This window comes from Taudactylus pleione, unplaced genomic scaffold, assembly GCF_031769625.1.
Source record: "Taudactylus pleione unplaced genomic scaffold, aTauple2 ptg000032l, whole genome shotgun sequence".
Classification (NCBI taxonomy): domain Eukaryota; kingdom Metazoa; phylum Chordata; class Amphibia; order Anura; family Myobatrachidae; genus Taudactylus; species Taudactylus pleione.
In genome coordinates, this window is record NW_028284434.1 from 3065801 (window position 1) to 3137889 (window position 72089).

Sequence of the window (72089 nt, forward strand, 5' to 3'; positions counted from 1 at the left end):
TAATGCAACCTGTCATGATGTCAAATCTGGAAGAATTTGTTATGATCCAAATTTTTTTTAGCTCAGGTTGTTTGACTGATCGGTGGAAAGGTCCGTATCTGACGATACAGCATCCTCAAAGGGTGGCCAGGGAAGATACGTGGATCCATTCCGCTCACTATAGGGAGGTTAACCAACCGGTGGAGATACAAGGCAGAGACAAGGCTGATAACGTGGACCTGTCGATTGCGAGCTTGTGCCGGAAGGATTAAAAAGGTGACGGTGAGATATCTGAGCTAAAGAAATGTGTAGATCAGTGCTTCAAGCAATGGAGTGGTCTGCTGTGTTCATCCTAGTTCTTTTTTTTTTAAAGAGTTTTATTTTTTTTGTCATGATGATCTGTTTGGGGATGCTCGGTGTCTGTGATGGGGGACCAATAAAGGAGATGTGAGCTGATGGCGGAGCTGATGGAGAGGAGTCAGAAAGAGGAGTGCTATACCAAATCAGGGGAGTGCCGGTCCAATTTCAGTACAGTAAATTGTTGTGAAAATGTGAATAACAATAATAAGGAAGAACTGTAATTCAATCCTGAGTTATGACGTAGTGTATAACAATGTAGCCTGAGTTTGAGTGGCTGAGCATGGATATAACGTTTATGTTGTTTTAAGTCATCTTAGGTAATGCAGTACCAACCCCTTCCAAGGCTCTCCTTATAGGATAGGTGCATCCCTACATCTTTCCCATGATCCCTTAAAGATCCGCGGTGTGCATATAAGGGCAGTTTTATGTCCCTCCCGGAGACGCATTATCTGAATGGTTCAAATGACCATACTGTGTCATACCATAATAATATTAAACGGTATATTCTCATGCATGGCTAAACAGATTCAAATTAGATTATGATAGCATGTTGTTTGCTATCAAAGGGTGGACTGTCGAAGCTGAATAATTGAGTGAGACAAGTTCAGTTTAAAACTCAATCGCAGTGACGCCATCTTGCGAATGGCCGCATGACTCCATGTTGGAAATGAGATCGCAAGACACCATTTTGTGTGGTCAGCATTAATTCAAGTTATAACCCAGGAGCTAAGAACAGATGGCAATGTATTTGTTTACCTACCAAGGGCAACGGGAAAACCCAGCTGTCTGAGTAGAAGTAAATAAGAAGAGACAATGGGTATTTTTACATACAAATTGGGAATCCCTGGATGCAGATAAAGTATAGTTGTGGCAATTGTAATATAATATCTACACAATTGGATTTGCCTGAATCCTTGACAAGATGGCTCCAAATCCCAAAAAGTTTGAGGTGATAATACATTTGCACTTCACACAAGAGTCTGTGAGAACAAAAGAGGTTTTGTTTTCCTTTGAACACAGCAGGTGGGGGCCTGCTGACAGAGGGCATGTAGAATTACAACTCTCAGCCATCCACACTGCTGGATGTTCACTTCGTGTATGAGAGATTATGCACTTAAATCTCACCCATTAATAACTAGCGTCCTTACCAAACCCCGAATACCCACACACTACATATTCGCACATAAAGTTCCATTAGCATCAAATTGTATGATTCAAGTTGGTTAAGTTAGTTTAAATGCTAAGAAATAGAGGTTTTTGATATCTAAGGTATTATACATGATAAGCAAGGTATGTTTGGTCTCGTTCTGATGCGTACGCTTTTTACAGAATCCCGGTGTTATCGGTGGAGAGATCGCATCATGCAAACTCAAGTTATGGATCGCAGAACTTATAAGCAACAAAATGTTTTAGTTGATGGAATGTTACAGGAGGCGTTACTAGAAAGAACCCGGCTGTTAGAGGCAGGGAAAGTCTATTTGAAACAACCTGTTAAATGTGTCGTTACATATGCTCCTCCTCTGGGAACCAATGAGATCAGCAGGAAGTTTCCCCTTTGTCCTGTTTCAGTGTGGGGGGGAATAAATACATGTGTCCAAACACTGGTTTGGCAGTTCATGCTGAATTTTGGGTGAACTGAGGATATCTAGTCAGAAGTCTATCTCTGGGTCCAGAGGCGCAGCGTATGTATAACCGTACTTGGTCTGTATTATTTCCTTTTACGCCTAAATTTTGTAAGTATAGATTGCGTGTAACTGACTGTACTTTTACCTGAATAATACTTGTGCGTTGGAACCACAGATTCCACTCCTGTCTTTATTTGCGGTCATACTGCGTATGCAATTAGCGTTGTGTTTAGAGGTTTATAGGCAGGTTTTGTCTTAGACATTCTAGGCAGGTGAATCTAAGAGGTTTATAGGCAGGTTTTGTCTTAGAGGTTCTAGGCAGGTGAATCTTAGAGGTTTATAGGCAGGAATGTATTAAAAGGTTTATTTACAAATTCAACAACACGCTGCTGTGTGCTGGGCTTCACTGGGATACAGCTTGCGGCTGCTAAGCAGCAGCCACAGCAGTCTAAAATGCCTGTGTTGAGACCGATCACACTGATTGCGCCCACCACTGGCTATGCGCTGGGCTGAGGGGTTCACAGCGCCCCCTCCCCAGCACGCAAAATTTTTTCATTCCTCTAAGGGGGTGTAGCCACACCTCCCACTATTAGGCCACACCCCCTTCTTCCCCCAGGCCTGGTGCAGCTCTCAGCGCCCCTGGTTATACAACTGGAATAATAGCTGCATTAGGGTAAAATTCCAATAGTATAGCTGTAGTATCAGTTAATAGAATTACCCAGTTCACAGTCCAGTACACAGTAAAGGAGATGTTTAGGCAGAAATATCCTCCAAACAGTTGTTTCCTCCTTAAAAAATGTCCAGGGATAAATGTGTAATAAAGCTGGTCTGTGGCTTGTTTGTTTGCCTCTGGTGCACACAGAGGATACTTGGCTGATATGCTGATAGCAGCTTGGCCACTGACCTGGCGAGCACGCTGTTCCTGTGCTGTCAGATCTCAGCTGCTGCTTCACTTTGCAAATGCCTATGTTGGTTCTTAGCTGTAGCTGGATATAGATATTAGTTGTTTGTAAGGAGAAGCCACTCAAAGTTTCTAGGCAGCGATACGTGTGCCCTTTCAATTTGCAGCTGTCAAGGGGGTCAAAAGTCAACTAGTTTCGCTCTCTCTTAGAGCTTTCTCAAAACATAGTCTGACACATCTCATGTCTTCTTTCTTTTATAGTGGTAGTAATTAGAAAATTCCAATCAGTAACCATGTTAAACCAATGTTAAAACAAACAACATAGGCCCTCATTCAGAGCCGGACGCAATTAGTGCTCGCTCGTCCTGAAAATAGGGGTGGCTATTCAAATGAACCGTTCGCTCTTTGCAGTCTGTTCACGCCTCTAGGTCTGAACGAGCGAACAAAACTTGCGGTCGTTTTTTGGGAAACTACGCCCCCTGGCCGCTCACATCCTACGTCATGTCCGCTATTTATTAGATTAATCGAGTACATCGACCAGGGTATGAACTGCTCGCTAGTCTTGTGGTCGGTTTTTGCTTCCACAATTTTGCGAGCAGTTCTGGCTATAAAATAACCCAGTGACGTGGTCAATGACGCTGCTGTTTTAATTATGCACACCCATAAAATGCTCGTTTTGACCTTTAAGCATGCCTGCATTCTGATTTCCACTCCCCGTTTTCAAGCACCTTCCCCTGTTACCACCCACATACGCCTCATTCTGTCACTCAAATTATCAGGCATTCGCTATTTTGCGAGCACATGAATTTCGACCGCACTGACTGGTTCGCGCATGCGTATAATGATCCGTATGCATGCGCCGTTGGGCAAACATCGCTCGGAGCGAACGAGCTGCTGCTTACGAGTGGCTCTGAATCAGGCCCATTGTTTCCACATCATAAATTTGTTACATGTTGTTAATCCTGAAAGAACACATTTTTTATTTAGTTTCAGGTATTATAACTACAACAATTTGAAAACTCATCTATTTTCATTTTCCTAACTTATACCCCTTTTACACCAGAGCTGAAAATCCGGGTTTATAGCATGGTTAACCCTGGTTGCTCCTAGGTGTAAAAGGGGACAGGATTGAATTCCCGGGTCAAGTGACCCAGCAATCCAACCCAGGTAACTTGCAGGGTTTTACAGGGGAACATTCGACCCATGTCCCGTTTATAGCATGGGGACTTCCGGGTTTCTTGGTGCTTGGAGATGATGTCATCTCCAAGTGCCGGGAGAAGTTTCCCACTGCACCCCTGTGCAGTGTGAACGGCGGCGATCCTGGAATAATCCGGATTGACACCGCAATATAAAAGGTCTTTCCTGGGTCTGATTTGTTTTGGAACTGTGTTCCAAATCTCGGGTCAGACCCAGGATTTAGGTGTAAAAGCAGTATCATATATAGTGCATTTATTACCAAGTACTGTATATAGAGGATATTCTAAAAAGGGGGACATATAACAAAGATACATAAAACAAAAATAACAATTTACATTCACTAGTTAAAATTAAATATGATACATTTTAAAAAATATTAAAATAGGTTACATCTACAAAGTATATAAATACATAAAATATACAGTAGATACTACAAGCATGTATAAGTATGCACACATCTGTATATACACACAAAATATATCTGCATGTCCAAACAACCATATTTATAGATGCAGGAAAAAGAAAATAGAAACCAAGGATAAGGACAGAGAGAATATCAGCAAACAAGGTGCTAGGTTATATTACGGAAAGGAAGGCACACATGGATTTGTTTTATTAGTAGGGGCATAGTGTCACGCTGGGAGGCGGTTTTCTGGAAGCTGAGGCCTGAGGCTGTGGGAGGAAACGGAGGCTAGGGGCCTGAATGTATGACTTCCGCATCCACGGGTCTTGGTCGTTGGCGAGACCTAGTCAAAGGTGCGGAATCTAACCCACGAGATGGTGTTTGCCAGTGACCCCACCAATCGGGATATGGGCTTGAGCTGCATCTTGTAAGCAGGTCGCGGTCCTTTGACTAGGTGACCAAAGCCTGCGGGAAAAAGGAGAGACCAACACTCATGGCCCAAAGGGTCTGTGCCAGTAAAGGGCACGTAGAGACACTGTACTTGAGGTACAAGGAAGTGTGCACTGTGGACACACTCTACCGGGTTGCCGGTTAGAAAGAGTGCACCACGGTGCAATACTGTAACATGTAGGTAGGGACCACAGAGTCCAGTAACGAGGTGGGTAGTAGTACTGGAGCCAGCCAGAGATTATGATGCTGGAGAGGTGGGTACGTATAACTACACTCAGGCTGTGATGGTAAAGCACTGGTGAAATGGATAGTATACTGCACACAGGCGAGGTGGTAACGCTCTGATGAGATGAATGATATAGCTGGACACAGGCTGAGATGGTAAAGCACTGATGAGATGAATGATATAGCTGCTCATAGGCTGAGATGGTAAAGCACTGATGAGATGAATGGTATAGCTGCACACAGGCTGAGATGGTAAAGCACTGGTGAGATGGATGATATAGCTGCACACAGGAATAGATCACTGGAAGCAAGGGAACCTGGAATGAGAGACCACTAGTAATACTAGCAGTGACAATGGTTGTTCAGGCAACTACCTGATACACAGGAGCCGGATATATACCCCTGGAAGCCCACTGATTGGTCCACAGCGTCAGCTGACCGGCCAGACTGTCAGGGAAGGAAGGATAGTCAGAGAAGGAAGTGTCATGGCGGTGCCCATGACAGGAACTCCGATCCCTGTGCACCAGGCCGCCCGAGACACTAGCATCAGGGAGAATGCTCAGCACCTCCCACGTCACCGCACCAGCCGCCCGACTGCCCGGGAAGTCAGAGGAAGCCGGCGGGATGGTAAGGGACGGCCGATCCCCGGCTGAACTCGGACAGTACCCCCCCCTTTCAGGGTGGACACCGGACACCCACCAGGTTTACCAGGAAATCTAATATGGAAGGCTCGAACCATTTGAGGTGCGTGAACATCTGTGGCTCTAATCCATGCCCTTTCTTCCGGACCATACCCTTTCCAGTCAATGAGGTATTGGAGGTTGTTAGATTTGGTAAATCGAGAGTCCAAAATCCTCCCTACCTCGAACTCGGGGTCTCATTCAGAGCCGCTCATAAGCGGCCGCTCGTTCGCTCCGAGCGATGTTCGCACATCTGCGCATGCGTACGGATTGTAATACGCATGCGCAAACCATTCAGTGTGGCCGAAAATTGTGTGCTCGCTAAATAGCGAATGCCTGCTATTTTGAGTAACAAGAGGAGGCGTATGTGGGTGGTAACAGGGGAAGGTGCTTGAAAACGGGGAGTGGAGATCAGAACGCAGGCATGCCAAAAGGTCAAAACGGGCGTTTTAAGGGTGTGCATAATTAATACAGCAGCATCATCGACCACGTCACTTGGTTATTTTATAGTCAGAACTGCTCGCAAGATTGCGGTAGGAAAAACCAACCACAAGAATAGCGAGCAGTTAATTCGCCTTTCGATGTACTCGATTAATCTAGTAAATAGCAGACATGATGTATGATGCGAGCGGCCAGGGGGCGTTTTTTTCAAAATTACTACCGCAAGTTTTGTTCGCTCATTCTAACATAGAGGCATCAACAGACCGCAAAGAGCGAACAGTTCATTTGAATAGCCACACCTTTTTTCTGAACAAGTGAGCGCAAATAGCGTCCGGCTCTGAATCAGACCCTCTGTACCTTGAGAAGTTTGCACTTGAGGTAACTTGGGAGCAAAAGTTTGAAAATGATTCAGCACTAGAGGACGCAGCAAAGAAATATGAAAGGTATTGGATATTCTTAGTTGAGGAGGGAGTTTTAAACTTATACGCGACTGGGTTGATGACCTTGCGAACACGGTAAGGACCAATGAAGCGTGGGGCTAGCTTCATACTGGGTACTTTCAATCTGATGTTCCTGGAGGATACCCAGACTTTATCTCCAACTCTCAGCAGTGGAACAGCGACACGTCGTCTATCCGCAAATTTTTTGTAGTTTTTGGACGACTGCTTCAGAGAGGAATGAACCCTCTTCCAAACGGTTGCGAAAGACTCCACCAATTCAGAAACTGCAGGGACCTCTACTGTAGGCAAATTTTGAAAATCTGGGACTCGAGGATGTCTCCCAAACACCGTAATAAAAGGAGTGGCTTTGAAGGAAGTGTGATATTTGAAGTTGTGTGAAAATTCTGCCCAAGGTAATAGATCCATCCAGTTATCTTGTGAGGAGGAAATGAAGAGTCTTATGAAAGTCTCCAGCTCTTGGTTAACTCTTTTGGTTTTCCCATTAGTTTGTGGATTGTAGGCTGAAGAAAATTTTAACTTGGTTCCACAAGTGCTACATAAGGCTCTCCAAAATTTAGCTACGAATTGAACTCCGCGGTCGGAAATGATCTCTTTAGGAAGTCCATGCAACCTGAATATTTCCTTAACAAAGACTCTTGCCAACTGAGGAGCAGAAGGGAGACCCATCAATGGAATAAAGTGTGCCATCTTAGAAATGCGATCCACCACTACCCATATGGTATTGTATCCTTGGGAGCATGGTAGTTCAGAGATGAAATCCGTGGATATATGGGTCCAAGGAGTATTAGGATTGGACAGGGGTCGCAGGAGACCTGCTGCCTTCTTGCGGGGAGTCTTATGCTGAGCACATTTTACACATGAAAGAATAAATTCTCGAATATCCCCTTTCATTGTGGGCCACCAATAGGAATGCTGAAGGAACTTGTAAGTCTTGAGGATACCAGAATGGCCAGCAAACAGAGAGCTATGAGCCCAAGTTAATAATTTTCCCCGTAGTTCTGGGGTCACAAAAATTTTCCCTGGGGGAGGAGTCAACATTTGAGTAGAGGCGAAGACTACAGGATCGAAAAGTGGCCGGAACATTGATGATCCTCTTCCTGTGTACTAGACAAGAAAGACCGTGAGAGGGAGTCAGCTTTTCTGTTTAGACTGCCAGGACAAAACTGAAGTTTTAAATTAAATCTTGAAAAGAACAAGGAACAACGGGCCTGTCTAGCATTTAGACGGTGAGCCGTTTGGAGGTAGATTAAGTTTTTATGATCTGTGATCACGGTAACTGGAAAGTTGGCTCCTTCCAACAAATGCCGCCATTCCATTAAAGCTAACCGCATTGCTAGTAGTTCCTGGTCACCAATTCCGTAGTTCTTTTCGGCAATGGAAAACTTACGAGAAAAATACCCACAGGGATGGTACTTTCCATCACTTGAGATTTGAGACAGTACTGCCCCTACCCCTACTGAAGAAGCATCTACCTCAACTGTGAACGGTTTGTCCATTTGGGGTTGGCAGAGGATAGGTGCAGTGGAAAAGGCTTCTTTTAATTTTTGGAAGGCTTGGATGGCAGTATCTGGCCAGCGAATGGGATTGGCACCCTTCTTTGTGAGATTTGTGATAGGAGACACCAGTGTGGAGAAATTTGGTATAAACCGCCGGTAATAATTTGTAAAACCCAAGAAGCGTTGAGTAGCGTTCAAGGATTTTGGTAACGGCCAGTCAGAAATGGCTTTTAACTTCTCCGGATCCATCCGGAGGGTCTTTCCAGAAATTATGTGCCCTAGGAAGGGTACCGAGGTTTGTTCGAAAAGGCACTTGGATATTTTTCCATAAAGATGATGCTTCTGGAGGCGTGACAAGACTTCGCGGACATGCTGACGATGATCTTGCAAATTTTTGGAAAAAATTAGAATATCATCCAAATAGACTATAACAAAACTGTACAGGACATCCTGGAATATCTCATTCACATAACCCTGAAATATCGCTGGGGCCTTGCAGAGTCCGAAGGGCATTACGAGATATTCGAAGTGGCCGTTTCATCTCCAGCTTTAATACGTATTTAATTATACGCACCCCGCAGATCAAGTTTGGTGAACAAAGAGGCCCCGCAAACTTTATCAAAAAGCTCCGGAATCAGAGGCAGAGGATATCGATTCTTTACAGTAATCTGGTTGAGACCCCGAAAGTCAATACAAGGCTGATGCCCGCCGTCCTTCTTGCTAACAAAAAAACCCCCACCCCTGCTGGAGAAGTTAAGGGCCGGATAAACCCCTTAGCTAGATTCTCCTTTATATATGCCGCCATAGCAGCTGTTTCAGGAACTGATAATGGGTAGGTTCGACCCCGCGGAGGGTTCTTCCCTGGCAGGAGCTCAATACCACAGTCCCAGGAATGATGAGGTGGAAGTTTATCCGCAGCCTGTTCACAAAATACATTGGCAAAATCTTGATAAGCTGCTGGTAGACCGTGAACAGGGGAACACTTGGGATTGTCAGATGGGGGGAAGCTTATATTTCCACTGGAGGACACCATGTTAGTGTGGACAGGGAGTACTTGGATGAGACATCCATGGAAACAACTTGGACCCAATGATAAAATCTGCATACTGGACCCCTCAAACGTAGGATTGTGCTTTTGTAGCCAGGGGAGGCTTAAAACTAGTTCATAGGCTGAGTCAGGAAGAACAAAAAATTCAATAGTCTCCTGGTGCAGACATCCAATCCGGAGGAACACTGGCAGGGTTTTTGAGGAAATGGATCTCCCTAGCAAGGTCTTGCCATCTACTCCAGAGAGCAGTAATCTGTTTGGCAATTGAACCACCGGAATGCCTAGGGTCTGTACCAGTGACTTAGAAATAAAACTACCGGCAGCCCCAGAATCCACAAGGGCTTTAACCATCCTTGTCCTGGACTGGTAGGAAAACGACACAGGCAATAAACTTTGTCATTTATTTGGGACGAGTCAGAAATTACCCCCAATTGCATGCTCCCAACATCAATTAGGGTTTCGCGTTTCCCGTCAACACAGGACAATTCCTTAATGTGTGCTCCGGAGCAGCACAATACAAGCACAATTTATTTTGAAAACGCCGGTTCCATTCGGTGGTACTTAACCGGGATCTGTTAATTTGCATCGGCTCCTCACTGCTATAGAAGGAAGGAGAGGATTGACCTCCCAAGGATGGGCGATCCCGAGGACGATCTCCACGCCCCCTATTTCCCCACCACTCTCTATGGCGAAGGTCAATTTTTATACAGAGGGATATAACATCCGAGAAGGTGGGAGGTAAATCCCTAGATGCCAATTCATCCTTCATCCTCTCAGATAAGCCATGTAGGAAGGCTGCCTTAAGTGCTTCCTCATTCCATTTTAGTTCGGATGCCAGGGTTTGAAATTGTACAACATATTGCCCGACGGACCAAGTACCCTGATGGACACAAAGCAAATCTGAAGAAGCAGAGACAGATCTCCCGAAGATCGTTTTGAAAGCTGCCACAAACTCTTCATATCTAGATACGAGCGGATCTGCTCGTTCCCACAAGACCCAATCCAGAGCTGCCCCGGTTAGTAATGAAATTACATAGGCCACCTTAGACCGGGAGGTAGGGAAATTCTAGGGTAGACATTCGAACTGGATCTCACACTGGTTTATGAAACCACGACATCATTGAGGAGTACCATCGAACCTCTCGGGAGTAGCCAAGTGCAAACGGGATTTTTGAGGAACGACCCCCGAAGGTAATACAGGAGAAACCGTAGGAGCGACAGAAGGTGGAGCATGAGACATAGCTGCCAGAGTGTTCTGAATAGACAGGAGCTGACCAGATAATTCCTGTAGGTACTGGGCCACATGCTGCTGTGCCGCCTCTTGGTTATCCATGCGAGTCGTTAGCTCCTGGAGATTCCCAGTACCTGGGGAGCCTGTCGCTTCCATTTGGCAAGAACAAACTGTCATGCTGGGAGGCGGTTTTCTGGAAGCTGAGGCCTGAGGCTGCGGGAGGAAATGGAGGCGAGGAGGCCTGAATGTACGACCTCCACATCCACGGGTCTTGGTCATTGGCGAGACCTAGTCAAAGGTGCGGAATCTAACCCACGAGATGGTGTTCGCTAGTAACCCCACCAATCGGGATATGGGCTTGAGCTGCACCTCGTAAGCAGGTCGCGGTCCTTTGACTAGGTGACCAAAGCCTGCGGGAAAAAGGAGAGACGAACACTCATGGCCCAAAGGGTCTGTGCCAGTAAGGGGCACGTAGATACACTGTACTTGAGGTACAAGGAAGTGTGCACTGCAGACACACTCTACCGGGTTGCCGGTTAGAAAGAGTGCACCACACTGCAATACTGTAACGCATAGGTAGGGACCACAGAGTCCAGTAACGAGGTGGGTAGTAGTACTGGAGCCAGCCAGAGATTATGACGCTGGAGAGGTGGGTATGTATAACTACACTCAGGCTGTGATGGTAAAGCACTGGCAAAATGGATAGTATACTGCACACAGGCGAGGTGGTAATGCACTGATGAGATTAATGATATAGCTGTACACAGGCTGAGATGGCAAAGCACTGATGAGATGAATGATATAGCTGTACACAGGCTGAGATGGTAAAGCACTGGTGAGATGGATGATATAGCTGCACACAGGAATAGATCACTGGAAGCAAGGGAACCTGGAACGAGAGACCACTAGTAACACTAGCAGCGACAATGGTTGTTCAGGCAACTACCTGATACACAGGAGCCAGATATATACCCCTGGAAGCCCACTGATTGGTCCACAGCATCAGCTGACTGGCCAGACTGTCAGGGAAGGAAGGATAGTCAGAGAAGGAAGTGTCATGGTGGTGCCCATGACAGGAACTCCGATCCCCACGCACCAGGTCGCCCGAGACATCAGGGAGAATGCTCAGCACCTCCCACGTCGCCGCACCAGCCGCCCGACTGCCCAGGAAGTCAGAGGAAGCCAGCGGGATGGTAAGGGATGGCCCATCCCTGGCTGAACTCTGACACATAGGATTTTAATAGAACATAAGGATAAGGGATTCTCAATGGGATGTAGTCAGGAAGCCGACGGTTTAAATCCCGACCACCTGCATCCCGACTTTCCCAGCATGCTACTAATGACAGGCGTCAAAATCCCAACGTCTGTCATTAGACCCATGTCGGGAGCCCAACACCCGGCTTACCAATGGAAGGTAAGCTGGGTGCAGACAGCCGCACGGGGGGGGTTAGGTTAGGGGTCTTCCGGGGAGGACTTAGGGTTAGGCACCCTCCAGAAGGTTAGGGTTAGGCTAGGGGAAGGGGGCATTAGGGTTAGGCACCCCTGGGGGGAGGTTAGGGTAAGGCACCCCCTGGGGTTAGGTTTAGGCACCCCTAAAGGAGGGTTAGGGGTATAACAGGGTTAGATAATACTTACATTTTGACGTTCAGGATCTTCAACTCTGTTGGGCTTCCGTTGTCGGGATTTGAACCGCCAGCAATGCGGCTGGTGGTAATACCTACGACACCCATCTCAATAGAACTTAATGTTCCAAAGATGAACAACAGCCTTTCCCCCAGTACCCTTCTTCCACAGTCACAGCTTCAGTATATTTTTTCCTTATCTTTGTCAGACAAATCTCTTTTTCATCTATAGTTGGTCCATTCTGTATAGCCACATGAAAAATGGCAGATAGGGCAATTATATGACAAACAACATTCAGCGCATAATCCTCCAGAGCAGTGGTTCTCAAACTCGGTCTCCAGGACCCCACACAGTTCACATTTTGCAGGTCACCCAGCTGGTTAAAAGCTCCACAGGTGGAGTTAATTATTTCACTTGTGATTTTGTGAGGAGATCTGGAAAACATGCACTGTTTGGGGTCCTGAGGACAGAGTTTGAGAACCTGTGATCCAGAGCAATCTATACAATAGACTATACCTTTATCTTAAGTCAAATAGTTCTCTGATCTGGTAGAGGTACAGTATGTGCCAACATGTAAGCCAAATGTTGTGTAGAGAGTGCAAAGTATGGGAGTGAGAAGCCTCTGTCACAGAGGGTGCTTACTGTCTCCTGCAATGAGAACTGGGCATTGTTTCTGGATACAAATTATACATGTAGTTATACATGACCAATGATGTAACCTATAATTAAGTAGAGTTATTTGATTATACACTAACCTAATAATGATTCCCATCACCTTCTTTCTTAGATAATTTATTCCAAATGCTTTTTTCTCTCATTATGGAGGAGTAGAAACACATATGTTATATACTGTAATGTTTTTATCAGCATAAGAGAGAACACATCTAATGACAACTGCATGTTGCATGGCAGGGATGCACACATGACCTGTTTTAGTACTTGGTTAAGTGCAGGCTGGCACAGCCCTACCACTTGAGTTATTACGGTTTGGCATGCTCCAGACACCCAGAGATGTCTCACAACCAAAGAATTTGCTCACAGGTAATACAGGTGCCTGTATGCTTATTAATGGTTCTAGATCCCTATGCACATTGCATAGTTTCCAGGATGACATGAGTGAGTAGCTAACACTGGCATATAACCTCTGTTATGCATCCAAAAGAGGCTTAAGCTGGCCACACACTAGACTAACTTACATCCAACCATCCAACAAGTTGATTGGTTGGAATGAAAATCTGGTAAGGGATGAAAGCAAATGACAATCAGCAATTTGCTCCCAAATGCCGGAAAATCGACTAAAAACTGTTGTTTGAACAAATTGTTTTGATCAAACATTTAACAAACTTGTCTGAACGTCCATTTTCATCTGTTTTCTGGCATTTCGAAGCAAATTGGTGATCATCAGTTACTCCCATACGTTACCAGATTTTCATTCCAACCAATCAACTAGTTGGCTGGTTGGATAAAAGTTGGTCTAGTGTGTGGCCAACTTTAAGCATGTTTTATATTCTTGATTCCTGTGTATTGGCCTTTGTTTCTGCTTCTCTTCCTGCACTACAGTATTACTTGCAGCAAATGCAGCTATATGACACATGAACATAAAGGACAAATGAATAATATTCAGGTGAATTCAGAATAAAACATAAACTTAAATTAATGCAGGGAATATAAACATATATATAAACAACATATATGTATGATATGTTATCATGATATGATATAATACTTGCATTAAAAATCATTTCAGAAAAAAGATTGTAAGTACAGAAAGCGTGTCTTGATGGCGTGTGCCCTGCTTCGCCCCCAAAAGGTACTGTATGTTTAGCTCATGGGGCGCAAATGGGTAGGGACATCTCTAACTTCTGTTTAATGACAATTTGTGTAATATTTATTGTGTTGTATCATGAGCTCCTCGATGATCAGGTCTGCATATAATGTCAGCCTTTTTAATACAAACAGGACCATAGCAGGACAAAAATCCTGGGCCCTATAACCAGGAAGAAGCTGAGCACCTGGAGCATATTAAAACTAATCTGTGGTGGCTCTACAGGCTGCATGTTGCTGTAGGCACCCTGCAAGCCAAATGCAGATGCCATTATGGTGCTGCCCTCTAGGCCCTGCATCCTGTGCCCGGTAACACTCACCCATCCTTCATTAGGGCCCTGTTTACAAAGATAATAATGATACATGTAATATTTGCAAAATGGCAAAAGCTTTCAGGGAATGCCACATGACATGGGGAGGAATTCTGGTTCTCCTTTGAATGGTACCCTAGTATGGGTCAAGCCCAAAGTCCCATCACTACGATATAGCTTTGCTAACCTCCAAGTCACCCTGCAGCAACCATACCATTTTTACCCTTGTTTTTAAATTGTTCTACAAAAATGTTAATGGATCCTATATTTAATTATGTTACAGTACAAAAATAAATTAATTTTCCTAACTGTCTCCATGGCAGATGGAGAACAATTTAAGTCAAATTGCTCCCATTTTAGTGCACTCAGGGATTTATGTATAATATGCAGTGTGTGCAGTGCATGCAGGTCCCTGTGCCAAGAGAAGCCATGCCATTCCTCCTGTACACATAGACTATACTTACTGTACTTGTTTGGTGCCGCTGCAGAAATTAGTGGGAAAATAGTGACAGTGCTAATTTCCTTTAGATACATGCATGCGCAATAGAAAAGTCATGGACAATAGCGTTTGCACCATTTTCCCGGAGATATGTAGACTCCGGCACAGTGACGAAGTCTTCTGAGTCCATGCGCCACCGAGAGGTGGGGGGTGGCGCACGGAGGCTGCACAAGGGCCCCCTCCTCTCATAAAACACCTATAACTGCACTTGCACAATGCTTCTCTACAACATGCATAAAGTATTTAACATGTATAAAAAAATGTCATCCAAATATTACGAAATACGGTATATTCCGAAATACGGATTATTTTTTTTTTGATAGTACACAAACTTTATTTAAGGCACATTATAAAAAATATTGTCTAAAATTACTTTCAGGCTTTGTGTATAAGGTGTATATGAAACATAAATGAATTTCATGTACAGTATGTGCGCAAGTTTTGTTTGAGCAACAAAATGATTGAAAATATTGTATAAAACTACCTGCAGGCTGTGTGTATAAAATATAAGTGCATTCTGTGTTTAGATTTGGGTACCATTCCCAAGATATTTCATTATGGTATGCAAACATTCCAAAAATACAGACTATTCCGATATTCATGGGGAGACTCAGCCTGTAGTCGGTTCATAGTGCATTTGTTTTATTTTAATTTTTTTCAACCAATGTGTTATTTCTACATTTAGTTCGTATACAATTGACGGGCTCACCATTTAATATTCCCTTCTATTTTTAAATAGAAGAAAACACTTATTACATTTTTATAAATTGGGTGAAGACGGAAAAAATGAGAAGATACAGCCGGTACATATATTAAAATAATTTTTTAAGAAAATAATGATTAACATTTTTCAACAGGCTCAGTTCTTACACACTTCTCAGCTGGCTCAGTATTTAATATTCCCTTTTAACAATTTAATAAAAGTTTTATGTAGGCAGTGATTAGATATTTTATAAGATGCTGGCTCAGCAAGCATTTAATATGTACTTAGTGCTGTTTTGTTTTAAGAATTGTCTATGCATATGCAGTTCTTGCAGAACTTATTTACAACAAGCTGGCAGGCTCAATCAGGAGCAGGGCCGGCTCGAGGCATGTTCTACCAGTGTGGTCGAACAGGGGCACCTCTCCCAGCCATTCTTGATTTCAGCGGGACAGTCCCATTTTTGAGCACTCTCCCGCCATTCCCCCCATGGGACGAAGTGTCCTGCGGGTGGTTGGGATGTTGGAAACCTCACCACCACAGCTATGTGTGCGGCATCCATTCAGTGCAGGTGGAGAGCTGGGGGCAGCCCAGCTACTGACGTAGTGTTGGGCTCACCCCCAGCCTGACATTAAATGGGAGGTGTGCCATACAGGGGTGCCCCAAATAGCGACAGTTAGGGGGTGTGGCCTATGTTAATTAGATCACGCCCCCTTTGGTCAGTAATTGGGGCTTATGGGTTCAATGACGCACAGGGTGTGGCTTGGGCTGGAGCCGGACCTGTCAGGATGCCACCATGCAGAAAGTCTAGGGAGGGTCTACAGTGGAGTACAGGATGAGTTTTAGGAGGGTCCACAATGGCATTACAACATTGCAATGTAATCACGTCCGTGTCCTTCCGCAAGAGCCAGACACGCAAATGCTCAGTCCAGCGAATCGATAGGGCATTCAAGATAACGCATTCTTTGCCTACTTTCCCGATGCAGCGGAAGATTTTCCATTATTTGTTAGTTTCCTGGACATTTTCAGGGGGGGTTAGAAACTATGCATGATATCTATGTTTTCAAAACCCTGTTTTGTCTTATTGTGAAATTAATTTTAGAGAAGAATATAATAAATAAGTTATTCTAATATGAACAAATTATATGAATAAATATACCGTGGTGTGCTCTGGGGCACTTAAAGTTATCTGATGATTTTTCTATGTGCGGTATCTTTGATTATTTTATCAGTGTGTAAAGGTGTTACAGTCCCATATACATCCACAAATTATCTGCATAAGGTCCAGAAATTGGTTGTAGTAGAAAATTAGTCCTTAAATGTCCTCAAATATCTGTATGTAGGGTGTTCATATAAATCTCGGAAATAACCGATGTAACTTTTGTCTTTGGTTCTCAAGGTCTGTTGGATGAGTGTTCTTATTAAGTCTCAGCCCTCTTCACCTTTCATCTCCATAATATTACATTTGAGGTGGAAATAAAAGGACTTTCTGGACTTTCTGTGGATAATTTGTGGATGTATATGGGAAAGTAACACCCTTACACACTGATAAAATAATCAAAGATACCACAGAGTGGGCCTGATTCAGACCCGCTCGCGAGCGCTGGGCGCTCACAAGCGGGTCGATGTTGGCCCAGTGCGCATGTGCACGATTCACCCGGCTCCATCGTGCACATGCGCGAGACCCGGATAGCGACGGGAAAGCCATCACTATGGGTCTCGCTACAAAGGGGGCGTGCTGTCGATGGAGAGTGACAGCACACCCCCTTTGGAGGGTGTGCTTGGGGCGTGGCTGGCCAGACAGAGGTGTTCCCATGGGAATGCCTACCCAGGCCTAGGGCAGGGCGAGTGGGGTGCTTGCCCTGGGCGCCGTGGGACCGGCGGCGCGGGGAGGCGCCGCCGGCCACGGTCTTGCCCGCCCTAGTTAGCCACCAGTGTAGCACCAAACGCAATGAGTGCGGTCAGCGCTACACATTTACACAGGACCGGTGCTAGGCTTCCAGCGCCAGTTCTGTGCTGCACACCTGAGCCCATTCCCTCCCCCTGAGTGCTTGCCCAATAGCGTCAGGAGGCGGGCTCAGGCTGTGCATAACACACGCATCGCCGCCAGTGCTGGCGGCAATGCCTGTGTCAAACAGCAGCCAATGAGAGTCAGATAGACTCTCATTGACTACTGCAGCACCCACTGCAAGAGCCGGACTTCCGTCCGGCTCCTGCAGTGGGTAATGGGACAGACGTCATGACGTCTGTCCCATTATGCTGAGTGTGCCAGCCTGGGAGGACTGGCAGGAGCGGCGTCGTGGACTGGAGGAGGAGCATCAGCAGCAGTGTGGATTCAGGTAAGTAAGTTTTTATATATGTATTTTAAAAAACCTGTCAGCACTACTGGGGGCACAACAGGGGTGGCTACCACTGGGGGGACCTCTACTGGGGTGGGGGCACAAAGGGGGGTGGCTACTACTGGGGGCACTATTATTAGGAGGACCTCTACTGGGGGGCTATTACTGGAGGCACCATTACTGGGAGGACCTCTACTGGGGGGGGCTATTACTGGGGGCACCATTATTTGGAGGACCTCTACTGGGGGGGCTATTACTAGGGGCAACATTATTAGGAGGACCTCTACTGGGGGGGCTATTACTGGGGGCACCATTATTGGGAGGACATCTACTGGGGGGGCTATTACTGGGGGCACCATTATTGGGAGGACCTCTACTGGGGGGGCTATTACTGGGGGCACCAATATTAGGAGGACCTCTACTGGGGGGGCTATTACTGGGGGCACCATTATTAGGAGGACCTCTACTGGGGGGGCTATTACTGCGGGCACCATTATTGGGAGGACCTCTACTGGGGGGTTTATTACAGGGGGCACTTAATCGGGAGGGGGAACCTCTGCTGGGGACCACTACTTGGTGGGGAACTACTACTGGGGGCATTATAAAAGGGGCTTACAGCTAGGGGCACTGCGTGGACCACTACAGGGGGCACTAGATAGGGGGGATCACTACTGGGTGCCTGCATAAGGGGGTCCACTACTGGGAAACCTGCATGGGGGGGACTACTGCTGGGGGCACTATATAAAGGGCACTGCATAGGGGAGGGGACTACTACTGGGGGTACTATATAAAGGGCACTGCATAAGGGGATACCACTACTGGGTGCACTGTATTGTGGGGACTGCTACTGGGGGCACTGCATAAGGGGGAACACTACATAGGGCACTGCATTTGGGGGGACCACTACTGGGGGCAATGAGTAAGGGGAACTAATTGGGGGCTGTATAAGGGGGACCACTACTGGGGAAACTATATAAGGGGCACTACTATGGGCTTGCATAAGAGGGATCGCAACTGCATACTGGGGGTACTGTATAAGGGGTACTACTGGGGTTAAGGTGCATATGGATAGGAATGTTCAGCGTGAAAATAAAGAGGTGTGTCATGTTGACACGCAACATTTTTAAGTGACCACGCCCATGTTTTTCCACGCGCGCCTTTGACGCGCGCACATATTGGGAAATTGGGGGGGCTCCATTTTAAAATTTGCCCTGGGCTCCAAATACTCTAGTTACGCCACTGCGCCTACCATCTGTGGCCGGCCCCACTGACATCACAAGTGATGTCAGTGGGAGTGCTTTTGGCTCTGATAGAGCCAAAAGCTCTCCAGGGCTTCCGGCAACGAGACACTACCACAAGGGTCTCGTCGCAAGCCCTATGGTCGCGATGGTCTTGACCATCGCGACCATCTTCCTGGCAGCTCGCTATAGCTGTGGGTGGTCACCCACAGCTATATGAGCGGTCAGGAGGCCGCTCTAAAAATTCAGAAGGACGGCCCTGATTTAGAGCAAGCGCTCTGTCCGAGCATCCAGCTCTGAATCAGGGCCATAGTTAAATCATCAGATAACTTTAAGTGCCCCAGAGTGCACCAAGGAATATTTATTCATATAATTTTGTTTAAACAGAGGCAGGGATACTTCTGTATGTGGACCTGCTAAGGACACTGAAGGATTAACCTAGAGTGCTGTACCCCCCCCCTTTTCTATAATATGAACAAATTTACAGAACAGTAAACAAATATCTTACTAGATGCATTACATGGTGCTCCTCTGCCACAACCACTCAACAAAATGTTAACAATTTAATTATAATCAAATCAGCACACACTCCCCTAATCACATGCTGTTACCTTTGTTGTCTGGGATGAAACATATATATGGGCATGTTACAGTAGTTGTCAGATGAAGAAATGGTTGCAAAGCTAGGCTTTCTTTGAGCTGGGACAAAGAATCAGCTTACCACTACCTTCATCACCACTAATGCCCACCACCACTGCCCCTACTCATTCTCACTCTTCTAACAGTACCAGAGAAGTGCCATTTGGTCATACAGTCACTGCACACTAGTGTACATTGATGCATGCTTTTTCTTGTACTTCTAGATGTCCTCCTGCATTTCAGCAGGCTTTATGATATAGTAAGTCAAGGCTTACAGCAGTACTAGATATTAAAATGTCATACTATTACTCGTATATTATTATATAATGAAAGATCCTGACAATTTTAGGAAACTGTAAATCAGTTGTACATAACACACACAAGAGGGACAATTCAGGAGAGTAATACAGGGAACTCTGGGTCCATTTCTGGAACATTTTGCAAAGTTTCTTGCTGGCATTTGTATTTTTATTTCTTTGTGTGTGTGTGTAAGCCTGGTACTGCAGGGGGGGGAACTGAAATAGGGGTGGCCACTACTGGGGGGCACTTTATGGGGGGTGCCCGCTACTGGGGGCACTGTATAGGGGTGGCCACTACTGGGGGCACTTTATGGGGGGGTGCCTGCTACTGGGGGCACTGTATAGGGGTGGCCACTACTGGGGGAAATTAGAGGGTGGCCACTACTGGGGGCACTGTATAGGGGTGGCCACTACTGGGGGCAATTTAGGGGGGTGGCCACTACTGGTGGCACTGTATAGGAGGGAATACTACTGGGGGCACTGTATAGGGGGGACCATTACTGGGGGCACTGTATAGGGGGGACTATTACTGGGGGCACTGTATAGGGGGGACTACTATTGGGGGCAATGCAGCATAGGGGGGATTACTACTAGGGAATTACTACTCGGGGCACTGCACAGGGGGGTAGGGGGGCACCAGTCCATTACATTGCCAGGGGCGCTTGGATCCCTAGATACACATTAAATGGAGTATATGGGAAAGATTTCTGGACTGCACAACCTGACTATATATAATGGGAGGCAAATTATTAATAATATATATATAAATGCAATAAAATTTTGCAATCAATAGAGGTTTTTAGCATAATCATGGCCAAGGTTATGGGCCTACCCACCATATCCAGGTAACCTCTTTCGGGTAGGTCCCTAACATACTAGGGTTCAAATCCAGAGCGCAGGACCCCCCCAAAAATGGCCCAGCCAAGTTGCCCCAGGGCACCACCATAGTAAGAAAAGTGCAGTGTAAAGAGATAGTTAGGAGCAGCTGCAGCTGCATATAAAGAAGGGAAAGGAGACGCCCTCATTCTGGATTAGCACCCTTCCTTATTGGTTTAAAAGCATGGAGTATGGTAATGTATATGCACACTGTATTAGGCACAATTCTAGGTAAGTCCTACAAGTTATATACTGTAGTGCAACTTTGGTTCATTTTTGGGGCTTGGGTCCCCCTGGATTGCATTGGCTGATCTGTCTCAGGGCACTGCTTTATAACACATTTTCCTTTATTACACATTTTAACCCTTCACTGTTTGTTTAATATATATGTACTTCACTTTTTTATTTTCTTCTTTATATGCAGCTGCAGCTGCTCCTAACTATCTCTTTACACTGCACTTTTCTTACTATGGTGGTGCCCTGGGGCAACTTGGCTGGGCCTTTTTGGGGGGTCCTGCGCTCTGGATTTGAACCCTAGTATGTTAGGGACCTACCCGAAAAGGTTACCTGGATATGGTGGGTAGGCCCATAACCTTTGCATGATTATGCTAAAAACCTCTATTGATTGCAACATTTTATTGCATTTATATATATTATTAATAATTTGGAGTTGTGCCCCTGAGATTTGTCTGTTTCTATCCCTAGATACACCCCTGGTGCACAGGTCTCTCTCAATGCCCTTGGATTGTGTAATGGTTAGATTACTGTTTCACAGCACTGAGGTCATGGATTTGTCCCTAACTGTGTAGATTTAGAATATTCTACCTGTGCTTGTGTGGGATTCTTCCTGGTACTCCGGTTTCCTCCCACAATCCAAAAACATACTGGTAGGTTTATTGGCTACTGACAAAAAATATCCCTAGTGTGTCTGTGTGTGTGCATGTGGTATGGAATATGGAATTATGTGAATGGCCAAATATCTCTGTAAAGCGCTGCAGAATACTGTATGTGTGCACTATATACATAAATAAAATAAATAATTGCCTTCTATCTCCATATTTGTCAATGACCCTTCATTTCTCTTTATATCATTTCATGTCTCTCTCACAGCCTCCTCATCGCTCTCTCACTGCCCCATCCATATCTGCGCCATTGCACTCTACCTCCATATCTCTCATTGCCCCTTCATTGTTTGCTTACAGTTTTGATGTGTGCCAGGTTTCTGCTGCCACTCCACAGGAAAGAAGTGAACACACCTCCACACTGAGCAGGAGGTTGTGGGTCCACCTGACATCACCTCTAATCACTCACACAGTGATCTGAGGAGTCAGATAAGCATTATGCATTCAAAGGACACTTTCTGTACCTGCCCCCCTTGAGACTCCTACTAGTGGCCCCTGACATCCAACTCCATTTCCCCTAGTTACACCACAGTTGTACATGATGCACAATAATGAATAACAATTTATGGTTGGAAACATTTTTTATACTATGTTCTGTAAATTGCAAACCACACTTTTGAGGTGTGAAGTGTTTCAGCCTTGGAGACAAATAAGGTAGGAAAGTTGCCCAAAGCAACCAATAGGCTTGTTATTGCCATTTACTGTAACTAGCACAGTCTTTTAAATGACAATTAGAAGCTGATTGTTTGCATTGGGCAACTTCTCCATGTTATCTCTCTCGTAGGTTTGATACATCTTCCCCTATATGTCTGAAAGAGGTATGTCCAGGAGTTAGGAAATATTTTATTGAAGGAAAAGTCTCTTTCGTAAATCATGCCTGCACTGTTATTTTCACCTACCAGTTCTCCCTTCCACATTGATTTAGAGAAGAAAATATGGTTGATTTACAGTAAATGGTTTTGTTGAAATATGAAAAGAAAAAAAAAAGAGCCTAGTTTAATTAGTTGGATTGAATCTGATTCCTCATTAATTATTTGTCTCATTTCATTTATGCGAATGCATGCTCTGATATTCTCTACAAACCTTGATAAAGAAAACCTCAAATGAAAATAACTTGCAGTATAATGAATGTTTCACTTCTTACATCATCCACAAAAAACCTCTTTATTTCGCTCTGTAATTAACCTTCACATCAATGATAACAATATGTACTGAGCAGAAAGCTAATTAAATAAAATAAGTAGGTATTATCTCCATCACTGGCTGGACTCCGTTCTTTACAATTACAACTAACAAGTGTGGTGGCGACTTTATTAGTCTTTGTACTGAAAGGTGTGTGCCCAGATGCTCAAAGTATTTGTGTTGTGTTTTGCATACATTTAGAAGGTCTGATCATGAAAATACCCAGTGGCAGCATTTTCCATTTTCCAAAAACATGATTAATCATAAATTATAAGAGAACTATTACTTTCACTGCATGTAAGTAACTGAATGTTTTATTTTAAATAAGAGCTATGAGAAGTACTTAGATAGTGAAAAATAGTTTCAACAATATATCTAGATGCAAATGTTTAAATATTTTTTGTGTTCTAGCATCGGTTTTGCATTTGATAGGGAAAGCCTAAAGTATGTAGCATAAATCGCCATGATTCTCTCTTCCTATCTGTGACAGAGTGGGTCTCTCCAACATTATGAGGAAAGGGTTAACCTCCCTTTAGCCAGGGAGGAACCACACCCTTACCCCAATTAATTCCAGCTAAGGTATAAAAACCTGATACATTTAGTTATGCACCTTTACCACTGTTTGAAATAACCGAAGTTATTGCTGGGATTTCCCGGGTAGCGGCTCAGTGGAAAAGGGTCCCTGAAAAATAACCTGGGTCAAGTGACCTGGGAATCCAACCCAGGTAGCTACCAGGGTTGGACCTGGGATGAACCTGGGTAGTGGTGCAGTGTAAATGGCTCAACCCGGGTTATCCGACCTGGGTCATGCCTAAAATTAGCTGATTGGTGGCTGTGGAGTTGTTACATCCCACTTGTTATGATCTCACAAATTTAGTAGGGCAGACCCAGGTTCAGTGTGAATGGGGCTGACCTAGGAATAACTCAGATCAAAGGTGCAGCATAAACGGGGTCTGACCTCGTTTGAAACCATGTCCAAAAACCCAGGTTAGACCCGGGTTTTTGGTGGAAAATGGGTATTAGTCAGTGAAAATGTGAGGGAGAGGTTGCACCATCAGTAGCTCGCTCTATGCTGGAAAATCTGAATCATGACTGTGCTGGGAATACTCTGCTCATTTGAACTGCTGTCTCTTGTAAGCTGAATAATTGTTCCTGAACTGTGTTTGCCTTATGTAAGAAGCCATCACACTGGCAATGCCTTTTCAAGACTGGAATAAAAAGCTTACTTGTTTGCAACACCTCAGTCTCCCAGTCACAACTCAGTCTCAGTGGGATAAAGTGGGTCCTATGCCAAGGATCCTAAAGAGACCACCATGGAAGCCATTTTGCAACAAATGTTGGACTTCTTTAAACAGTAGCAAGCAGTAGTAACTGCTCCAGTACTCTCCAAAATGCAGGCCTCAGATGATGTGGAGGCCTTTTTTATCACTTTTGAAAGGGTTGCTACCTTGCAAGCATGGCCCAAAGATCCCTGGGCCATATGGATTGCCCCTCTTCTGATGGGGGAGGCCCAAGCTGAATATGCTGCCCTGTCCCTAGAAGATGCAAAAATATATGACCAAGTGAAGGCTGCCATAGAGGATCAGTTTAGCCTCTATCTAGAAGCGTACCAGAGGAAATTTAGTTCTGTATCCTATGATCCTGATGGAAAGCCACGCGTACTGGTCCAGAAATTGTCTGACCTTGCAGTTAAATGGCTGCAGCCGAACCTACATAAATTCACCCGGCTGGTAGAATTGGTCACTCTGGAACAATTTGTTGCACTTCTCCCTGGCCAAGTTGCTCGCTGCATCAAGTTGAGAATTTGGACTCTGCTTTCTGGCTAGTGGAAAATGCTTTGTTGGCGCAGGATGGTATGGAGGACATTTCTTCTTTAATTACGTCATCTGTCTCCACAGCGGGTGTGGTTTCGGGATAAGGTGACCCCATGTATGAATTTTGATAGGCACTAGTACCCCTCGCTGACAATGGCACCAGGGAAATTGAGGCCCACAGCTTTGCCCTTCTTTTCACGTAAAGAGGGTTTTCGGCCCAGAAGTCATTCTATGGGGAAGTTGGTGGCCACCTGTTTTCCAGAGTGGAGGATTTCCCCAATAAACTGTGTTCCTCATGTGGCCAAGTTGGGCATCAAGAATGGGTTTCTACAGATGGATTGCTTTCTCCTGTGTTTTTACAGCTATAGAGACCTGCCCCCTTTCACCTAAAATACAAGTGCATGTGTAAGTTAGTAATAGACTGGTCTAGAGCTTGGTGGTCTCTGGATTTGCTAGTATGCTGATACAAAGGAATTTGTTGTCCTCAGAGTTGTTGTTGCACCATGAACTAGTCCGCATCTGTTGTGTGTATGGAGATGTTCAGGCCTTTCATGTTGCTATGGTCCCTTTGATGATCAGAGTAAAGATTGCAAAACTATGGGCCTGATTCAGACCCACTCGCAAGCGGCTGTCCGCTCGCAAGTGGGTCGATGGTGTGCACTGCACATGCGCACAACGGCGGGAGCTCCGTCGTGCGCATGCGCCAGACGCGACGAGCGAAGGACTTTCCTTCGCTCGTTGTGTCTGATCAAAGGGGGCGTGCTGTCGATGTTGATTGACAGCACGCCCCCTTTGGTGGGCGTGCCGAGGGCATGCCTCCCTGACGGGGGCATTCCCAAGGGAACGCCTACCGTCTGAAGCCGGCCCACTGACATCACTAGTGATGTCAGTGGGAGTGATTTTGGCTCTGATAGAGCCAAAATCACTCCAGGCCTTGCGGTTGAGAATCTCAACCGCAGGCTCCAGCTCGCAGTGGCGATGGTCACGATGGTCAAGACCATCGCGGCCATCAACCTGCACGCTCGTATAGGCTGTGGGTGGTGACCCACAGCTATACGAGCGTCCAGGAGGACGCTCCATAATTATGGAGGACGGCCCTCATTCAGAGCGTCCGGCTCTGAAAGAGGGCCTATGTGTGGGTGTGTGTCCTTGGTTACCAGCCCATGTGCTAATAGGTCGTGACTGGCCTCCCATCTGGGCTATCGTTCTGCTGGAGGAACAGGTGCTTGCAGTAACCCTTGGAAAGGCATTTCCCTTCTCCCCTGATTTGTTTCTGTCTCAGGTAAAGACTCCTAAATCAAAGAACCAAAGGAGAAGGGATCACAGTGACTGGCTTGCTCGTGATATTTTGTTGAAAAAAATAAGGTCTCTTCCTATAATGCTACTGCTCGCAATGTGCCTGTAAATGCTGTTTCCTATTCATGTCAATATATCTGATAATTCTGATGAACCTGTCATTACTAATGTGCCTATGCATGCTGATGTCTATGGTAATACTGAGGTCTAGGAACACTGTGTCTAGCAGCCTGCCTAATTCTCGTAGCATGGGGTATAATGCTGAGGTTCAATTATGTAGTATTATTGAAGAGGTCTTAACAGTTCCGCTTGCACCTCAGCTTGATTTAAGAAAGGCCCAATGGGAAGATCCTGCTTTAAAAAGGGCCTTTGAACATATTCTTTCAGTGGATGGTGTCCTCTTGTCACATGTAACAGAAGTATAATGTCTGCATTTTGTGTTGCTTAGAGAGGTTTAATATCAACTAGACAAGCACAAACACATGGGAAAGGTGATACAGCATTTGGTGGTCCCAGGCCCTTTCAGAAAGCAGGTTCTAGTTTTAGTCCATGCAGTTCCTTGGGGTGGTCAGTTGTAATGGGATAAGATGGTGGAGAGAATAACCTCTCAGTTCTATTTGCCAGGTGTTTATCCTGAGGTCTCACGGTCTGTTCTGCTTGTTCAGAGTGTCAAAAGACAACAGTAAACCAACCATCTCCTGCCCTGCTGATCCCTTTCCCAATTGTAGGGGTCCCCTTTGAAGCAGCATCTAAAGGCTATAAATTAATTTTAGATGTGGTTGACTATGCCACCCATTATCTGAATGCATTTCCCTTAAGGGTCGCTACAATCAAACAGGTAGCGACTAAGTTATTAGAGCTGTTTTCCAGGGTTGGATTACCTAAAAAAATTCTTACCGATCAAGGGACAAACTTTATGTCTGAAGGCCCCCATACATCAGAGATTGATTGCAGAAATCGTGCAATGTGCAATCGATTGTGTTTAAAAGTATTTCTATTATTCAATCAATTGTGGCAATTCTGCAATCTGCAATCGATTGAAAAAGGGAAAGATTTTTATACATAATCGATTGCACATTACACGATTGCTGCAATAAATCTCTGATTTATGGGGGCCTTAAGTTAATGCAGGGGGTGTTAAAGTTGTTGAAAATTAAATATGTCAAAACCTCAGTATATCATTTCCAAATGGATGGCTTACTCGAAAGATTCAACTGTACACTAATGTCTGTGTTAAAGAAGTTTATAGAGACAGAAACAAGGTGGAATGAGCTTCTACCCTGTTTGTTATTTGCAATCAGAGAAATGCCCCAGACTTCAACTGGCTTTGCCCCTTTTGAGCATCTTTAGTGGAAGAAACCATGTGATGTTCTCAACTTTCTGCGAGAAGCATGGGAAGAACAGCCAATAGATGGCGAAAGCATCCTTCAATATGTGGTCCATATGCGTAATCGTATAGACGTACTAGGTCAATTGGCCCTGGAAAATTTGGTAAATGCACAGGAGGCTCAAAAATGCCTCCATAACAGTAATGCCCGAACTTGAGTTTTTTCACCTGGAGATAAAGTGCAGAATGCAAAAGGGTAGGGGTGGACCTGCGCTAAACCCTAGACAAAGGGCTAGACTATGCTGCTGCTACAAGCACTGCGAGGGGACTACTAACCTTGCAAGATAGATATGAGCAAGGAAAACAAGTGGTGCTCAGCGCAACCTATAGCCCTTGTTAAAGAAATTACACAAAATATATTGATAATTAAAAATTGTATATTTATTAATCTATGTATATTGGGTAATAAAAATATAAATATCCAAAAGCTGTATAATAATCTAATACCGATATACAACAAAAACAATGGCACATATATACGAATAAGACATATAACAAAATGACAAGGATGGTGTGTGTGTAAATATAAAGTACAATTTCTTTATCCTCAGTGCATCTAATGTCGCACTCAAGTGTGCAGAATGGGTCCTGACTCCTGCTCAATCTCATGCAAGCCCTTGAATGCCTCTGCCTGATTGACAAGTAGTGGCATTTAAGGGATGGTGCGGGAGAGGCCAGCATTCCTGGAAATGTGGTGTATTATTCTGGTATACTTCATAGGAGGTTCTTGAGGGACCTAGCACCTTATGGCACTACTGTATTTGATTTTCATGAATGTGCTTATAATTTTGATTCTGCTTAGTAATTGATAAATGTGTATAGTTCCTTTTGCGCAGTGGTCAATTGTTTTCTGTTTTTATTATTTTTATTATTGCAAATCATAATCTCTTTTTATAGCCAAGCTCATTTTATATTGTGTTGTCTCTTTTCTGTTTCTCACTCTGTAGTAAGTAACCATGCAATCCTTTTCAATATGCCATGACACAAGTTTTTGTGTATCATTGTCCTCTTCTAAAGTGTTGGGGTCCAAGTGTGTACCTCAGTATGTTCCCTGGAATGTCATCACAGTTGATTTCTCCTTTCTTTGTGACTGCTGCAGATGTCTTGGTCAACTGTCGCTTTGACCTTCCAAGATCTTCTAACATACCCTCAAAATGCAGTAGTTCAATTGTTTAACTACAATATAATGCTACCTGTTCAAAGTGTTATGGGAAACACATGTACAGTACTTAAACATGTCTCCCATTTGTTTAATTCTTTAAAATGAGTGAGCAACTTCAACACTGATTGTGACATGGGTCAGCAACACCACTTGGAAAAGAATAGACAATTTGAGATAGTGTTAGGGAGATACACGTAGGAGAAGTACAGTACACGTAGGCTTACTGACTGTGAAAATGATATGCTGCTAGCTAAACCTTACTTATTATAGAATACTTACATACTAAAACCTCATAATTAATTTGGTGATCTGGTTCCTCCCATAATTGTCACCTTGATCTATCAGGTGATTCCGGTGAGTAATCTGCCTTCTCATGATGTCCCTGTGGTTAATGAGAAACAATGACCATATTCTAAAGGGTTGGGTAAGAAATCCCAGCAGTCGGGATGCCTGCTGTCAAAATTCCGACAGCGGCATCCCAATGCTGGGAATCCCGACAGGGGTCAGGTAAGTTAACCCTCCCCCATCTTCTCATAACCCTCCCTTCTTGTACCCTAATCCTAACCCTCCCCACTCCGCACCCCAACCCTCCCCATTAGTGATTAAACCTAACCCTCCCCCCTTTGGTGCCTAAACCTAACCCTCTCCCCTTAGTGCCTAACCCCCCCCAGTAGTGCCTAACCCTAACACCCCCAGGAGTGCCTAACCCTAACCTCCCCCCCAAAGTTTAACTCTAACCAAGTGGTGCCTAAAGCTAACTCTTCACAGCTAACAGCACCCTTATTACCTTTGATCGGGGTGCCATTTGTTGGGAGTCCAGCATAAGTCTGTGGACTGGCATCAGGATTTAGCCGCCTATGTTAAATCCCGGATTTGGATTCTGAAGCTGGGATATCAACAGACGGCGTCCCAGATGTCGGTGTCCCAGATGTCGGTATTTTAACTACATCCCATTCTAAAGGCCACACTCTACTTATTATTGAGTAATGAAATAAACATTAATGAGATGTAGCCCATATATTTAAACAATCTGACTATAGTCCATGGCAAGGAAAACAGAGAGTGATATCCTGTAATTTTCAGAAAAGAAGTGAATTAATTTATATCGTAAAAAAGTAGCTAGATTTTATTTTAAGTATGACATTGTCACTTTTTTTTACTGATGAAAGAAACACAAATGCCTATTAATACATTATATTGTTTTGTTGCAATAAAAATGATTTCCCCACTTCAGTTCTACTGCGAGGTTACAGCTGCTTTACACAAGATGTTGGCTAACATTTTTTTGTTTCCCTTAGAGTTGATAGCATTTTGGAAACTGCTGGATGCAAGAAAGGCCGTGATTATGGTGCTGTCACTAGAAATTACCTCTGCTATGTCAGAATACCATATTATTCATCTGTTTCACAATAGGAGCCCTGGCCTGATACCATCAAAGCCAGACAGGATCTATAAGAAAATCTATTAATTTGTTACAAAAGTTTTCTTACTTTTCCTGTTCTTCAAGAATTTTTCATAAAACAGCAGCAACCCAGGTACAAAAAAATAAAACATATTGCAACATTTAATAAATTTTACTTCACTGCACAATTTAATATAACATATAAAGAACCAATTTTGGGCAAGTTTACTTTAAACATTTTTCAGTTCTTGGCTTCTACATAACTGGGAGTCAGATTGCTCAGACTTACTGGTCAAGACCCCGGAAGTACACAGGTAGCATCACCAAGTAAGCAGGACAATATTGCCACAAAATTATCATTAAACCTCTGACTCATCAGGTTTCTGGGCTTGATGCTGGGATTTGCATCATTACGACATGTCCCCACCTACTTAGTAGTCCAGTGAATGACCAGATAGAATTGTCTACTCTGAGGAAATAAAGGGCTGCACATCCTGATCTCAAACATAATAAGAGATGCTACCATAATGAGACCTGTAGTTAGACAGCAGAAAAAAGGGGAGACATGCAGGTGCACACTACTGTATAAGCACTAAGAATTCTGATGATCAAAATATATTAAACTCCAACAATTACATTTTTTTTAAGTAAAGTTTCTTAGTACATGTTTGACCAAACACATTTGCCCACCTACCACGAGTCTGTCAATACTCCAGAACTCTCCCAGACATTTTGGGAGAGTAGGAAACTTCGAAATAGACCATACATGAGTCCAAATATAATAGAGTGATCCCCCGCTGTAGGTTTTGCTGTCAGGTTCAAAACAGCCAAGGCTGTCATAGTCTTTTGGGGGGTATGTGTTATGTTGGTGATCCTGCACTGTTCATCTCCCTGTGTTATCTGTAACCAAGCTATGAGCTCTAGTGCTGGTTTAACTTTGGAGGGGGTATGTTGAGTTTTCTAGATGCACTTTAAGTGTATTTTGATGTGACGTATTCTAACACTATTATGAGTTGAACATGTCTCAAGATGTTGGGTATGGGATGCCGGCGGTCAGAATCACGACAGGCAGGGTTAGGATACCGACACTTGCAGGTAAGTATCGTAACCCTACCTCTACCTGTAAACCTAAGCCTCCCTCTCTGCAGCCTAAACCAATCTTTCCCTCACCCACAGCCTAACCCTCTCCCTCCGCAGCCTATCCCTATCTCTCCCCCTAGTGCCTGTGACACTGTCAAAACTGTCCTGCTTAAAAAAAAATCAGGCCTTGTATAATTCACCTTGCTTTGTCTTAATATGGTCTCAGTGTGGTCTCATGCAGTGTGTCAGGTTTTAAATTGCTCACACACATACCCACATGCACCATATTTTTAATAAATAATTTTAAATCATATGATATATTTTTCAGTTTTAATAATTAAATATGCATAGTCTGACCATTATATTGCTCCAATAATATTATCTAATAAGATTTGGAGAACCTTATATCATGAACACACAGATGATTCAGATTTAACGCAGAGTGATAGAAGAGCCACATCTCTTAATAATAGGATTAGGACACTTTCGCATTAGGAACACATAAATATAGTTGCTTAACCACAGAGTGACAGTGGGATCATAAATTGAAATCAACAAATACCGTATGTGAGCAATGTTTTTTTTTTCACAAACAATATGGATGAGAGATGAAAATATATATACAATGGGTTGGGTATGAAATACCGACAGCCAGGAAGCCATCTGATTAAATCCCTACGCCGCAAGACCGAACGCTGAACATCCCAACTGGGGCTGGTAAGTACCCTAAGCCTCCCCTCTCTCCCCCCCTTACCCTAACCCTTCCTTAGTGGTGCCTAATGCTAACTTCCCCCCAGTGGTGCCTAACCCTAATCTTCCCCCGGTGGTGCCTAACCCTAATCTTCCCCCGGTGGTGTCTAAACCTAACTCTCCCTCCCCGGACCCTAAACCTAACTCTCCCGGGGAGGTGCCTATACTTAACCTCAACCCAGGGGTCCCTAAACTTAACCTCCCCCTCCCCACACCCTAAAGTTAATCCTCAGGGTGGTGTCCAACCCTAAGTCCCCCCGGGATGTGGATTCACATGGACTATACATGCTACTCTGAGAGCAAAGAGAGGGTTTGGGATTGTGCTGCACCCCCTGAAAGTTCCCGCACAGTTTACTGCTAATAACAGCTTTTGCAATCACCTGCAGACTTTCTAGAATTATATAGCATATTTATCCTGGCGGTCGGGATGTCGGTGCTCAAATTCCCCTGCTGGAATTCTGACAGCAGTCAGGAAACTGACCGACAGTAAGTATTATGGTTAGAGGTTATGGTTAGGCATTAGGGGAGGGCTAGGCTGCGATGGGGGAGTGTTAGGGCTAAGCTGCGGGGGGACGGTTAGGATGCAGGGGAAGAGGGTTAGGCTGCGGGTGGAAGTGTTAGGGTTAGGATGCAGGGAGGGAGGGTTAGGTGGAAGGTTAGTGGTAAGAGTTATAGTGCTTACCTAGTTGGGTTTGGGATTCTGACTCTCCAGATGTGGGTCGGTATTTTGACTGCCGGCATCCCGTACTCAACCCATATGATTGCACTGTTTTCTGATCAAATCAATGTAAACAAAATAAATTATGTGTACAGTAAGAAGCACATATACAAACAAGGCAAAATGTACAATGTATACTGTATATAGTTGTATTATTCCCCAAGCAGGTCAGATACTGTTATGCACACTAACTTATGCAAATGTGAAAGGCTTACATATTATCTGAATTCAAATTCAGATATGAAGAGATCATAAATACAATTATGTAAATAAATGTTGGAAAATGCAAACCCCAAGTAATGAACAATAAAGTACTTGTATTCATGATATTTTCTCAGACTCATTGAATAGCTCTGAAGTGCTGAGCTTGAATAACTCACTTCATATGCAGACAAAACACAGCAAATGTAAAATAGCTACATTTAGTAAAATGCAGCAGCTAAACCCTTTCCTTACTTCTTTGTAATCAGAAAATCTAAGTGCTTTCAGATCAGAAGGTGTACACAGCACCATACCACAAATAACATAGGGCATGATTCATTACCGATCGCAACTGCGATTACGCACGCAATCAGCCGATTGTTATGTTCTGCGCATGTGTATGCATTGCTATGCGTGAAGGTCTCACTGCGATTGGACAGCAGATTGATTGATGTAGATTGATTGACAGGAAGTACCATTTGGGGATGGTGACGGGTGGTGGTTGGCAAAACGCAGGCGTGTCAGTGTGTTTGAATGCTGTTACCGGAGCTTGCATAAATTAGCCACTACGATGCCATTCACAGCTTGGGCTTTCACTGCGTGCGATGAGGTTAGCATATCCTGAGTAAAGTCAGAACTTGTGCAAGTGTACGTGAGGTTACAATGGTGCTCGATGTTACCGATGGTTTTGCAGACTTGCTAAGTATTATGGATGTGTTTAAAGTAAAGTGGACATCCTTATGTTTGGCTGCGATGGCATTGCGATTGCAATCATTAGCATGTGATTATGGAGCTGCGATCGCAATAGCGATCCATAATGAATGAGGCCCATAGTAACCAATACTGTACACAACATATATACAATGCATACCAGTGAACATTACAAAGCATAAAAACAAATATTGTAGCAGGCGAAATCTTAGAGACAGAAAGAAGTCAAATGAGTTGTGGTGAAGTGGAAGTCCAAGGATTAGCGATATAGCAGCCAGGAGAGAGTGTGGACAGACATGAGCTTGGAGCTGCAGGGGTGTATCTAGGGCTCCGAGCGCCCCTGGCAAACTAAGGGACTGGCGCCCCCTCCAATGACTACTTTTCTACTAAAAAAAAAAAATAAATAACACACACTGGGGGTAGTTTAATTCACACATGTGAAGAAATAGGGAGAGTATAATTTTTATTTCTCTTTGTAATATATATGTATATATATCTTTTATAGAATTTACTCCATTGCAAACCACTATATATAAATTTATTTATGCACAAAACACAAGAAAAGCTTAAAAACATTGAATCAAAAACAAACAAAATGCATTATGGGTAACATAATTTACATATATTCAAATTGGGCAATCGATACTGCATTACACTTTTTAACAACTGATATCTACACTCCACCTTTAATTTACTGGGATGATAAATCTTTTATATTTTCCCACATAAGAATGAAGACAGTCCATATAGATCATGACTTATTCCCAACACGGGGTTAGCCACAACCCATAAAGATCATAGCAAGTCCCCCAAACTGAGGAAAATAAAAATTTATTACACTTACACTGGGGGTAGTTAGATTTGGTGTTGAGAAGATCATTGGTGACCATGGTGAGGGGAGTTTTGGTTGAGTGGAGGGGGTGGAAACCAGATTGAGGAGGGTTAAAAAGAGAGTGGGAAAGGAGCAAAGCAAAAGTAGACAAAAAGAAGGTGAGATATAGGGTAGTAGTTTGAGAGTCAAGATTGAGAGAGGGTTTTTTAAACATGGGACAAGGCCATGTTTGAAGGAGGAGGGGACTGAGTGAGCAGATAGGGACAATTTAAATAAATTAATGAGGTGGTAGCAAGCAGTAGAAGAGGGGTCAATGGGGAAGGTGGAGGAGGAAGATGATGATAAGAGGTTATAGACTTCATCCACAGTGGTGGGGGAGATGGCAGAGAAATCGAGCCTGCTTGGATCCGACTCGGATCTGCTAAATTTGGGTGGGTTCGGATCTCTGAAATCTGCACCCGCTCATTTCTAATTCTATTATGATGGGGATTATTACTGCAACTTAAGGTTTCCTTTAATACAGACAAAGCTCATTTTTTTGCCTAAGGTGCCACTGAGCTGCAGTTAATGTGACTAATCCCACCCACTGACTAGCAATCCTATTGTAATATATGGCAGTTAAAGGTAAAGGTACAATTGCCACACCATGTATGTAACTGCTGCTCAATCATTATTTTATTTTTTGACATACAGCTTTAATTAGGGCTCGTTTTCAAAAGCATGCCTTGAAGAACAAATAGCACTGTTTTTCTTCACACTGTTCTGCTTGAAGGGGGAGCTACATGCATCATTACTTTATACAATGAAGGGTAAATGGTTAAAGGATGGCCTACTCCAACATGTTGGAATGGTGAGAGGGCAGGGAAGTGGGTACCTGTAGAAATAGGGAGATAATATATATATATTTTTTTATATTATATATATATATATATATATATATATATATTTTTTTATTTTTTTTTTTCAGTTATAACACTTACTACATGCAAAGCACTGTTTATTAATTTCTATATGTCAACAACACAGGAAAAGAGGGCATCAATAACAAACAAGATACATTGTGGGCAAGATAATTTGCATATATTACGGGCACCGGCCATCCAGGCCAATAGGAAGTTCCACCCCTGGATGTAGGTGGGGTAGAAGTGATTAATAACTTTATAAATATGGATGAGATGTTTGAACTGATTCTTAGGGGGAGAGGCAGCCTGTGTAGGATATAGCAGAGGGGGGTCAGTTGCCAAGATACAAGGGAGGAAAATGAGATGAGCAGCAGTAACAAGGATAGATTGGAGAGGTGAGAGGCTGCCTGGAGGGATCCCAGAAAGGTAAAGGTTACAGTACTCAAGTTAACAGGGATGAGTGCATGAATAGGGTTTTAATAGCATCTGTGGTGTGGTTATCTTGCCAACAGAGGGTGGGGGAGGAAAAGAACTCCTGAAAAGTGGGAAAACAATGAAATCAGCTTTAGTCATAATAAGTTTCAGAAGGCACTCACACATAAGAATAAGATGGCAGAAAGGCAGTTATAGACACAAATGAGACCAAAAGAAGAAAGGTCAGAGATGAGATGTAGATCTCAGTGTAATCAGTGCTAAGATGTTATTGGAAGCAGAAGGAGCTGATTAGAAGGAAGGATATGTAGAGTAAGTAGATAAGGGACCACAGACAGACCTTCAGGGACATTTACTGGTAAAGGAAATGAGGTGGAGTTAGAAGTAGAAACTGATAAGGATTAGTTGAAGAGGGAGTAGGAAAGGCAAGAGAGGACAGAGTCACAGAAATCTATGGAGTGGACATTGTGAAACAGGGGAAGAAGGTCATCAGTGCCAAAGACTGCAGACTGATCAAGTAGGATGAAGAGCAAAGGGTGACCGTTAGATTTGGCTTTGAGAAGATCATTGGTGACCATGGTGAGGGGAGTTTTGGTTGAGTGGAGGGGGTGGAAACCAGATTGAGGAGGGTTAAAGAGAGAGTGGGAAAGGAGCAAAGCAAAAGTAGACAAAAAGAAGGTGAGATATAGGCTAGTAGTTTGAGAGTCAAGATTGAGAGAGGGTTTTTTAAACATGGGACAAGGCCATGTTTGAAGGAGGAGGGGACTGAGTGAGCAGATAGGGACAATTTAAATAAATTAATGAGGTGGTAGCAAGCAGTAGAAGAGTGGTCAATGGGGAAGATGATGATAAGAGGTTATAGACTTCACCCACAGTGGTGGGGGAGATGGCAGAGAAATTGAGCCTGCTTGGATCCGACTCAGATCTGCTAAAATTGGGTGGGTTCGGATCTCTGAAATCTGCACCCGCTCATTTCTAATTCTATTATGATGGTGATTATTACTGCAACTTAAGGTTTCCTTTAATACAGACAAAGCTCATTTTTTTGCCTAAGGTGCCACTGAGCTGCAGTTAATGTGACTAATCCCACCCACTGACTAGCAATCCTATTGTAATATATGGCAGTTAAAGGTAAAGGTACAATTGCCACACCATGTATGTAACTGCTGCTCAATCATTATTTTATTTTTTGACATACAGCTTTAATTAGGGCTCGTTTTCAAAAGCATGACTTGCAGAACAAATTGCACTGTTTTTCTTCACACTGTTCTGCTTGAAGGGGGAGCTACATGCATCATTACTGTATACAATGAAGGGGAAATGGTTAAAGGATGGCCTACTCCAACATGTTGGAATGGTGAGAGGGCAGGGAAGCAGGTACTGTTTACCCAGACATGGACTTGTTGGAGGTGCCCAGGTCAGCTGCTAAGGGTGACATTTGTCCCCCTCAGCAGCGCTGCAGTGGGAAGTAGAGGTAACCGAGTTTGGATCTCAGAGATCTAAACCCACTCGAAGTTATGGGATCCGAGTCAGCTCGGGTTTTCCAGCCTGACTCGGATCTGAAAAAGAGGCAAAAAGTCATAATCCCGCTGTCGGATTCTCGCAGGTTTTGGATTCTATAAAGGTCCCGCGATCACCGCCATTTTTCATTCTGGGTGTGGAGATTGAAGAGGAAGGGAGCTGGGAGCTGTGCTGAGGGAGCTGTGCTGTGCTGTTCTGCTCTGCATAGCGGCAGGCTACTTTTGTGTCAGGGGCTGGCTGCTTATGTCCATATGTGCATAGGGGCTGGCTAGGCTACTGTTGTGTCAGGGGATGCTTACTTATGTCCATAGGGGGCGGGGCTGGCTGTTGTCCATATATTGGTGCTGGCTTGCTGTTGTCCTATCCACTCCCTAGGGGCTGGCTGTTGTCCATAATATCCACATATAATGGGGCTGGCTGGCTGTTATCCTGTCCACTCCATAGGGGCTGGCTTGCTGTTGTCTCTAGGGGCTGGCTGTGCTGCTGTGTTGTCCAGGGGGTGCTCTGTCCATCAGGGGTGCTATTAGCCCCCAGTGTGAAAAAGTATTTTATTTTTATGTATGTGTGTGCACCTGTTAGCAACACTTATCAGCAACGTAGGTACGCATGGGTGCTGTGCTGTCTGTGTCTCATTTATCAACGGGCTGCTGCTTCGTTCAGGAGTGCTCTTCACCCCCAGTGTGAAAAAAATGAAATCAATTTTTTTGTGTGTGCGTGCTAGCCTGCCTCACCACTAGTGTTAAAATAGAAAAAAATTGTGTGCGTGTTAGCCTGCCACACACTACCAGTGTGAAAATAAAAACAATTTTTTTTGTGTGTGTGTAAGCCACACCACCAGTGAAAAAATAAAAACAATTATGTGTGTGTGCACAATTGCATATTAGCCACACCAGTGAGAAAATAAAAAAATTATGTGTGCATAATAGCGTATTAGCCACACCACCAGTGAGAAAATAAAAACAATTTTATTTGTGTGCGTAATTGCATGTTAACCACACCACCAGTGAGAAAATAAAAACAATTTTATGTGTGTGCATAATTGCTATTAGCCACACTACCAGTGAGAAAATAAAAAAAAAATGTGTGTGCATAATTGCGTATTAGTCACACCACCAGTGATAAAATAAAAAACATTTTTGTGTGTGTGGTTGGTTGTGTGCGTTAGCTGCACTATAATTGCTTGGTGAGTATGGAGGACAGTCACATGACAGAAGAGCAGGCTCCACATAGCAGTCTTATAGCTGTCAGCAGCAGTCATGATGACGATGCAAGGCCGTCAACATCATCTATGTAAGCCAATGTACAGGGCTTAAGTCAGGCCAAAAAGTCGGCTGAAAAAATCAACTGTTAAAGAAAAAAAAATCTAAAGCCAAGTCAGCTTTAGAGAAACAAAAAATTGGCAATATGCCATTTACTACATGAAGTGGTTATAGTTGTGATGATTTAAGCCCTTCTGCTTGTAGAAGAGGTACAAAAGAATGTTAAACTGTCTCTGAAAAATCATAGATCCCTGAGGAGAGTCCAAGTGTGTCCGCGGTTGCCATGTGTGAGCCTAACCTTTCTAATACTGTACTTGAAGAGGATCCTCCTTCCACCATTTGTGTGCCCTCTGCAAATGCGGGGATGAGCAGCACAAGTCAACATGCTGATGTAGTAATCGAGGATGCTTCTGTGGAATTGCACCAGGATTACGTAGTTGGCAATAACAAAAAGGATGATGAGGATGTTGATGATGATGAGGATGTTGCTGCGGAGAATGTTTGTTGAAAAACTGTAAATCAGGAAACAGTTGTTGCCCATGGTGGGAAAAATCCCATTGTTGGCATGCCTGGGCAAAGGTCAAAAAAATCCTCATCTCATGTGTGGAAACATTTCCACCCAAATCCAGACCTCTGCCAAGCCATTTGTAACCATTGCCGTTTAACAGTGAGTAGAGGTAAGGACCTTAACAATCTTGGAACCTTCCTCCCTGTTATGTCACTTGCAGCGCATTCATCAAGTTGGAAAGGGTATAGAACCTTTGGGAACAAAAAGCCAAACAACAATCAGTCCACTGTCACCTAGCTGCCTTCTATCTGGATCCAAGTGCCTGCAATATCCACCACCAATACCTGCATTATCATTAACATCCTCATTCGTGATTGGAAGTAGTCCTGCATCCAATTTCATAATGACTGACTCCTCTCCTATTTGTTTTTCCTCAGAAAGATCCTTGAGTGTTATGCCTTCTGCTGCTGCTGCTGCTGTTGCAATGAGTGGATCTTCATCCCAGAAGGGGACCTGGAAGAAGACTACTTTTAGTAGCTCAAGTTTAACCAAACAACTGACTGTCACACAATCATTTGCATTGGCTGACAAGTTTGACAGCAAAGACCCAGTTGCGCAATGGATTACTGACACCATAACAGCTATGCTGGTATTAGATATGCGTCCAGTATCTGCTATTAATGCAGTGGGTTTTAAACAGTTAATGGAGGTCCTGTGTCCCCACTACTGTGTCCCTTCTAGATTCCACTTCACTAGAATAGCAATTCCCAATCTGTACAAGGACATTAATAATAATCTCATTAATGTCCTCTGAAATGCTGTTGTGCCCACTGTTCACTTAACCACAGATATGTAGACAAGTGGGACAGGACAAACTAAAGATTACATGACTGTGACAGCCCACTGGGTAGGTGTATTGACTCCTACAGTGCAAACACCTGCAGCAGCATCAAACAAATGACAGCTCATTCAGAGGCAGGCTAATCTGTGTATCATCAGTTTCACTAAGAGGCATACTGCTGAGAAGCTCAGGGAAAGCATTGCAAAATGGCTTACCCTACTTGGACTCTTCTTGGGATTTGTGATTTCTGACAATGGCAGCAATATTGTGCGAGCATTACATCTGGGCAAAGTTGAATACATCCCATGTTTTGCTCACAAAATGAATTTGGTGGTGCAACATTTTTTTTAAAATGACAGGGGCGTGGCCCGAACTATTTCTGGGCATTTTCGACATTCAGCAACTGCATGTTGAAGATTGCAGCACTAGCAAGAACTGTTGAATTTACACGGTCATCAGCTGAAGCAAGAGGTAGTAACTAGGTAGAATTCTACCCTCTATACGCTTCAGCAGATGGAGGAACAGAAAAAGGCCATCCAAGGCTACACTGCGGCCTATGACATAGGGAGAGGAGTGGGAATGCACCTTAGTCAAATGCAGTGGAGAATAATTTCCGTGTTGTGCAAGGTTCTCAAACCCTTTGAACTTGCCACATGTGAAGTTAGTTCAAACACTGCCAGCTTCAGTCAGGTCATTCCCCTAATCAGACTTTGCAAAAGTAGCTGGAGAAAGTGAAGAAGGAGCTGAAATGGAGTGATTCCGCTAAGTATGTCAGACTTGTAGATCAAGCCCGTCATTCGCTTCGACAGGATCCAAGGGTCGTCAATCTCTTGAAATCAGATCACTATATTTTGGTGACCATACTTTATCCCAGATTTAAGTCATGCCTTGTGTCTTTCTTTCCGATGGACATAAATCTGAAAAGATGCAAAGAGCTGGTGGTAAAAAAATTGTCAGCTCAAGTGGAACGTGACACTGCAGCATCTCCTCCATTTTCTACAGCTGCCAGGAAAAAACTACAGTTTCCAAAGAGACCCACTGCTGGTGGTTATGCAGATCAGTCAGCAAAACCTCATGACATCTGGTTGGGCCTGAAAGAACTGGCTACAATGAGTGACATGTCTACCGTGACTTTGTCTGGTATGGTCACCATTCAGAGAATGGTGGATGACTATTTTAGGGATAGCATCCAAATAGGCATGTCAGACTGTCCGTTTCACTACTGGCAGGAAAAAGATGCAATTTGGAGTACCTTACACAAACTGGCTTTGCTGTATTTAAGTTGCCCACCATCCAGTGTGTACTCTGAAAGAGTTTTTAGCGCAGCCGGCAACCTTGTCAGTGATTGTCGTAAGAGGTGGTAAAGATGATGTTCATCAAAATGAATTACAAATTCCACGAGGAAGACGTTTACCAGCACTTACATCCAAAAAATACAGAAGCGTCTGTAATGGTGGATTCCAGCGGGGACAAATTAATATTGTGTGAAGAAGAGGAGGATGCACACACTGATGGAGATGATGATGATGACATCTAATCTAATGTATTGTAAAGCCAGTTTGTGTAAGGGATCATTGCCACCAATGTCCACTGCGCATTGGCAGCTTGTTTTGTGGGGGATCCAAACAAAACTAATAATTTCAGCCACAAGTGGCAGTTCCTGTCGCTGAAGTGATTGGTTTGTTAAACTGTGAATGTCCTGTTTCATATATACAACATAATGATGGGTTGGAGACCCAAGGACAATTCCATCTTGCACCTTTTTCCTTTCCATTATGTGCTGTTTGAGGCATTGATGCCTGACATTTTCAATGGTATGGTTTATGATTGTCCAGAAATTGTAATGACCACAGACAGCATCTCCTGCATGACCCTTTCATTTTTTTAATGAAAAGTCTGAACCAACTACTGCTTGTTGTGTGAACCTGATGGCATAAGTCGCACAACAGTGACATTCAGCCAAGGGTTCTCAGCCCTCAAGGGATCTGATTGGCCAAGTGCCAGGAACTGGGGATCATGTGAAAGAATGATAGGCAATGGCAGCAAGTCAGATCATAAAAGGTGGACCTTGGAAAAAGACAATGCACCATGGCCACTAGCTCTCCCTACAGCACTGGTGGCACCCACCCCACTGTAACAAAATGGCGCTCTAAACAGCCCTGGGTACAACCACACATGTCGGAGTGACTTTCCCCAAATTCTTTTTCCTTTATTCCTTTATTTCTGTTGCTCTGATCTGTTTTAGTCTAATTTCTGACACCTCCCCTAACTGCTAAAAAGCACCGCTTTCATGTATGTAATTGCGTAAACCAGGGGCAGATTGGGATGGAAGACCAGCCCGTGAAATATCTGCAGCAGCCCTACATGGGAGAAGGTGGAGTCTGTAAAAGGGGTGGGATCTGATGGCATATCTAAATGGATCTGATGGTATATAAAGGGCATGTGGAGGAGAGAGAGGGAAATGGCAGAGAGAAATGAGGGAGGGAGAGAGAAAGAGATAAGAGAGCGAGAGAGAGAGAGAGAGAGAGAGAGAGAGAGAGAGAGAGAGAGAAGATGACAGCAGTTTTTTCCTCATTATTTTTCAATGTACAGTTCCCTCTCCCCTATATAATAATAATAATGGCACAAATTAGTGTGTTCTGGGAGCTGTGTTATTCCTCCTCATATATCACTGTACAGTTCCCTCTCCTCTATATAATAATAATACCACATAGTGTGTGCCGGGAGCTGTGTTATTCCTCCACATATATCACTGTATAGTCCCCTCTCCTCTATATAATAATAATACCACATATCAGTGTGTGCCGGGAGCTGTGTTATTCCTTCTCATATATCACCGAGCAGTCCCCTCTCCTTTATATAATAATGCCACTTATCAGTGTGTGCTGGGAGCAGTTTTATTTCCCCTCATATTACTGTATAGTGCCTTCACCTCAATATAATAATAATATTATTAATAATAATAATAATAATAATAATAATAATAATAATAATAATAATAATACCACATAGTGTTTGCTGGAAGCTGTGTTATTCCCCCTCATATATCACTGTACTGTCCCTCACCCCTATATAAAAACAATACCACTTATCAGTGTGTTCCGGGAGCTGCGTTATTCCCCCTCATATATCACTGTATGGTTTCCTCTCCTCTATATAATAATAATGCCACATATCAGTGTGTGCCTGGAGCTGTATTATTCCCCTTCAAATATCACTGTACGGTCCCCTCTCCCCTGTATAATAACAATACCACAAATCAATGTGCTGGGAGTTGTGTTATTCCCCTCATATATATCACTGTGCTGTCCCCTCTCATCTATAAAATAATCATTCCACATATCAGTGTGAGCTGGGAGCTGTGTTATTCCCCCTCATATATCACTGTAAGGTCCCCTCTCCTCTATATAATAATAATAATAATAATAATAATAATAATAATAATAATAATAATAATAATACCACATATCAATGTGCTGGGAGCTGTGTTATTCCCCCTTATATCACTGTACAGTCCCCTCTCCCCTATATAATAACAATACCACATTTCAGTATGTGCAGGGTGCTGTGTTATTCACTCTCATGTATCACTGTATGGTCCCCTCTACTGTAATTCATAAAAATAACCCCCATTTCAGAGTGTGCTAGGAGTTGATAATTAACACTCCCTCCCTATACCAACCCTGCCAGTCTTCAGAATCCCCAGAGGGTCACTTAACAGCCTTTCTCCAATGCTGGCCTTACTGCTCCCACAGTCACAGTGTGGCCTTGGTGATAGAAGAGTGGCTCCACTTCTGCCTCCTTCTGCACTTTCAGGAGCCACCAGTGAGAAACTTCTCCATGTCTCTGCCGCCATGTACAGATTGAAGAGCAGGAGCAGGAATAGTCCAGGGATGCTGCTCATACTGTGCTGTCTAATGAGACTGCACTGCGGCTCCTCATGCTCACACATACTGTACGGCTGCACAGGCACAGCTTCGAGAGCAGTTCCCTATGTGCGACCACAGCAGTGAAGGCCCTGAAGGGTCTGCTAATGAGAGAGATGTCCGGCCCAGCGATAAGTACCCAGATTTCGCGGTGGCCCAATCCGTCCCTGATGTAAACCCAATCTCCATTTCCAGGGGTGCCAGCGGTGTCTTAGTACAGGTTTGCTGGCTGTGTCGGCAGTGTGGGGGTGCCAGTGGTGTCTTTAGTGCAGGTTTACTGACTGTGTCGGCAGTGCCGAGGTGTTCTCAATGCAGGGTGCCGGTGGTGTCGTCAGAGCATGGGTGCCAGCTGTGTCCTCAGTGCAGGTTTGCTGACTGTGTTGGTAGTGCCGGGGTGCTGGTGGTGTCCTCAGTGTTGGAGTGTCGGCAGTGTCAGCAGTGTCGGGGGCGCTGATGTCCACAGTACATTGTGCCGCAGTGCAGGAGTGTCGGCAGTGGTGGTGTCGGCAGCGGGGGATGCTGCCAGTGGGGGTGCCGGCAGTGTCGGCAGTGGGGGGTGCTGGCGGCGGGTGATGATGGGTGCCATCTTCTTTTTCTTCTTTTGTGATGTTGTCAATGGGCTTAACGCTGATTGGCTGAGAGCCATGACAGACGGCTCTCTCAGCCAATCAGCGTTAAGCCCGCTGAAAACAAAACCTCACAACTCGACAGAGGGGTCACAAGGTTTTGCCTCGGGTCAGGAATCCGGGGCAGGGAGGGAGATTCGAGCTGCGCTCAGATCGCCCCGGATCCCCCGAATTCAGGTGAGTTCAGATCTCTTAGATCTGAACCCACTCATCTCTAGTTAGAACTATTTAGCTTGAACTGAATTTTTTGGGATACAGGAAGCCAATGGAGAGATTAAAAAGTGGATCAGGGGATGAGGAGCGGTGGGAGAGGAATATTAGTCTAGCTACAGCATTCAAGGTGGCTTGAAGAATTGAAAGTAGAGGGGAAGGCCATGTCTCATCGTCATTAATTATCAATTCTTGACTCTCACCATCAATATTAATATGATTAGCACTATTTTCTTAATTGTTTGTTTAGTCATCACAGCTGGATTGTTGGTCAGAGGGGAGAGCAGGTTATTGTGTTCATCACCTTCATTATCCTGCTGCATACAGCAAAAAAAAGAATGATTAAATTGTTGCTAATGCCACAATCATCCCTGCTAACAAACGTTGCTACCTCATCAAAGGGCTGCAGCTATTTAGTGACACACTGATTTCATTATTCCATCAAATTAACCTTAACTTAAACTAAACTAAAGAAATAACAACAAGGACACAGCTATTTGGAATAAAGAGGTCCCAGTCTAATTTATTGATCAATTTAAATACTTGTTATATACAGGTATTCTGGCAGGAAAAAAGCCATGCTACTCTGTCACAGCCCAATAATATTACTTCAATAAATGGGATGGATATCTTCCCCAGCGCAAACCGGATTGGGCAGTACCACCCCATCCCACTCTCAAAGGGAAAATGCCACCCAAACACCCTTGCCCCACATTTATGCCATTGAGGAGTACTGCTTTCCACCACAGCCAGGTTCATAGGCCACTGGCCCACCATCATAAAGGTCACTTCACGCCTAGGAAATTAGAGGAACAAAAAAGATTCCTAATTAAATATTCCAAATCTTCTGCATTGATATGGACCCCATCTGATCTATAATAACATCCTCTTCAAAATGAAAACAGGGATGTCTGATAACATGCCAGTCTAAACTAAGAATAAGCCTGGAGATCACTGAGTTGACTTTCCACCAAACCTTATCCAATGCTGCACCCCCTTGCATGTCCTCCAAAACCAATGAGGCACAATCTCTAATCAGACCAAAGCCTCCTTAAGCCAATGAGCTACATGCCCTTGTAGGTCTTGCATAATGGCATTATTAAGCCCAAAGCCATTGCAAATGCCGCTGCTGTGCAAGTCGCCCCACCTATCCTAATAGATTGAGTGGCATAATAATCAACTGGCAGACCTAATGTAACTATACACTTATGAAACACACTTGTAAACTAAGACATGTACAGTGGCAAAAAGTCAGTATAGGTAAGCCATTAAGCCCTTCCACAATCTTTTAGCCACGACTTGCCAAAGCACGCATCTAAAACCAATGGGCAAACTAGCAGAACCATATTTGCAGGAACAGAAATGCAACACCCCTGAGCAACTGATCCATTTTAGACTTATGGATCTTACCCAAAATTAAATCCGACTTTAGCAAAAGATAGACCCAAGGTTGCTGAACTTCTATTAAACGCCACTAACTCCCTCACCCAAAACACCTCAAAAAACACTAGTGAGAAGGCTAAATTAAAAAACATCTTCTTGTACTCACCTACAGCAACCCCAGAAACCACATGTATCAGATATTTCAGATGGCTCAGATTAGGGATGTGCGCTGGACCATTTTTGCTGGATTTGTATTTGGTTCTAATTCATCACCCAGTTTTGGATTTGGATTTGCCAAACTGCGGTGACTGGCTTTGGATATGGATTTGGATTTTTTGCAAAAATTGACAAAAAAGCTAAAATCACATAAATTTTGCTTTTTTTTCCTAGAGTGTTATTAACCTCAGTAACATTAATTTCCAGTCATTTACAGTCAATTTATACCACCTCACAGCTTATAATATTGTGTTCACCATTATTGGCCAAAGGTTTCAGTGAGCTGACTGGTTACCAAGCATCAGAGCAGTTGCGCAGTGGCACAGACACCACAGTTTAAAGCACATCTATGAAACATTGCCACACAGCAGTGGCAGAAATGAAAAGTAGTGCAATTGGAATTGTCCTTGGGCCCTCCCACCCAGCCGTATGTTGGATATTAAAAAGGACATGCACACTTTAACAAACCAAGCATTTCAGTGATAACGACTGTCACTTTGTGGCTTAAGTGCTTGGTTTGTTCGGGGCCCCACAAAATAAGCTACCAATCAGCTAAAGTCAACAGTTCTACACTGGCAAGTTTTCACTATCATTGCCATCTACCCTCATCAGTGTGTACATCATCCGATTCCTCACACAATATTAATTCATTCCCGCTGGAATCCACCATTACAGAAGTATCTGTACTATGACGTGTTTGGTGGGAAAGATTTTCCTCGTGAAATTTCCAGTTTATTTTAATGAACATAATTTTTTTACATCTTGTGGAAGTAACCTCCTACGTCGTTCGCTCACAAGGTTCCAGGCTGTACTGAAAACGCTCTCCGAGTACACACTGGAGGATGGGCAACTTAAGTAATGCAAAGCCAGTTTTACAAGGGTCTCCAAATTGCCTTTTTTTCTTCCAATATTCGAAGGGACTCTGTGAAATAATCCTCCACCACTCTTTGGATGGTAATCGTATTAGATAGAGTTACTGTAGTGGTGTCACTGGAGTTGGGTAATTCTTTTAGACCCGACCAGATGTCAAAATGTTGACTTAACTTATCTGCATCACCGCTGGGTCTTTTGGGAAAGGGGATTTTTTTTCAGGCTGCTACTGGAGAAACCAAAGAGAGGACACGTCATCGTAGTGCCATGTGTCACTTCAGCTGCCAACTTCCTCACCAGGAACGCTTTGGATCTTTTAAATTCTGGGTCAGTTTTAAAGAAAGACACAGCATATGACTTAAACCTACTGTAGGATCAAGCATCGTTGCCAAACTATAATGAACAGAAGCAAATAAAGGACTCAATCTATCAGTCCAGCATAGTTTGAAGGAATCACTTTGATAAGTGTCTCTTCTTCAATTTCTCTAGCTGAATTTCCAAAAGCCTAATTAGGGGAATCACCTTACTAGCAGTGTCAGCACTCACTTCACATGTGGAAACTTCAAATGGTTTGAGCACCTTGCACAAGACAGAAAGTACTCTCCACTGCGCTGGGCTAAGGTACATTCCCCCTCCTTTCCCAATGTCATGGCTTGTGGTATAGCTATAGTTGGCTTTTTTCTGCTCCTGCATCCGCTGAAGCATATAAAGGGTGGAGATCCACTTCATTACCACTTCTTGCTTCAGTTGTTGGCAGGGCAATTTAAACTGCTCTTGCAGGAGCTGCAATCTCCTGCAAGCTGTTGCTGAATGCCGAAAATGTCCCGAAATGTTTCTGGCCACAGACAGCATCTCCTGCATGCTCCTATCATTTTCTAAAAAACCCTGCACCACTAAGTTTATTGGGTGAGCAAAACAGGGGATGTTTTGGAATTCACCTAGCTGTAATGCTTTCACAATATTTGTAGTGTTGTCAGAAATTACAAATCCTGAGGAGAGTCCATGTGGGGTAAGCCATTTTTCTATGACATCTCTTGTCAGTGGTATGCCTCTAATTGATTCCGTTGATGCACAGAGTTGCCTGCCTCTGAATAAACTGGTGTTGTTTGTTAGATACTGCTTCTGCTGCTGAAGGCAATTCACCCACCCAGTGGGCTGTAACAGTCATGTAATCTTTTGTTTGACCACTACCGCTTGTCCGCATACTGTATCTGTGGTTAAGTGGACAGTGGGTACAATGGCATTTTGCAGGCCAATAATTAGGTTCTGTTTAATGTCCTGGTACATCCGAGAAATGACTTTTTGGGTAAAATGAAACCGAGATGGAATTTGTTAACAGGGACACAGGACCTCAATTAACTGTGTAAATCCCAATGCATTAATTGCGGATATTGGACGCAGATCTAATACTAGCATAGCCGTCATGGTGTCAGTGATCCACTGTGCGACAAGGTGAGAGCTGTCATATTTGCTTCCCATTGGAAAAGATTGTTTAGCAGTCAATTGTTTACTACTAGTAGTCTTCGTGGTCCACTTGTGGGATGAAGATCCACCCCCAGTAGCAGCAGCAGCAGGCCTAGTGCTCAAAGATTCAGTTTCTTCTGAGGTGTCCTGGAAAGTGGAGGAGTCACCGCTACTTAGCATTAACAAATTGGATGCTGAACTACCACTGATCATTCCTGAGGATATGGAGGATGAAAGTGTTGTTGTCGGTGAAGATTGCAGGTGCTGGGATTTAGTAGAGAGAAGGCATCTAGCTAATTCTGGACTGCTTGTTGTTATTTTTTTAGCAGTAGTTTCAGATGTTATCAAATACTTGTCATGAGCTCGCTGCAGAAGACATAATAGTGTGGAGGTTCCTAGGTGCTTAATGTCCCTACCTCTAATTACTGTGGTTCAACAACGGCTACAAACAGCTTGACAAATGTTGTTAGGATTTGGGTAAAAATAATTCCACACAAAAATGTGGATTTGTTGGTTCTATGCCCAGGCATGGTAATGGCCTTGTTATCTTGGCAAAGAGCTGCTTCTACTGGTGCCTGACTTATACAAACAAGATGCTCATCTTCAACATCCTCATTAATGCCAGTGTCAGCTGCACATATATTCCCCTCATCCTCTTGCATCGTCCATGGTGGCATCCTCAATTTCTATATCTTCGGCAATACTGCTCATCCGCACAAATACAGATGGAACAGAAACTGTGGAGGGTGGCTTCTCTAAAAGGTCAGGCTTACACATAGCAATACCACACGTGGACCCACTTAGACTCTCCTCATAGATTTCAGACATTTGTGTTTCTGAAAACACAGTTTGATCTACTGCCTTAGTGGTTTTACATTTTTTTAAACTTCTTCTATAGTCAGATTGAAAAGGTCTTTCATTGTCATGTGAGGCACAAGATGTCTCACTGACAGTTGCAGAACCACCACTCAGAAATAAAGGACAAGGCCTGAGCCTTTCCTTCCCCTATGTGTGGTGAATGGTATGTTGCCAATTTTCTGTTTTTCTGCACTAGTCACTAGTCTTTAGAGGGTTTTTTTTGTCCTTACCCCTGTGAAATCTAGTTTTTGTTTTTGAGATACCCTAATTTTTTAAAGCCTCTACGCCCTTGAGCATCAGCATTAGGTGATAGTGATGGACTTCCATCAGCTGCAGTGCTAGCATTTGCTTGCTGCTTCTGCTCTCCTCTTGGTTCATTGTCGTGATCCATATTAACGAAATCATTAAATTGTACAAAAATTACTTAGTAATAGTATTATGTATTTATTTATAATATTTATTTATTACCACTCACTATGAACTGGAGTCACGTAGCTTGTATACACAGTGGGCTTATGCCCAATCACGGAGCTTGTATACACACATTGCGGCTTATGCCCAGTAAAGTTACAGAGATTGTATACACAGTGGGCTTATGCTCAATAAAGTCACGGAGCTTATATACACACAGTGGGCTTATGCCCAGTCACAGAGCTTGTATATACACAGTGGACTTATGCCCAGTCACAGAGCTTGTATACACACAGTGGGCTTATGCCTAGTCATGGAGCTTGTATACACACAGGGAGCTCATGCCTAGTAAAGTCACAGAGCTTGTATACACACAGTGGGTTTGTGCCCAGTCACGGAGCCTGTATACACACAGTGGGCTTATGCCCAGTAAAGTCACAGAGCTTGTATACATACAGTGGGCTTATGCCCAGTACAGTGGGCTTTATGCCCAGTCACAGACCTTGTATACACACAGTGGTCATATGCCCAGTCATGGAGCTTGTATACACAAAGTGGGCTTATGCCCAGTCATGGAGCTTGTATACACAAAGTGGGCTTATGCCCAGTCACAGAGCTTGCATACACACAGTCAGTTTATGCCCAGTCACTGAGCAGAGAGCATAACAGAGGGGCTCATGCCCAGTCACGGAGCTTCTATACACACAGTGGGCTTATGCACACTACACACTACACTGACTACACTACACAGTGTGCTTATGCCCAGTGAAGTGTATTAGTCATTCTTACTACTTACACGGAGGTCACCTAACTCGTCCTCTTTCAGACTGGCGAAATAGCACCAAGTCCCGGGTGCCACACCTTTTATAGAGGCCAAATGTCACCCAAGTCTCTCGATAATCTGAGTCTAGTGAGAATCTGGCATCAGATGGGTGACGTTCGGCCTCGAGGTGGAATCTGAGTCAGATGAGAACAACCAAACTATCATTCTGGTGGACTCGGATACCACCTGTTAGGAGCGGTTCGGATTCCTCAGAATCCGAACCACTTATCTCTAGCTCAGATCAATAAAATCACCAGGACCAATTGCTCCATCTCCTAATCCTTTAAAAGCGACTAAACCACGAGAGAGAAATAAGAAATGTTGGCCAAAGCAGCAGACATATTAAGCTTCTGTTTTTTCTGTTTTAGCAAAACCTTCACAGAAACAGAAAACTCCAGCAACTCATTCAAGACCTTAGGTAAAGGCAAACAACAAAGGCTTTATGAAGTATTAATCTCAATACCAAAATAGTGCAATCAAGGCAAAAAGAAAGTGCCTGGACCGAAAACAGCAGCTTCTTACACATCCCACCATCTGCACACTAACAAAAACACATCTAGGTAGTTGGCAATGACTGATTTCTGTGTACCTGCCTGAACACACAACTGCAAAAATTAAGTAAAACTCTCAAAGAAAACACATGAGATCAAACAACCTATTGGTGGACACTTGTCTATATAATTGAGGTCATTGACCTTGAAACCCATGTATTTAAAAGAATCCAGATACAAGGGAAGCAGCGTAAAAGCAGATGCAATATCCACTTTAGCTAAAACCTCCCCTCTCCTGAAACCTTGGACAATACTGGACAATACTTAGAACCTGTTCAAAAGAATGATAAATAACGTGGCAATCCGCAGGTTCTAGCACGTCATTCAAATAACCTTTCCTCCAGGTAAGACAGATGCTGTATCAACCAAAACGTACCTGGCTCCTTCTAGAGCACCAGCCACAAAGGAGAAATGAATAAATACTCTAAAAGAGTAGAAGAGAATGGACCACACATGCAACTGAGCTGACTTTTGCCTCCACCTTGCCCTTACCAATCTCAGGAAAATTACATGCTGACTTAAGATTCTGACTAGAGACAACAGAAACATGGTGAGACAGTGGCTACCAAAAACCCTCCCTAAAACCTCACAACAAAAAGACCCGCTTCCTCTCTGAAAGGATAATGACCATCGCTGTAAAATGTCACAATTCACTGGGAAGGTAGTGTAAAGTGCCTCCTCGCTGCTCGCCAAGTCCTGCCAGCAGACCTCCAAACTGACCACAGTCTTTATCAGGATTATCTTTCACACAGAGCATACAGGAATGCAAGTATTCAATCCATGCTCCCTTTATACACTGCGCGTTGTTAAATGTGCAACACCCCTTCCCGTAGCAGCAAATCCAGGACGAGTCAGAGAGGGCTGTTTCCAACCCTGCACAATTTCCTACACTGACCAAGAGTGCTGAGTGACCTCCATCCGGACTTCAACATCTTTGAAGCTAAAGCTCATGATCCTCTGCCCAGCCTGTTGTTTTCTAAAAGTCTCATTATACTTATTGCTGTCAAACAGAACCTTTGGTGGACATGCACAAGCCATGAACCATATGCATATACTGTACTTTAACACATTCAAATACTCTCCAGGCCGCATGTCCAAGAAATACAATGCAAATATAGACATACCAGACAACCAATGCTGATAAATATGGTGTGCCTCCTTAGAAGCAAGCCTAGAGGATCTGGCCTGATTTTAAGCCCACTTAGCTCCATCTGTAGTGGCAAGCATATCCATGCACCACCCCTTATGGATGTGCCATAAGGCACAGACCTTAGACCTTACCCCCCCAAAGAATTACCCTGTTACCCCAGTGGACCATACCCCCCATAAGTCTGAAAACCCACAGGTGGAAGCCACACTAGGACACTTTGGGCTTTCACACTGCCCCTTTAACTGATGTGTCAAGTACCTCAAAATTTTACATGCCTATTTGAAGAGCTGGATGAATCACTATTATCTTCCATAACAGGGAAAGGATATCTACACTGACCTGCTCACAGGCTCACCTGATCTACACATGGGAGGACCATGAAGACATCCTGTGCACCAGCTGAATGTCCCCTGATGTGCAGTGTGCCTACTGCAATTTGACTTTCTCACGACTAGCTCTGGATGCATCCTTCATGGTCACTGCTAAAGCGGCCACAGAAACCTGGGCCAGGGTGGAAGGGATGCAATGGCAAAGTAGGGGTCAAAGACAAGGTATCACAGCAAACCACTGGTCGGGGATAGATTGCATGATGACAAGCCATTAGGGGATGAAAAGCCAGATAATATTTTGCTGTACACAATAAAAGGGGGTCCAATGCAGGATAAACTGAAGGCCCAACAAAATGCAAAGGTGAAGGGATTAATACCCCTTTCAGATATACAACCCGGGAAATTTCCTGCTCAGACCCGGGAATTTCTCCTGTGCAAATTCCCGGGTATTTGGTCAAGACCCCCCTTTCACACTACAGCGTCTACCCGGGAAATTCCCAGGTAGACCCCTTTCAGACAAGAGCAGGGTTTTTTAGATTACATGGCAACTGCTGGACACAAAGATGAGGTGGAGCTGATGTGAGTGATGCCAGGCCATGAACACACACAACTATGTGCCCCCTGTGACTGGCATGCTGTGTATGTGGGGGTGCACATAATTTGAAACTGCCCAACATGTCCCCAAACTACCTCCCATGGGTGCCCTGGCAGCTTGCCCCAATCCCCAGGCCTCTGGCTGGGCTGCCCCTGGACACAAGTCTCCTGCCTGGCAATGATCACGGGCACAGAGAAGAGCAGAGCAGTGGCCGAGGTGCCAGGGCCAGACAGGCCGGGTACAGGTGCACGAAGAGCAGTCACCCACCCATATTTGCGGCAGCAGCAGCGTCCCATCCAGCCCTCCCCACCTCTCACCTCTACAGTGGCCGGGGCAGGCCGAACCCCCAGCAAGCCAGCATCTCACCCCGTCACCCGATGCTATGCCCGGGAAATAGGGGCAGTAGTGGTGGTGCAGCGGGAGTGTGGGCGGGTGGTGAGCGGCAGCACTGAGCGTCCTATAGGATGCTCTGTGCTGCCAACTCAGAGCAGCAGCGCTGAGCGTCTATAGGACACTCTGCGCTGTCAGCTCAAAGCAGCAGCGCTGAGCATCATATAGGATGCTCTGCGCTGCCAACTCCATGTAAAAGCTGCTTGGTGCTGCCCGGGAGTAGTAAATTCCCAGCTAGCACCATTCAGACAGAAGCAGGGTAAAAACCCTGGTCGATTGCAGGGGCGGCTACCCGGGAACGTGTTCCCGGGTAGGTACCTTTCAGACAGACTTGGCTACCTGGGAATTTGGCTGAGGCAGGCCAAATTCCCGGGAATCTCGAGATGTCTGAAAGGGGTATAAATAGCTGCAGAGTTGGCCAAGAGACACTTAAATAATGTGCTGAATTATAGAGGGGGAGGTGACCATGGGCTGGGCAGACAAAGTCAAAGGATGGGCACTAAGCAGATGAGACAGTATAAAACCCACCCACCAGGAGGCACTCAGTATTTGAGAGGGGGACAGTTTACACTAAAAAGCACCTGTTAGCTGCTAGAAGATAGCAGTACTTGCCTCTTTGAGTTACTGAAGCTGTGGGGACAGTGCATGGGAGGGGGAAGCAGTCACAATTAACAGCATCCTTCAAATTAGCCACTTGTGTCTTGGTGGGCTGGGGGCCAATTGGATGCAGACCAGCCTAGTCAGCAGACAGCCAAAGGGTATTAGCACTACTCACGGCACCCCCTGTGAACCATGCAGAGATACATGAAGGCCGTAGGACAGCCGAAATATCTGGCTGCAGTGGGTGTGGGCGTGGCATTGCAGACTGCATTGGAATGCTCGTTGCATGGATAGCCACTGTGGTAAGCGACCTGAATCTGCCTCCACCAAAAAACAAGTGGGTGGACCAGTACGGAGGAAACAGGGATCATTACAGGTGGCAGGGGCTGGAGGCTGTGTAGGTTTAATTAAACAAAAGGAGTTGTGGGCCAAGGTGCAGCAAAGGCAGCAAAATAAGTAGAACACAAAGTTCAAAGTGACAGGTGAGAACATATGAGGAATAAAAAGAACACATAAAGGGATATAAATAGGTAATAGAGCTGAAATGGAGGCACACAGAAATCACAAACAATAGCAAATGTAATACAACTTAGCTAGCCTGGTCCTGGGGATCAAAAAACTGGAAAGAGAAAAATGGATCATCTTCCAAACTATTTATATGTAAATATAATATATATATATAAAATATAATATATGTTATACCCCACCCTTACTGACCTGATAAGCTAACCGAAGATACTGACACCTAACTGAATTGACCTAAGCTAAAACTTAACCCTTACCACAACTCGGCCCACAACTTCTTTTGTTTCATTAAACCTACAGTACACAGCCTCCAACCCCTGCCACCTGTAATGATCCCTGTCCCCTGTACTAAACCTAAAATAATGGTTACATAAAAAACTGCTTATACAGTATATGCTCAAACTTAAGTATTTGGATACTTTTACAACTGTGATTGCCTTGAGTTAAAATACATTTCCCACAAAATTTGAAGGTAGCATAACATAGGTACAGTATTGATGACTTTTCCTTGCTGTAATCCCTCAAGCATATCTCCAGTACAATTAAATCTGGTTGGAGTATTGTGCTTGAGCTGATGTTAATTGTTTTGTCTTTGTAATGGGTTAAGAGCATGTTAAAATGGGCACTGGGTTTTTTGGCATAGCTAAAATGCATTTGGGTTCCTGGCAAGTGTGCAAAGAGTACAGCTAGCCTGAGCACATGAACAAAACCATGGAATGCCCAACAGTTCTGGTCCTGAGTAAAGGTAAGGTGGCACAGCAAGGCTTCACATATTATTTTTAAAGCATTAAAACAAATTGTTATTTGGATGATTACAAAGATGTTGAAGACATTGATTATGATGTAGATGGTGTAAAAGTTGTGTTTTGACCTCTGGAGCCACCTTTTAAAGACATGCACTAACACTGGTGCCCACAATGGACCACAAATTTATTTTGGTATGCATAAATTAAATGACAGATGGAGGTACTGCTCTATGTTGGTAACAAAGGCAGTGTATAAATGCTACAGCAATTGTAATGTCATTTCTGCAAAAGCCTACAGTAAATGGCCAAGAGTCCACAAACTAGAAAGCTTCTTTCTAAAACATTCCTTTTTGCCAAGTGCAAATTTAGAGAGTGTTCTAGGACATTTACTGCTGTACTTTCTCTCTCTGTTTCTGTCTGTCTCTGTTTCCAGCAGTGATGGTTAGGAGCTATACAGTTTTGGAATTCTCTAATGCAGTTTCTCTAAACATTAAATTATTAGAACTAAGGAATTATAGTCATTATGACAAAAAAAAATTTCAGGTGCATCTTTAGTCCCAGAATAACATAAGCTTTTTCATTATCATAAACAAGAAGAACAAACCTAGATGTCCAATTAATATATTATTTTGGATTTTTGGGACTGCCACCTGTATTGCCAAGTGCAGGGGCGTATTTATAGTGGGTGCAGGGTACATCCTGCACCCATAATTTTTCTTTATATAGTTATCTCTACGAAGTCCCTTGGAGTAGTGCTACTCAAAACACGTGGAAAACGCCCGCCACAGCCATATCTCCGGCGTCTTGTGCATGTGCAAAAGGAAATCGCCAGGAAAACGGCTGTTGCGCCATTTTCCCGGTGGCCTGCGCTTGCACAGCAGACTCTGGCACAGACTAGTGCTTGGAGTCTACTGCCGCTGTCTGTTCACTAATGGCAGCCAGAGAGAGAGGAGGGGGCCCCGGATGGGGAATGCACATGGGCCCCCTCCTCTCTTAATACGCCCCTGGCCAAGTGTTGCATGTTTCTCCCATAGGATGAAAATACGATGATCAGGGCTGACATTCTAAGCTTTGCTCCCTGCAGACCTCTACTGACCCTTTATATACATATTACTCATTAATGACAGTCACATCACCCATATAACTTTCCAAGCCAATGATTTTTGGCTTGCAGTGGGTACTGGCCTTTAAAGTAACGCTTGGCTTTTTGGCTTTTATTTCTTGGGAACTTTTGTTTGGTGCTTACAGTACTTATAAGGTTGTAGATGACTGAGAGCCAGCAGCCATGACACTGTCTGGTACCACATTAATAGTTTCACTTATCTTATCACAGTGGGGCTTATTCGGGGCAGACACAGTGTGGGTCAGTGCTGTGTCTTCTGTTGCAGAGGATCTGAGTGCATATGCTAATGCTGCAGGTGGCAGGTTTTGTAGAACAATGCCCACTGATAGCTTCTCAGATCCACTGGCTGCTTCTGAAGACTCAGCATCGGATCCACAACTTGAGCAATGCCGGTCCAGTGGACATTTCCTGCAAAATGATTACCTGCTGGGGCCAGTGAAACTGCATCTGAGGATGCAGCCACTGGCTTCAGCACTCCTAGAAAATGGGCCAACTTGCTCCTGAATTCTGGAACACCGCCATTGCCGCCCCCCAATATCAGCAGCATGTCAATCATCCTGCAGCTTATGGGGCAATGGCCCTGATTCAGAGCCGGAGAGCCGGATGCTCTGACAGAGCACTTGCTCTGAATCAGGGCATCTTTTTTTTTTTAATGGAGAGGCCTCCTGTCCGCTCACATTGCTGTGGGTTGCCACCCACAGCTAATGCGAGCAGCCAGGATGATGGTCGTGATGGTCCATCGCGACCATAGTGTTTGCGACGAGACCCTTGTGGTAGGGTCTCATGGCCGCAAGCCCCAGAGAGCTTTCGGCTCAAACAGAGCCAAAAGCTCTCCCACTGACATCACTTGTGATGTCAATGGGGCCGCCCCCAGACGGTAGGCATTCTCATGGGAATGCCTCCATCTGGGCAGCCACCCCCCCAGCCCGCCCACCAAAGGGGGCATGCTGACACTCAACATTGACAGCACGTCCCCTTTGGTGCGAGACCCGGAGCGACGGAATGCCCATCGCTATCCAGGTCTCGCGCATGCGCACGACAGAGCCGGCTCCATCGTGTGCAGGCACACTGTGCCACCATCGACCCGGTTGTGAGTGCTCAGGTCTGAATCAGGTCCACTGTGCAGTCCTGCAACCATCAGCAAATTACAAAAATATTGAAATGGTGCCCATCTTTGTATCAGCTTCAGTGTTTGGTTTCTGGTTGTGTCTCTGACATGCAGCTGGTGGGGCAAGCAATTATTTTAATCTAATCATGATGCCTTTACTCATATTTACAAAACTACCACTTTGGGTAACAGGTCCTTTTTCACTTTTTTGTTCTTGGGGGGTTATACTTTCCTTTTGTTCATAAAAAGTTGCCCTTCATTATAAACAAACTGACAGTCCTTCTCAATAAACCTGATACTGTGTCTTACAAATACAATAACAGCTTTATTTACTAGAGTGGACAAACTGGGGAGAATTCAATTTAGCGTGATGATGAACAGCTGCAGGAGGGAGCTCCCACAGCTATTCAATTCAATGCGCTGTGCCTTGTTGGTAAGCGTGTAAGTCAGAGAATGCCAGTTGTCGTGACTTAGTCTGGGTGTTATGATGCGGTAACCGGCATTCTCCAACTGAAGTGCTGGGCGCGCGGCTGTTAGCGACATGCTAAGCCGGCAAACAACTGTGTGCCCGGAAATTTTGTTGGATTTCTCCTCGCATCTCCAGGGGGGTGCAAGAAGTAATACTTTAGCTGCCCAAACAGCGTGGTGTATTGAATAGCTGCAAGAGCTGCCATTGGAAGCAATGGGAGTAACTATAATAACAAGTAATAACAAGTAGAGAAACAATAGGTTTTAGATTTATTACATTAACAAATAAAAAAGAGATCTAGCAATATGTACAATTGAAAAGAACCTACAAAGGAATGGGTATAAAGTCGCAGCAGCTGAATACCTACCCCTCCCCCCCAAACCCTCCCTTAGTGGTGCCTAGCCCTAACCTCCCCCCTAGTGCCTAACCCTAACCTCCCCATGGGGGAGCCTAACTCTAACCCCCCTTACCGCACAATTAACCTAACCCTCCCGAGGGGTTGCCTAATCCTAATCCCTAATCTTCCCCCAGGTGTGCATAACCCTCCCCCCTAGGGGTGCCTAACCATCATCCCTGGGGGTGTCTAACCCTAATCTTCCCCCCAAAACTTAACCCTAACCCCGCTACATTCCCTAATCCTAACCCTAAACACCCCCCCCCCGCGTGGCTAATGCTAAGGGCGCCCTGGACTTACCTCGTTCGGGCTGGCATCCTTTGGTGTTCCAGTGTCAGGATTAAAAGAGGCGTCGGTATTTCAACAACTATCTTAAATTCCTTGTCGGGATTTCTTTGTTGGTATTGAGACCGGTGGCATCCCGGCCATCGTCTCATAACTATATCCCCTACTGAAATCTGTTAAATTCCAACAGATTGTGAGTCACTATGCTGAAGGTCTAACTAAGTAGTTTGCATGGAGGGACCATGGAAGATATTGGAGATATCAGTTGTGGTCCCTCCATGTTACTTCTGGAGAATACTTAATATTTTGGGGGGATATGCCACAAATATACTTACAGTAGCAGTTACAGATAGTTTCCCCTAGAGCAATCCAGGAAGATAATGTAAGAATATGTTCTTATGTGCTTTAAGATCCAATTATAAGGTTATAAACATGTTATATTATTTGATTCCTGCTGATTAGCTGCTTTATGTTCCATGCACTGTGATTGGCTTTTTTCTCTAGTCATATGTTGTCTGGCCAGATATCTGTTCATGGGAAACATTGAAAATGCCGGCGGACGGGATCCCATGCATAGATATACCGTCACCAGAATCCTGAAGCCGACACAGCTATCCCAAAGAAATCAGGATAGTGACATCCGGCATACCAACCACCGGCATCCTGTACTAAGAAGCTGCGGGTAGGTATTAGCTTATCCTGGTGGATGGGGGTTTAGGTGGTTTAGGGCTAGGCACCCCCCGGGAAGGGTTAGGGTGAGGGAAGGGGGTTTAGGGTTAGGCACTACTGGGGGGAGGTTAGGGTTAGGCGCCCCGCTGGGATTTCAGGATTAAGCACCACCAAGAAAGGGTTTGGGGGGGTGAAGGGGGAGGGTTAGGGTACTTACCGGCCCCTGCCAGGATACTTCACCATCGGGATTCCAGCATCGGTATTTCATCCGCCGGGAATCCATCTGCCGGCAAATCATACTCAACCCCTGTTTAGTGTATGGTTGTGGATAGGTGATGTATACTATGTAGAAAAACAAAATCTCTCAATGAAAAATTTGTTGCTAGTATGCATAAACTTTATGCAGAAAATAAAATTACATTAGGTTTAAGTTGCCTCTTGTTTAGTGATTTCATTAGTCTCAATGATCATGTCTTCAGGTTTACATTTACCAGACAAATATATGAGTTAGGAAAATAATGGAATCATGGGGATCTGTCACACATGAGTAGTTTGATGTTACAAACCCACAATAATTCACAGATCAGTATATTGCAGGATCCATACATTTATATGTTTATGTTTTAGTTACTATACTTTTGTATTTGTTAAGAAACCTCATTTCTTATACAGTGTCCCCCATTCAGTGCCCCCAGTAGTGGTCCCCCTATGCAGTACCACTTATACAGTGACCCCAGTAGTGCCCTTTACAGTGCCCCAAAAGCTGTGCCCTCAGTAGTAGTTCCCCTATGCAGTGCCTTCAGTAGTGCCCTTTATACAGTCCCCCCAGTAGTGCCACTTATGCAGTGCCCCTAGTAGTGCCCCTTATGCAGTGCCCCCAGTAGTGCCCCTTATGCAGTGCCCCCAGTAGTGTCCCTTATACAGTGTCCCCAGTAGTGCCCCTTATACAGTGCCCCCAGTAGTGCCCCCCCTATGCAGTGCCCTTATGCAGTGTCTCTTATACAGCGCCCCCAGTAGTGCCTCTTATACAGTGCCCCCAGTAGTAGTCCCCCCTATTCATTGCTCTCAGTAGTGGTCCCCCTATGCAGTGCCACCAGTAGTGCCCCTACATATATCACAAAGACACACACAAAACAAAACATAATAATACTTACCTGAAGTAGGCTGAAGTAGGCTGCGAGAAAGGTGGGTTAGGGATAGGGTTAAGGGAAGGGTTAAATTACTTACCTGCATGCATTGGGATTTCCACCATCGGAAATCCGGCACAGGATTCTGACCTCTGGCATTGTGTGCACCGGGATCGCGTACCTGACCCGTTAAATGGACAGGTGGGCTTTACAAGTAATGATTCTGCCAGCCACATGTCTCTTCCATCTGAATGACACAGCAGGTAGCAATTATTCTCTCCTTACCCCTCTACCACTCACTTCTTTTATACAGCATGTATATGGGGAAGCATGTACAGAGTACTATTTTGGACCACCGGGGCACTATACAGTATGTATAGCAAGACCTTGGGAGAAAATACAACACATAGATATTGTATCATACAATATATGTTAAACAGATTACAGTATGTTCAGTGCGCAAGATTATTGAAGGTACTTTAAGTTGCAATATTTTTATATAAATAAAATATAAAATTATATGTTATTCAAAGTGGTGCAATAATAAACAAGTTCCAAAATAGCTGGAGAGGCATAAGTGGCACTGTTTAACAGTAAGCCACATACTGTATTAAAATTATAATTTCCACCCTATTCATGGTACCTAGGAGCTAATTCGGCATGGATGCGCAAGTCTGCAATCGCACGCACCCGCTCCCTGCGAAAATATGCAAATTAATAAGATTGCAGTGCAATCGCAGAACTCTACCAAGACGCCCACCACTGTATAAAGCCGCCCACTTCCCAATAAATACATCTGCAAGTCAGCAGCATTGAGGTTGAGCTGACCCTTACTCAAAAACTGCATAACTTCCTGTCTCCATCTAGACCTCTGGCTACGTATGCCATCACAGGGGCTTAATTATGCGCGCCCCTGTAACAGCATTCAAATACACAGGCACGCCTACTTTCTTTTGACCACCTCACTCTCCACCCCAAAACATTTCTTCCTGTCATTAATTTCTTTTTGCCGCTGCGTGTCTGCTTTGTTTGCATACCCGATCGCATTAGCCAGCTTGCGCACACGCACTGTGATGCATATGCATGCGCAGAATGTCAACATCAACCATTGCGTGCATCTGCAGCCTTGTGATCCAACCTGAATCAGTCCCCTAGAACCAACTTAAAAGATGGGCCACTACTTATGCACAATGGGCCAGTTCTGAGAGCTTTCCCCCAAGCCACCCATTTATTGGACCCCTACAATTGCATATCCTAGAAGGGCCCTTTGCTTCAAAGTCTGAAACTGCCAAAGCTTGGTTTTTTTCCATTTCAACTTGCTTGAATCAAGGAGCAGGGTTGGACTGGAGTCTGAACCACTCGTATAGGCGAAATCCCCGGTGGACCCCACCCCATCCTTTAGGTTTCAGTAACTTAGTGGAGCAGGATCATCATTTAACTTGGATGCTAAAATTAACCCTACTTCCATTCAAAGTGGATGGTCCTCACACACTCCTTCCCCCTTCTTTTTAAGGGGACCTGTTCTTTGCATGTCATCTCTAATGGTTGGTGAAGACCCTCTGTGGTGGCTGGACACAACCCTTAAGCTTGGATCCCTACCACTGCATTCCCTAGTGGGCCCTTCTTGCCCCAGTCTGACACTGCCAAGAAGGTGTATTGGGCTCGCCCTGTAACATGCACTTGCTCTAGGCACCATGGATCCATGTTTTGGCTCTAATAGTCCCCATTCCCTTGAAAAATAGAATTGGTAGGGCTTTAAGAGGACAATGCATCCTGAATTGAGGGGATGATTGTGTATAATTGTGTTGTGTATAATAAAAAGTTGCTTGTTATACATTATTGTTGTTATTATTGCAAGGCATATATTTTATGTATTGGCCATCTCCAAACACAAGCTTTGCTTAACACTACTACAATGTAAAAAAAATGTACACAGACCAAAACAATTATATATTTAACCTATCTCATCAAACTTAAATGTGCATTTATAACTTTTACCTACATGTTTCATAAATATTATATATGTACTAAAATATGCATGCCTTGAGTTTAAACTAGGGGTGTGCACCGGACACTTTTCGTGTTTTGTGTTTTGGTTTTGGATCTGGATCTTTCTTCGTGTTTTGGATCTGGATTGGTTTTGCCAAAACCACCCTTCCGTGTTTTGGGTTCTGGGTTTTGTGTTTTGGATCTGGATTTTTTCTTAAAAAATAAAAAAAAACCGCTAAAATCACATAAATGGGCCTTTTTTTGTTCCTACGCTATTAATAACCCCAATAACATTAATTTCCACTCATTTCCACTCTATTCTGAACACCTCACACCTCACAATATTGTTTTTAGGCCAAAAGGTTGTACCGAGGAAGCTGGATGACTATGCTAAGCGACACAAGGGGGCGGCACAAACACGTGGCCCATCTAGGAGTGGCACTGCAGTGGCAGACAGGAAGCCAATCAGCGTTATGGTGCCCATTTGCATGTAGCACGAACCCGGGAGATCCGTGCTACATGCATCTGTGTGATTGGCACAGAGCAATGACAGGTCCGTGAGACCCGTCTGTGCTGCTGTGGTAAAAAAAAAAAAAAAAAACCTGTGTAAAAAAAGAAAAAAATGGCGTGCACCCCCCCAAAAAAGAGCAACCAGCCCCGGGCATTAGTAACCCAGTGCTGGGTGTGCTTAAATACAGGGGACAAACGACGTAGGGGTCCCCTGTACTTAAGCACAACCAGCACCGGGCTAGTCAGAACCAGCGCTGGTTGCCAAAATACGGGGGACAAACGACGTAGGGGTCCCCTGTATTCTGCGCAACCAGCTCTGGGCTCTGATCCGGTCCTGGTTCTGGAAATATAGGGGACAAAAAATGAGTAGGGTTCCCCTGTATGTTCCAGAACCAGCACTGGACTTTTTCTAGCGGGGGGCTGATGCCACAGCCAGGGGAGCCCTTTCACCGGGCCCCCCAGCCGCAGCATCAACCCTGACCGCTAGTCAGCCCAGGCCGGGGATCCCTGGAGAGCTGGGGACCCCCCCAATAAAGGGGTCACCCTCTCCAGGGCACCCCAGGCCCAGGCTGATAGCCCGGGGCTATCCCCGCCACCCCTGGTGGCGGTGGGTGGCGGGTTGATTGTGTGGTGTGGTGTAAATAAAGAATATCAAACATTGTCTTTACAAGTAGAACTGCAAGTCCCAGCTAGCCTGCCCCGCATGCTGGTACTTGGAGAACCACAAGTACCAGCATGCAGGGCATTAAGGGCCCACTAGTACCTGTAGTTCACCTGTAAAAAAAATGTTTAAAAAAACACAGGACACACACACCGTGACAGTATAAGTTTATTAAACATACATACACACACACACATGTACACATACTCACCTATGTAACCTGTAGCATCGGTCCACTTGTCCGGTAAAGTATCCCTAGGGGACCTGTGAAAAAAAACATACTCACCATCTCCTATGCGAGGTTCTGTCCTCTTCGTTCCAAAGTAGGCATCCCCGGACTTGGCAAAAAAAAAAAACGAAAACGCGATCCACGAACTTAGTACCGTTCTATAGAACGGTACTTCCCGAATGAGAGCTTAGCGGCGGGGTATCACCATGGAAACCCCGCTGCTAAGCGTTCATTGGCTGAGAGAGGTCATCTCCCGTCTCTCAGCCAATGAACGGCTCCCTCCATTGTAGTCAATGGTGGGAACCGCAGGGTAAACTTTAATAACCTTGCGGCTCCCAGCATTGACTACAATGGAGGGAGCCGTTCATTGGCTGAGAGACGGGAGATGGCCTCTCTCAGCCAATGAACGCTTAGCAGCGGGGTTTCCATGGTGATACCCCGCCGCTAAGCTCTCATTCGGGAAGTACCGTTCTATAGAACGGTACTAAGTTCGTGGATCGCGTTTTCGTTTTTTTTTTTTGCCAAGTCCGGGGATGCCTACTTTGGAACGAAGAGGACAGAACCTCGCATAGGAGATGGTGAGTATGTTTTTTTTCACAGGTCCCCTATGGATACTTTACCGGACAAGTGGACCGATGCTACAGGGTTACATAGGTGAGTATGTGTACATGTGTGTGTGTGTGTGTGTGTGTGTGTGTATGTATGTTTAATAAACTTATACTGTCACGGTGTGTGTGTCCTGTGTTTTTTTTAAACATTTTTTTACAGGTGAACTACAGGTACTAGTGGGCCCTTAATGCCCTGCATGCTGGTACTTGTGGTTCTCCAAGTACCAGCATGCGGGGCAGGCTTGCTGGGACTTGCAGTTCTACTTGTAAAGACAATGTTTGATATTCTTTATTTACACCACACCACACAATCAACCCGCCACCCACCGCCACCAGGGGTGGCGGGGATAGCCCCGGGCTATCAGCCTGGGCCTGGGGTGCCCTGGAGAGGGTGACCCCTTTATTGGGGGGGTCCCCAGCTCTCCAGGGATCCCCGGCCTGGGCTGACTAGCGGTCAGGGCTGATGCTGCGGCTGGGGGGCCCGGTGAAAGGGCTCCCCTGGCTGTGGCATCAGCCCCCCGCTAGAAAAAGTCCAGTGCTGGTTCTGGAACATACAGGGGAACCCTACTCATTTTTTTCCCCTGTATTTCCAGAACCAGGACCGGATCAGAGCCCAGAGCTGGTTGCGCAGAATACGGGGGACCCCTACGTCGTTTGTCCCCCGTATTTTGGCAACCAGCTCTGGTTCTGACTAGCCCGGTGCTGGTTGTGTTTAAGTACAGGGGACCCCTATGTCGTTTGTCCCCTGTATTTAAGCACACCCAGCACTGGGTCACTAATGCCCGGGGCTGGTTGCTCTTTTTTTTGGGGGGGGGCACGCCATTTTTTTCTCTTTTTACACAGGTTTTTTTTTTTTTATTTACCACAGCAGCACAGACGGGTCTCACGGACCCGTTAGTGCTCTGTGTCAATGACACAGATGCAAGTAGCACGGATCTCCTGGTCCGTGCGTGCATCTGTGTCATTGAAATACACAGCAGCACAGACGGGTCTCACTGACCCATCTGTGCTCTGTGTCACTGTCAATCACACAGATGCATGTAGCACGGATCTCACGAGTCCGTGCTACATGCAAATGAGCACCATAATGCTGATTGGCTGAGAGCCGTGACAGACGGCTCTGTCAGCCAATCAGCACTTTGCCCATTAAAGGCAAAGGCATTTTTTTTTAAATGGCCGCTCGAGGCAAAACCTCGAGATCCGACAGCAGATCTCGAGGTTTTGCCTCGGGAGAGGGATCCGGGGCAGACAGGGAGATCCGAGCTTGGGCTCGGATCGCCCCGGATCCCCGAAGTTCGGGTGGGTTCGGTTCTCAGGGAACCGAACCCGCTCATCCCTAGTTTAAACAAATATCAATACAGACCTGTTTAGTTAACATTGTGTCCCTTTAGAACCTCTCACAGATATAAAAAGACTATAGTGAGTGGCAGGCAAAATTAGCTTTTGCTGAGCCTTATGTAAAATTAGGAAATTGAGCCAAAAGCTTGTCTCTATTTGCCATTAAATAAAAGAATAACAATATTGTTTACATATTTTAGTTGCCTTTCAGATTCTGAGGTAGCAAAGAAATGGAAGTAAACATCTGATTATTGAATCACCTAACTTTTTTTGTACATTTATCTTTGCACCAGCTTTGATAAATGTCCCCTCTGTTATAATATTATGTACATTGCAGGAGGAAAGAGTCATAACTAATTGCGGGCAACTGGTGCCATGGCCCATGGCACAGGGCCTTTGGGTGGAACGTTTGCTTTATTTTCATTGTGCCTGGAATGGCACAGTGCAGCCTAGAGCCACCTGAAGCATCTTTAGGATGCTCCAGTTTCCACTGCCCGGAGTTTCCTTAAGACATTCTGGGCCCTCAGCTCCTTTCTGGTCCTAGTGATCCCGCACCCTCGTCATGACATCATGACATCACAAGGTCGGAGGGCGGAGCTCACACGGCAGAATTTCACCCTGTTAGCGGAAATACACATGTCCTTTGTATTTTGTAATTTCTAACTTCTTCAGGATGGCTGTGGCTTCTCAGCTTTTGCTATGTATGAAGATATTTTATGTTTTAACTGTTTACAGACAATATTCAGCCAATATGACATCTTCCAAATCTCTGTCCTGTATTATGATAAATGTACATATAACACATTTTGTACAGTTCATAGCTGTGTTTAAAAAGAAAGACCATTAGTTGCTAACAATGAACATTTTTTCCATTACTAAGTATATCTCGGCCTATATGTATAGAAATATATTTCTGCATGTGCTGTTAAATATTAAATTTATTGGATTATGGACTCAATTCCATATTCTGAACCTTCATATAGTGACACATTTACTTTAATTTGCATAATAACAGTGGTCGTAAATTCTAACTATAGCATTTGCTTCCAGATCCAGTGAGGCCTGTAGCTTGGAAATATATGCTAATTTAGTTAATAAAAGATACATTGTTTAAAAAATCATTTGGAAAGCTAATGTCTATAATTGTGTTTGAAAAGCAATTCTTGTCCAAGGCTTCAGTCTGCACAGGTTGTTTAATTCATCACAGTGCATTTGTGCCTTCAAACGTCGCAGCAACAGTGGCAAATAGAAATCCGAACAAGCCCTTCTCTACACTTCACTTTGACACCTTTCCCTGTCTATTCATGCCAATCTCTGGACCCTGTGCGGCATTCAGATTATACATTTGCAGAGAAAAGTCAGCAGTGTGTTGCCACCTGTTTAAGTACAATCAAGTAACTACTGTGTACCAATAAAAATATCAAATATATAATGCTGTATATCATTTTGGATTGTAAAGACAAAAGCTCTCGCTGGGCCTGATTCAGCCTTTGGGATAGAGTAAGATGGAGCAAGTAACTGTGTACCTGGACAAACCATGTTGCAATACAAGGAGTGCAAATGCATACATTATTTTTGAATGTGGGGTAAATACTGGCTGTTTTTGCATGTAGCCCACAAGTGCAGGACAGCTTTATGTTTACCCTGCAACTTAGATTTCAGTTTAGACACACCCCATCCAAATCTAGATCTCTCATATTTCATCTGCCCCACTTGCAGTGCATCATTACCCAGGTTCTCAGTTACTTGCTCTATCTTACTCTATGCCCAAATCTGAATCAGGCCCTCTGAGTACTTATTTATGTGCTTTTGGAACATACATTTTTATTGGAGATACAATAGAATACAATGACTTGCTATTGGATTAATAAACAACAAAAGGAAAACAAAAATAATACATGGATGATCTATTGCTAGGGGTCCTCATCATATATACAAAGATAAATAAGGGTGGGATGCACATAGTTCTCTCTCTTTATGGGGCAAAGACTATTGAAAACTCAAACTTTATTGAAAACATTTCTAAAATGCTATCAAGGACGCCATCAAGGGTGTGGACTGCCGGGACTCCAGTCCCACACCCGGACAGAGATGGGGCCCGGGTGGCAGTGGCAAGGTATACACAAGCAATTGGCACTGTCAGGGAGAAGGAGCATCAGCGCAGAGCGGCATTACAAACATGGAGCCGGCCGCGAGCTAATCACAGATCGCGGAACAGCAGCCAATCAGGAGCAGCTGCCGTTATGCGAAATTTAGTTGGCTTGCTGGCTGGCTCCATATTTCAAATGCCGCTGCTGTGCTGTGCCTGGTGCACCAATGCTCCTTCTCCCTGCCAGTGCCTGCCGCCTGTGTCTTCCTTGCCGCTGCCACCTGGGCCCAACAAGCCTGCCTTCCCTGCTCCATGCCCCAGTCCAGCCAGCCTTCCCTGCGCCCTGCCTCTAGTCCAGCCAGCTTGTCTTCCCTGCCCTGCCCCAGTCTAGTCAGCCTTCTCTGCACCCCCCTAGTCCAGCCAGCCAGCCTTTGCTGTGCCCTACTCCAGCTAGCCTATCTTCCTTGCCCTGCTCCAGTCCAGCCAGCCTGTCTTCCCTGCCCCAGTCCAGTCAGCTTTCCCTGCCCTTTGCCCCCTCTAGTCCAACAAGCGTTCCCTAACAACTGCCCCCACAACCCAAACTTTGATAATTATTAAACTGGTTTATGCAGCATTTGATGCCCCAACCCCAAAATAGCCCCATTCACTTTATCCACAGCTCCACCCACCTTTGCTGCATACCTCTGGGACGGAGGGGGGCCCTACCTACTTTGCCAGTACCGGTCCCCACAATTTCTGGCTACAATTAAAAAATGAGGTGTATGTATATTAAAATACTGAATAAGACACCCTATGTTGATCTTCATATGTATGATATCTATATCAATGTGAGTATGTTTGCTACTGTGTATGTGCAAAAATCCTGAACACCTTCTACGATGCATGCATTACACAGTGTGTACGTGCAAAGTTGCAATTGAGATGCCAGTTATGAGAAATGTCTTGGAAAATTGCTAAGGGTTCCTGGGTGGTGACTGTGAGATGGTCTATTTTTGGGGCATTTTATGGGACTGTTGCGGGCGTGTCACTGAAGTGTTTGTGTACACAGACTTTCAATAATTCACTTTGGAGGCCATACTGAGATGGGAAATCTGCACCTATCAGGGGGATGGTGAAGTTTCGATGGTACAGCATCTATGGATGCTCATACTGGGTGTCTCAGTCCTTGCACATTCACGCGCACAGATATACTGTACACCAGGGAAGGACTTTCTAGTGGCATTTGCATAAAGACACAGACAGGCGACCGCCAATAGATGCAGATGCGGCCGCGTCTGCCACCATCTCTAAATCAGGCCCTTCATGTTTTATATGACATATATATATATTCTATAGACAAAATACCTTTACGGTTTCACATGTCCCATTAAGGCTTCTTAGATATGATCTGAAATTTCCCAAAACCTACTGAATTTCTGCCACTCAAACTAAACACCTTAATGGGCATGTTTCTTGCGCAATACATTTATGGTATGCCATCACACCCTGTGGTTAACTGCAGATTCAGCACTCTCACAGAATGATATTTCTGTCACTCACAAAATAGTGGAGCTGCCAATTCACAGAATTGTGTGCTCATTGGAATACACACATGTAGTCTATGAGGTATGAGCAGGTTATGTGGCACACACATCCCACTCAGTGCTCACAATCTTCCCATTCGGTCACCACAACATTCCCACTGGGTTCTCATATCTCTCTCTCTCTATGCATCCATCTCATTCAGCTCCCTAATTGCTAAAGCTATCATACTCTGTCTATGTATGTATACTTTCTTCCCCTATACACCTCCATGCTGCTCAATCTTCCCCAAACCCTACTGTGGTTTGGTCTCCCAAGTGTGCTAGTTGTTTATTCCCTCATTCGCACCAATCTTTCTTTCCCCATCTGTGCCGCATTGTCTTCCTGCATCCATGCCACTGTTTCCTTCCATCTGCACCACTGCCATCCTCCCAGCCACTCCGCTCTGTCTTACCCTCATTTGTGCCAGTCTTTCTTCCTCCATCTGCACCACTCTTCCCCCCCAACTGTGCCACTCTGTCTCCCCCCCACCTGCACCAATCTGTCTTCCACCCATCTGCACCAATCTTCTCCAATCCATGCTGTTGTGTGTTCTCCCAATAGTGCTAGTTTGTATTCCCTCATCTGTCTTTACCCATCGGCATTGCTCTGTCTTCCCAGCTCTGTCTTCCCACATCCATGCCACTCTGTACCCCCATCCACATCACTCTGTCCACCCAAACCGTGCCACTCTATCTCCCCACATCTGCACTGCTGTCTCACCCAAATCTGCACTACTGTTTTCCACCTGTTATCTGCATCACTTTGTCCCCCCCATCCGCACCACTGTTTTCCACCCATCTGCATCACTTTGGCTCCCGCACAACTGTGCTGTTTAATCTTCCTCCCTCTCCATGCCTTTCTGTCTCCCCCATCCACTCAGTTCTGTAAATTAGCACCTCCACCATTTATATGGCATACCATATCTGTATTACACAAGGAACACATCCATTAAGGCATCAGCCTTAATGATTGGAATGTCATTGGTTTTTTTAGTTTGAGTGGCAGAAATTCAGTAGGTTTTGTGAAATTTCAGATCATGTCTAAGAAGCCTTAATGGGACATGTGAAACCATAAAGTTTTTTTCTATGGAATTTCATTGCTTTTTTCTAATTTATTACCCATCAGGGTTTGGAGGAGCAAACTGGGCCACCTGCAGGGGAGAAGGGCAACAAAATGCTACACTAGTGCGAGTGGAGGAGGGGACAGCCCATAGGAGTTGTTTTCGGGGTGTGGCGGAAGAGACAGCAGCGGGGGCCGGCTGCAGGTGTGCGGGGAAGTGAAAATAAAATCAATAAGGCACAGATGCAAGGACGTATATGTGTTAAAAATTGAATATGTGTAAAATAAAATTTTTAAAAATGACGTGCCCCCCCAAACCACAACCAGCCTTGGGCTATCCCCGTCACCTCTGTGCAGTGGGCAGTGGGTGCTGGTTTGATTGTGTAGCGCAAATACAGAGTTAAAATATTGGCTTTTATAGGTTAACAACAGGTCCAAGCAAGCCTCCCCCGCATGCTGGTACTTGGAGAACCACAAGTACAGCAAGTGGGGCATTAAGGGCCTGCAGGTACCTATAGTACACCTGTAAAATAAATATTAAAATAAAAACATTTTCACCGAAAGTTTTTAGATTGTTCCCAAATTATCATTATTTTTTTTTTGCTCTGAAATTTGGCATGCAGCAGCGAGCGACAGTTCTACCCATCCATACCAAATTTCAGCTTAGTACGTTCAATAGATTTTGAAATGTAGCCCCTTAAACACCATGCTGTCCTCTCAGGAATTCTTTATGGGAAAATTCAGTTTTTTCAATTCAGTCTAATATAATCACAGAGAGGTGCTGTTGTCAGGATCGGTCTTCACTAACTTCAGTTGCCCTGTTTTTGTGGAGAAATTAATTGAATGTGTTCGAGTTAGAATTATCTCTTGGTATTATCATTCTAAAAAAAAAATTTAAATTCTCCTGAGGAAGTTCTTTTAAGGATGAAATGCATTGGGTTTCAATTTGTATACAGTATATCAATCTACCTACAGGTTTTACTATATATATATATATATATATATATATATATATATATATATATATATATATATATAATTATCTCTTGGTATTATCATTCTAAAAAATTTTTTAATATTCCTGAGGAAGTTCTTTGAAGGATGAAATGCATTGAGTTTCAATTTGTATATATCAATCTACCTACGGGGTTTACTATATTATATATATATATATATATATATAATCTGTATAATCTAAATAAACAAAGGTTTTCTCTACTTCATTCTAATTTCACCCCCAGGCCAGAGCAGGCAGACCACTGCTACCTCTCATGGCATTAGACTGCGCCACATATCAGTCTTGCTTTCCCAACATCAGCTGTAAGATAGCGGGGCTAGCGGAAGCATGGTTAAACATTGAGGTGCGTAGTGTGATCAGATTTCTGCATCTAAAGGACACATCAGCAGCTAAAATTCTCCACCAACTTGTTGAGGTTTGAGTGATAACGTC